General features: G+C 47.4%; 1 protein-coding gene and 1 long non-coding RNA gene across 2 annotated transcripts; both read right to left on the bottom strand.

The window, feature by feature from the left end:
- Positions 1-25,425: 25,425 nt before the first annotated feature.
- Positions 25,426-31,217, bottom strand: LOC123651497. Its single transcript, XR_006740261.1, has 3 exons — positions 31,208-31,217; positions 28,755-28,759; positions 25,426-25,561 (listed from the first exon to the last, which is right to left on the bottom strand). It is a non-coding gene; the product is annotated as an uncharacterized LOC123651497 (long non-coding RNA).
- Positions 26,176-28,118, bottom strand: MC3R (melanocortin 3 receptor). Its single transcript, XM_036418998.2, has one exon. The coding sequence runs from the start codon at positions 27,706-27,708 to the stop codon at positions 26,695-26,697; it is 1,014 nt and encodes a 337-aa protein (XP_036274891.1). The 5' UTR covers positions 27,709-28,118; the 3' UTR covers positions 26,176-26,694.
- Positions 31,218-71,382: the final 40,165 nt, after the last annotated feature.

The following is a 71,382-nucleotide window of genomic DNA, read 5'->3' as shown; positions in this document are numbered from 1 at the left end:
TTCCTGAATTTCCTGGTGAATTTCTTGTGATTCCATTTCTTTCAGAATCAGTGGACCAAATCTCTCATGTTTAGCCTAGGGCGGGGCCTTATTTTTTGGGGGATGCTTTATATTTCACTCAGAAGGCAATCTGTAAGTAGGTCTTATTTTAGAAGGATGTCTTATTTTCGGGGAAACACAATAGGAATGATGGTCGCTATGATGTGCACTGACCACCAGGGGGCAGATGCTCAATGCAGAAGCTGCCCCCTAGTGGTCAGTAAGCTCCCACAGGGGGTGTTCTGCTCAGCCAGCAGCAGGGCTCAAGGCTGGCGAGCACAGCGGGGTGGCGGAAGCCTCTCTTGCCCCCACTACAGGTGGGCAGAAAGGAGCAAGGGGTCCTGGACTGTGAGAGGGAACAGGCTGGGCTGAGGGGCCCTCCTCCTGCCCTCTCTACATAATTTTCATGCATTGGGTCTCTAGTATTTACATAAACATACATGTTTGTTATACGTGTCACTGCTGTTTTTCTTTATACAATACATTTATGAATTTGTGGGTTGGATCCCCTCTCCACCCTTTCACCTTGCTTCTAACCCCTGTGCTCACCTTCATCAGCAGCTCCCTCCCCTCTGGCTTCTGGCTGGATTTCCACACAGAGAGACTGGAGGGAGGGATGAGAGTGAGGACTGGGTTCAGGGTGTCTGTTCTCATCTGGGCTCATTTTTACAGGTTCAGTCGGGAAGGTTGCATCTTTTGACTAAAGAACATGGCTCTGGCCAGGTACTGACGGCCCTCTCCACCTGAAGATCTCCCTCCAAGTTTTGATAACTATTTTTTCTTCGTGTCCCTTTGAATTTAATGATGGTATCTTTGTACCCTCTCTAGCAATGGGGTACTTCCCTACCCTTGGGACTTCCCTCACTTTTGCATGTGGGTCTTTTAGTTAAATCATTCCATTTGGGTAGGTGTGGATCCTGATGGATGTGACATCCTTATTGTCCCTTTTGATAGAAATTCCCCCCGCCCCCAAAGCCTTGTAAATTTGTAAATGGAATGGCTTTCTTGTCTGACATTTCGGTGTTTTAATCCTTTTTCTGGGCAGCTGTATTTTATTGAAGATTAGCACTGACTAAGCAGGCAGTAGGTTTCAGAGGCAATATCTCTCTCACAGCCACTTAATTAGAAAATAATCTCATTTCTTCCCATAGCCAGCCAGGTCTAGTGGCTTTTCTCATTTTTACACATTTTCCTCTTTTGTTCATTTGTCTGAGAGAATTAGCAGAACCCTTGGAGAAGATATAGTTGCCTCTTTTCATGGCTGAAGGAGGTTGTAGCTGGCTGGGACTAGGCAGTCATATTCACCCAATGAAAAAAGTGGCTATCATAAAAAAAATTTTGTTGTGGAGAGAATTACAGATGTCTCCCTCCTTGCACTCCCCCACCCCCCATTACCTCTCTCTACCTGGATTCCACCATTCTCCATACCTTCATCTATGCCTGTGTCCATAGATAATGCATATCATATCTAATAAAAGAGTAATATGCAAATTGACCATCACTCCAACATACAAGATGGCTGCCCCCATGTGGTCAAAGATGGCTATCAAATGAGGGAAGTTTGGGGGACCAGACCTTCAGGGGAGAGCAGTTGAGGGATCAGGCCAACAGGAGAGGGCAGTTAGGGGCAATTGGATGGGCAGAGGAGCAGTTAGGGCCAGGGGTCTTCAAACTACGGCCCACGGGCCACATGCGGCCCGCAGAGGAGTCTGATCCGGCCCGCCAGGTTTTTTGGGCAGTGAGCGCAGCCGAGGTGTTACAGTAGGAATTAGTAGTTCATATAGTCCGGCCCTCCAGCTCTCTGAGGGATCGTGATCTGGCCCCCACTTTAAAAAGTTTGAGGACCCCTGAGTTAGGCATTGATCAGGCTGGCAGGGGAGTGGTTAGGGGTGATCAGGCTGGCAGGCAGGCAGACAGGCGAGCGGTTAGGATCCAGCACTCCTGGATTGTGAGAGAGATGTCCCAGGTTGGAGAGGGTGCAGGCTGGGCTGAGAAACATACCCTCTCTCCACCCTGTGCACAAATTTCATGTACCGGGCCTCTAGTATACATATAAGTTCTTTGGTTAATCACTTCCTGCCTCCAATTCCAAGTCCCTCTGAGATTTATCAGTCTGTTCCATATTTCCATGCCTCTGGTTCTATTTTATTCATCAGTTTAGTTTGATTTTTAGATTCAATTATTGATAGATAAGTATCTATTGCCATTTTATTGTTCATAATTTTGTTCTTTCTCCTGCTCCTCCTCCTCATCCTCCTCCTCCTCCTGCACCTCCTCCTCCTGCCCCTCCTCTTCCTTCTCTTCCTCCTCTTCTTGCTGCTGCTGCTTCTTCTTCTTCTTCTTCTTCTTCTTCTTCTTCTTCTTCTTCTTCCTCCTCCTCCTCCTCCTCCTCCTCTTCCTTTGCCTAAAGAATACCCTCCAACATTTCATGTAGTATTGGTTTGGTGGTGATAAACTCCTTTACTTTTTTCTTGTTTGGGAGCTCTTTATTTGACCTTTAATTCTAAATGATAATTTTGCTGGGTAGAGAAATCTTGGTTGTAAGTTCTTGCTATTCATCACTTTGAATATTTCTTGCCACTGTCTTCTGATCTGCAAAATTTCTATTGAGAAATCAGCTGACAGTTGTGTGGGTGCTCCCTTGTAAGTAACTAACTGCTTTTCTCTTTCTGCTTTTAAGATTCTATCTATGTCTTTAACCCTTGGCATTTTAATTATGATGTGTCTTAGTGTGGTCCTTTTTGGGTTCCTCTTGTCTGGGGCTCTCTGAACTTTCTGGATTTCTTTCATCAGGTAGGGGACGTTTTCTGTTATTATTTATTCAAACAGGTTTTTAATATCTTGCTCTTTCTCTTCTCCTTCTGGCACCCACCATGATGTGAATGTATACTTGAAGTTGTCCCAGAGGCTCCTTACACTAGCTTCATATTTTTGGATTATTTTTTCTTTTTGCTCTTCTGGTTAGGTGTTTTTTTGTTTGTTTTGTTTTTGTTTTGTTTTTTTTTTCTTCCTCATATTTCAAATTGTTGATTTGATTCTCTGCATTCTCAACTTTACTGTTGAATCTCTGTAAATGATTCTTTATTTCAGTTAGTGAATGCTTAATTTCTGATTGTCTTTTTTTATGTCTTTGATATCCTCACTAATTTCCTTGAAATGCTTACTAAGTCCCTTGAAGCTCTCACTAAGATTCTTGAGCATCCTTATACCATTGCTTTGAACTCTGTATCTAGTAGTTTATTTGCTTCCATTTTATTTAGTTTTTTCCCCCTAGAGATTTCTTCTGTTCTTTCATTTGTGACACGTTTCTTTGTTTCTGCATTTTAGCTGCTTCTCTGTGTTTGTTTCTATGTATTAGGTAGAGCTGCTATGTCTCCTGAAATTGGTAGAGTGGCCTTGTGTAGTTGGTGTCCTTTAGGGCCCAGTGGCTCAGCCTCCCCAGTCACTTGAGCGGGGCACTTTAGGTGCACCTCTGTGTGGGCTGTGTGCACTCTTATTGTAGTTGAGCCTTGATTGCTGTTGGCATAACTGGGAAGAATTGACCTTCAAATCAATTGGCTGTGAGGATTAGCAGTGACTACAGTGAAAGAGCTGCTATGCAGGAGACACTCCAGTCTTAATGTGCTTTCTTCTTTGCTTCTCTAGTTGTAGGGCTCTCATTCAGCCAGATTTCAAGTGATTCTGAATGATGGCTGTTCTGTATTTTAGTTATAATTTTGATGTGGTTGTGGGAGGCAGCAAGTATAGGCATTTACCTATGCAACCATCAGGGTTCTCTGAAAGTAGTTACCATTTATTGATGTCTTGGTTGCTAGGCACTGTGCCAGTCACAACATTTATCTCAGTGGAGCCTCACAACAACTTTGTGAAGATAATGACGTTATTACCCCATTTTACAGCTCTGAATGTTATTAAAATAATTTGGATGTTCTTCTGTATGAGTTCCCCTTTCAAAGAAGATCCCCTCCCTGCCTCCCACAGGGAAGAGATCCTGAGCCTGAATTTGTCTTCAGGCTATAATGACGATCCCACATGACCTGACACAGAGATTGGAGTCTCCTCACAGTAGAAAGTTGTTCAAAATGTCACCTTTGGAGAAAGTGTTTTTTTCTTGCCTAGTTTGATTTTTTTTTTTGGCTTAAGTTTTTTTTTGCTTTCTGCCACTTTCCCCTTATTAGGGACATAAATAGGCCCTATAGTGGCTGTGAAGATTAATAAGAGGGTAGCTGGCCTTGTGCTTTAAGTATCTATTGTTGACTCAGAGGATATGACTATGCATCAGGTCCAGGAGATACCATAGTGGACAAGAGGTAGCACCAATCATACCTTCCTTCCATGTCACCCTAAGATTGGTGTGTGTGACCAACAGAATATAGCAGAAGTATGGTATGTCATTTCCAAGAGTAAGGTTAGAGATGCCACACTGGCTTCCACTATGGATCCCCTCCTCTCTCTGGGGGAAGAAGTTGTGCTGTGAGCAGCCTTATGGGGTGGCAAGGAATTGAAGTCCCCTCCCACAGGCATGGGAGTGAGCCTGGTGCTCCCTGGAGATGAGGCTATGATCAGCCAGGGATATCTATGGTGAACATAGTTTGCTTTATTCTCCACATCATCGGGGAATGCAGGGCATTTTCCATATGAGTGTAGCTGTCTCCACCTCTGGGCAAGGAGGGTAAAGCAGGAGGAGTAGGTTAGGCTTCTAGGCTCACCTCCTGCTGTGGTCCGTGCCTGAGGGGCTCTGCTCCTACAACCTCACTTTGGGACAGAAAGCTCAGCTTTGGATCTTGCAGAATTCCAGGCTGTCTGATATAGATTCCAAATGACAGGCAGGGAGGGCCTGTACTGATCAGGGTCAGGAGACAGAAGCCACAGTAGTTATTGAACACAGATAGTTAACCATAAACAAAGAGCTAACTCAGTATAAAATTACTGCTGAGGTGCCTAGAAGAGTACAGAGGGAAGGCTAAGATATCTTGGCCATAAGAACTACATGAGGCACTTACCCCCTGGGCTAGTTCATGAAATACTCTCACATCGGTTCAATCATGGCCTATTTTTATTTGTTTATTGTTTGTTTTTAACAATATGACAAGCACTCACACCTGTCACTGGGCCTCCTTTAACCACATGGTCCCCATAACCATTTCCTTGATTGTGAGTTACTTGTTATTACTTTTTTTTGTTTTATAAATGCTATTTTATTGCATCTACACGTACTCTTAAGGAGTATATTTTTAATTTTGGCAGTTTTTAACTTTATAAAAAGGTTTCTTGTATAACTCTTTTAGACTTCTTCCACTTAGCTATGGCATGCCTTGTCCATATTATTTCATGAGACTGTAATGAGTAGATTTTACTTTTGTCTAATATTTAATTGTACAGATACACCAGAGCTTACTCATCTACTCTCTAGTTGATGGCCAGTTGTTGGGGTTGTTTCCAGGTCTGGGTCATTGAGAATAGGGCTGGTTTTTATATATTAATCTTTTATTCAGTCCCCTTGCTAATCAGGCATGTCCTATTTCAAATCTCTGAAAGCATGAGTCTTGTTTGTCACAGCAAGGTATGTCTTTTAGTGAGGCAAATGCTCACCAGTGGAGTGATGACTGTACCAAACTCTTGCAAAACAATGAGTACATGCACTATAGGGCCTGGCCAGGGAAGGGGAGGGAGGAAGATTTCCCTTAATTGATGATGCAGTGTTAACTTTTGCGACCAAGATAAGCAGGAAGGGTCTTACTTTGGGGCCTACACATTCACTGTTCTTTCCATCCAAATATTCTTTTTCAGGAAACTGCCTATGCCCTCCCTGGTTTCCTTCCAGTGTGAACTCACCAGTCAGCTCAGTGAGTCTTCCCTGACCTCACAGTCTCAGATTGCACCACATCACTCCCTACCATGCCTTCTCTACTGTCTTTGTCCTCTTGTCTCCTTTACTATGGGACAGAGAATATGTTTTATTTATGTTGTTTGCTACCCATGTCCCCCACTAGGATTTATCTGTGGTTCACTGCTCTATCCCTGACACCAGGATCACTGCCAGGCACAGAAGTGCCAACATCCTTCTTTGTGGGAACCCTCTAGGTCCTCCCACACCTTCCAGGCTGGGGTCTGAAGTGTAGCCAGCTCTGTTGCTCCAACTGAACAAAGGATTGCCAGCTTCCCAGCTGGTCCTGCAGGGGTCTTTACCGCCCTCCATCCCCTGGCTTCTGTATCAATTAGAACTAAGGCTCAAGTTACAGTACAGCCCAGTGTGGGCGAGTTTGCAAATAGCAAGACTACTTAGGGAAGGAACAGTGCATCCTGTTCTTTTCCATCGGGACTGAGATGGCAATACCTGAGACAGCAGGTGTGGCATGTGAGCCCACGCCTGCCTGACTCTTCCCTGTGGGTGGCAGTTGTGGGCTTGAGGATCCGTTCCAGAGTGGGGAGACTGTCTCCTTGGGGTGCTCAGGTTGGTGTGTCTTTTTCGCTTGGGTGAACTGGGACAATTGCTGAGGATCTTCTCCCAGGCTTGCCTACTGAGTCACTGTGCTCCAGTCAGCTGTATTCCCAGCCTTCCCAGGAGGAGAGCGTATTTTCATGAATAAAATAGCCTCTTGCACAACAGGAGCAGCAAGCAGAGCAGAGCATTGGAGTCAGTCCTAGTTGAGTCCCTGCAGTAGCCAAAGGAAAGCAGCTGTGAGATGGTGTTGGCTGGCTCTGTGGGGATGTCACAAGCTGAGCTGGGATGCTGCAGAGAGTGCCTTCAGTCATGTGGGGCCTTTAGGATGGGAAGGGTGGTGCATGGACCTGAGTTTCCTTTTTCCTGGTCCCTGCAGGCCCCCCACTGTGCAGGCCCTTGTTGGGAGACTGTGGGCTTTTAGAGTGGAGGCTCTATTCTGGGACCACTGAATTCCCTAGAGCAGTGTTTGGCAAACTCATTAGTCAACAGAGCCAAATATCAACGGTACAATGATTGAAATTTCTTTTGAGAGCCAAATTTTTTAAACTTCTAAAGCCACTTCTTCAAAATAGACTCGCCGAGGCCATGGTATTTTGTGGAAGAGCCACACTCAAGAGGCCAAAGAGCCACATGTGGCTCTCGAGTTTGCTGACCACGGCCCTAGAGGGAGTGCCATCAAAAGCTCAATATTCAATACACCAATGCTCACTATCCAATCGTCAACCACAGAGGGAAGTGGTGGGAGACCAGTTGGTGCTTAGATCGCTGTGGATTTTGTGAAGGATTTTTAGGCCATGTTTGGCTCACTGGACTCTTTTTTTAAAAATTTAATAAGTCTTTATTGTTCAGATTATTACAGTTGTTCCTCTCCCCATAGTTCCCTTCCACCTGGTTCCCATCCCACCCTCTTCCTTTATCTTTTCCCCATTGTCCTCATCCATAGGTACGCTTTTTGTTCAGTTTCTTCCAGCACCTCCCACACCCTTTTCCCCCTGAGAGTTGTCAGTCCACTCCCTTTCTATGCCCCTGATTCTATTATAGTCACCAATTTATCCTATACATTAAATAATTTTTAATTCACTTGATTTTTAGATTCACTTGTTGATAGGTATGTATTTGTTATTTATAATTTATATCTTTACCTTTTTCTTCTTCTTTCTCTTATTAGAGAATACCTTTCAGCATTTCATATAATTCTGGTTTGGTGTTGATGAACTCCTTTAGCTTTTTCTTATCTGTGAAGCTCTCTAGCTGATCTTCCATTCTGAATGTTAGCTTGGCTGGGTAGAGTACTCTTGGTTGCAGGTTCTTGCTATTCATCACTTTGAATATTTCTTGCCACTCCTGTCTGGCCTGCATAGTTTCTGTTGAGAAATTAGCTGACAATTGTATGGGTGCTCCCTTGTAGGTAATTAAATGTTTTTTCTCTTGTTCCTTTTAATATTCTCTCTTTGTCTTTTACTCTTGACATTTTAATTATGATGTGTCTTGGTGTGGTCCTCTTTGGATTCCTCTTGTTTGGGGTTCTTTGCACTTCCTGGACTTTTAAGTCTATTTCTTTCACCATGTGGGGGAAGTTTTCTGTCATTATTTCTTCAAATGGGTTTTCAGTATCTTGCTCTCTCTCTTCTTCTGGCACCCCCATAATTCTGGTGTTGGTATGCTTGAAGTTGTCTCAGAAGCTCCTTACACTATTTTCAAATTTTTAGATTCTTGTTTTTAGCTTTTCCAGTTGAGTGTTTTTTTGCTTCTTTGTATTTCAAATCTTTGATTTGATTCTTGCATTCCTCTAGTTTGCTGTTGGGTATCTGGATAATATTTTTTATTTCAGTCAGTGTATGTTTAATTTCTAGTTGGTCCTTTTCCATATCCTTGAGGTCTCTCTCATATCCTCAAGGGTCTTGCTAAATTTATAGGCCTTTTCTAGGAAATTCTTGAAAAACCTTATAACCATGGTTTTGAACTCTATCTCCAGTTGTTTGGTTTCCTCCATTTCTTTTGTTTGTGATCTTTTTTTTTTTTTTCTTTGCATTTTCGCTGCTTCTCTGAGTTGGTAGGGTAGCTTTGTTTGTTAGGTGTCCTATATGGGCCAGTGGCTTGGTTTCCCCTGTTACCTGAGGTGGACACTCTTGGTGCACCCCTTTGTGGACTGTGTGTTGTAGTTAAGTCTTGATTGTTGTTGGTATCAGTGGGAGGAGTGGACCTCCAGGCCAATTGGCTGTGAGGATCAGTGGTGTCTATGCTGGGAAACATCCTTATTTGACTAGACTTGCAAAATTGCAAAAGCCTCTGTGCTCAGCTTGTATGGGGTGGAGTTTCAGGGTAGAGCCTACAGCCTTGGCTTCCCATCAGCCCCGCCCAATGAGGTTCCTGAGTCTCAGTGTTCCTCAGTGTCCCTGGGTACTTGCCGCAAGCACTTCTGAAAGAAAGGCACCCTCGAGTTTAGCCCACTTCCAGACAGTCTAGTCTCTCCCCCAATGAATCTGGATTCCCAGATTCTTGACCGGAACTGGGGTTCAGCACAGTCTGGAGCTTTTGTCTCCTTCCCAGGAGGGCAATCAGTGGCACAGTCAACAGTCTGTCCTCTGCACACCTTCATGTGTGGGCCTCCAGGGCTCTGCCTTTCACAGCTCCCCTGAGTTTCCGCCTTACAGCCCAGATTCCCTCAGTATGAGCTTGGGTCGCCAGGGTCTTGCCCAAAACTGGGGTTCAGTGCAGTAGGAACTAGGGTTCAGCACAGTCTGGAGCTTTTATCTCCTTCCTGCTAGAGAACATTGGCCAGGCACTCAGCCAGCCCTTCCTCTCTGACTCCGTCCTCTCCACATGCATGTGTGCCCATGTCTCCGTACCTCAGGCTTTTACAGCAACTCTGATTTTCCTGTGGTTTTCTCTTTCCGTCTAGTTGGAGAATTTCCAGTCAGTCAGCTTTCCTGTGGTTCTGGATGATGTCCATTTTGTCTTTTAGTTGTATTTTTGAAATTGTTGTGCGAGGCTGCAGTTTAGGTGTTTACCTATGAAGCCATCTTGGTTTCTCTTGGCTAAGAAAGATGGAAGAGGTTTACATTTTTTGGGGTGGTGATGGTAAGGAACATTTCATTTGGGGGGAGTTATTTTTAAATATTTTTTTTATTGATTAAGGTATTACATATGTGTCCTTATCACCCTATTATTCCCCCACCCCCACCTTATGCTCTCATCCCCCTGGTGTCTGAGTCCATTGGTTAGGCTCATATGCATGCATACAAGTCCTTTGGTTGATCTCTCCCCCTTATTTCCATCTTCCCCTGCCTTCCCTCTGAGGTTTGACGAGCTTCTTTGTCTCTGGATCTGTTTTTGTTCATCAGTTTATGTTGTTCATTATATTCCATATATGAGTGAGATCATGTGGTATTTATCTTTCTCTGACTGGCTTATTTCGCTTAGCATAATGCTCTTTAGTTCCATCAATGCTATTGCAAATGGTAAGAATTCCTTCTTTTTACCACATTGTAGTATTCCATTGTGTAGATGTAACACAGTTTTTTAATCCACTCATCTGCTGATGGGTACTTAAACTGTTTCCAAATTTTAGCTATAGTGAATTGTGCTGTTATGAACATAGGGGTGCATATATCCTTTCTGATTGGTGTTTCTAGTTTCTTGGGATATATTCCTAGAAGTAGGATCACTGGGTCAAATGGGAGTTCCATTTTTAGTGTTTTTTTTTTGAAACTCCATACTGTTCTCCACAGTGGCTGCACCAGTCTGCATCCCCATCAGCAGTGTATTAGGGTTTTCTTTTCTCCACATCCTCGCCAGCACTTGTCGTTTGTTGATTTGTTGATGATAGCCATTCTGACAGGTGTGAGGTGGTACCGCATTGTCTTTTTGATTTGCATCTCTTGAATGATTAGTGACTTTGAGCATGTTTCCATTTCTCTTGGCCTTCCTTCTGTCTTCTTTTGAAAAGTATCTATTTAGGTCAATTGCCCATTTTTTGATTGGGTTGTTTATCTTCCTTTTGTTAAGTTGTGTGCATTCCCTGTAAATGTTGGAGATTAAACCTTTATCAGTGATAACAATGGCAAATATGTTCTCCCATGCAGTGGCATTTCTTCTTATTTTGTTGATGCTTTCCTTTGCTGCACAGAATCTTTTTATTTTTATGTAGTTTGGGGGGAGTTTTTACTATTTTGTGTGTGTGTGTGTGTGTGTGTGTATGAAAAAACAAGTATAGGCTGCAATGTAATACTTGAAAAATTGGAGTAAAAACTAGGAGGAATGTTGGTCCTATCTGAGCCTCATAAAAGTCCTATTACATAGATGCTACAGGTGTGTGGCCTTGACCCTGCTTTATAGGTGAGAAAATTAAGACCCACAAGGGGCTTCAGAAGTGACCATGGAGGACGTGCCATGGTCGGCAGGCGTGAGATTTAGGTTCGGGTCTTTCTGCGTGAGTTACAAGGGCTGGACCGAGAGTTGTTGGTGTCTGGGCTCAGCTTTACTTAATGCTTCGCCAGCATGGGGGATAGGAACACAGGGCCGCACGACTCATTGCTCTGCATGGAGGTGGAGGACAGGGCTGCTGTGAGGACTTTCAAGCCATAGAGCAGCGAGGCTGCTGGGGAGGCCCAGCACGTCCACAGGTGTTTGGGATGGGGACCAACGAATGACACAGGCCAGGAGCTTCGATCGCCCCTTTGCTTGCACACCACCTTGAAGGGTCTTTTGAAGAACTATAAGCTCCCCTCATACATTGTGAGGCTGACATTCAAAATTTTCTTTACATTTTCATAGTTGCAAGGAATATTATAAGTACTGGTGTTTAAAATAGAAAAATGTTACATGTTTAAATAATTATATCCAATGGAATCTAAACACCAGAATGATTTGATGCCTACCATTATTCATTTAAACACGGATGAAAAAATCCTTTGAAATTATACCTGGTTCCTTCCAGTTCTCATTGAATTTACTTCTTCTTCTTCTTCTTCTTCTTCTTCTTCTTCTTCTTCTTCTTCTTCTTCTTCTTAATTTCCACTCAGGGTTTTATTCCAATAAAACATATCTTTACGCTGCAGAGGGTTTTATTGATCTTTTTATCATGGTTCTCTGCAAGCATACATATACATTGAAACATTGAAGCAAAAACGTGGCTTTCTGGAGTCCTAAGGCTTTTAGGGCTTAACATTTTTCTTCTGGGTAAATTATTATTAATATAATTGGAAGACATAGCAGAAATTCATTCTAAAAAAGAGGAAATAATCATTGAGCATAAAAAGTGGCATTTTATTGGACCTTATCTCTTAATAAAGTGGCTTTTAAACAGGGCTGTTCAAAAGGAGGAAATTACTTATTACCGTTATGATACAGGGTTCAGCATTAATTCTGTTCTGATGTTTATTTTTTTCTCTGGATCCAAGTTCTGAGAAACCTTGACAACACAGGAATAACTAGAAATAGAAGAGGTTTGTCACAGTGATGTCGCTTGTTGATTTAAAAGTCCTTCTGAGTTATATGCTAAAAAGCACATGGAGATCTGTCAGAAAAGGTATGCCTAACGATCCAGGGGCTGACAGTTCAATGAGGTCCTGCAAAGAAAGTGAGGAACTGGGAGCTGCTGGATGTGTGGTCAGACGCATGCCCAGACCTCAGGGCCATTCGTTTTCCAAGCATGCACTCCGCTGTTGAAAAAGGCCCTCTGCTGTCCTTCCAGAATGTCTGGACTTGGGCACACTGCACTGGGGGGAAGTGCAGGTGGGAGGGTGAGCTTTTCTCTGTTGGAGGGGAAGGGAGAGAGATGAGGGGGGGAGGGGAAGAGAGGGAAGGAAAGGAGGAGAGGAGAGACAGCAGGATGCTCAGCACTCTTCTGGGTGGGCACCGGGAATGCGCTCAGATCCAATTAAAAAATATATTTTATTGATTTTTTACAGAGAGGAAGGGAGAGGGATAGAGAGTTAGAAACATTGATGAGAGAGAATCATCAATCAGCTGCCTCTTGCATACCCCCTACTGGGGATGTGCCCGCAACCAAGGTACATGCCCTTGACCGGAATCAAACCTGGAACCTTTCAGTCCGCAGACAGACGCTCTACCACTGAGCCAAACCGGTTTCTGCTCAGATCCGATTTAGAAAGAACTCATTGATACTTGAGAACCTGGAAATCCATTCCCCTAAGGGCTGGTACCTGAGTTTTCGAGGTGCTCACACCCCACTTTGTTCACTGTTACAGGCCACGGGGCTGAGCAGATCACGGTCAGCGGGGGCCTCGGGCGGGTTTGCCGAGGTAGCTGGGCTTTTCAGGACCCATGTAAACGGAGTGCAGTTTGGACAGCGGGGAGAAGGAGAAAATGTAGTGAATTGATTAAAAACATGGGCTTCTGAGTTAGAGGGCCTGTCAAACCCTTGCCCCATCGGGTCGCAGAATCCTAGGAGCTCTTCACCTTCTTCATCAGCCTGTTTAGGAGTTCTGTTCGGGGAGCTGCTGAGCCCACTTTCTCGTGTGCAGAGTGGGGGTCATGACAGTATTTACAGCCTTAGGCTCCGGGCAAGCCCTGAGAGAGAACGAAAGACCTGGCTTGGGGTTAGCATTGTCCTCAGTGCCCCTGGTTGACCCTGGTTCCAGCAGCACCCATCCAGTTTAGTGGGCAATCTGTTTCAAACCCCTACTGCTGAGGCTGCTGCCCTGGGTGGCATTTGCTCTCTAGCACTCCTCTCTCTGCGGTACACCTCCCTGCGTCAGGCATGGTTTGGACGGAGCTAGAATTTAATGCTGCTGCTCACCTTGGTTGTGTTTGGACTGCCTGCACGATGCACATGGGCAGGCATTGGCATGACTCTCTGATGTCTGTTCTCTCTTTTAAAAAAAATATATTTTATTGACTTTTTATAGACAGGAAGAGAGAGGGATAGAGAGTTAGAAACACTGATGAGAGAGAAACATTGATCAGTTGCCTCTTGCACCCCCCACCCCTCCTACTGGGGATGTGCCCGCAACCAAGGTACATGCCCTAGACTGGAATCAAACCTGGGACCTTTCAGTCCGCAGGCCGATGCTCTAGCCACTGAGCCAAACCGGTTTTGGCACGATGTCTGTCCTCCACTCTGGCCTCACAGGGCCATGGATGCTCCGGCCTGGGAAAGTGGTGCATGGTCGTGTGACTTGCTCTGGCCAATGAGATGTGAGAAGTGACTGCAGTCACTTGCCAGCGCTCAGCTCTCTGATTAGTCATTGTAGGGTAACATGTCGTCAGGCGGGCACCAGGTGGGTGCAGCCTCGGGTTCTGGGCTTGCAGAGGGCTGCCCCTGCCTCGAGGTGGGGACTTCGGTCAGTCACGAGCTGCATTTCTGAGGGGTGTTGCTGCTGAGACTTTGGGATTGTTTGTTCCTGCCACGTAACCCAGCACATCTCAACTCATACAGCCAGGTAGTGTCCCGGAATCCGTATTCAGTTTTAGGAATCGATGTTCACTTGTCATCTAAAATGTTTATTTAAGTTTCAAAACGCATCCCCCTAAAGTGGTGAGTGGGCTCTAGGACGAGTTGTAAAAGCAGTCTGGTCATCCCGTGGCTGTGAAACCAAACCACGGGCACTGGGAAGGGCGGTCTAATGTGCATGGCGGAGAGCGGAAGCCAGGGGAGACCTGGCTCAGGGCGGACAGGCCAGGCCGTGCCTATGCCACCGGGCGGAGGCAGGGAGACGGCTGGCTGACTGGGTTAGAGGCCTGAGGAGGGGCTGGGGAGCTGAGGTGGAGTCTGATGTGATGGGGTTTTATTGAAAATGCTGCTAAGAGGGGTAAGATGGATGGACATCGGTATAAATCTAACTCTCTCGGCAATGGCTTCCATCGGGCTCTTCTGTTTCCCTAACATTGGGCTTATGTCCTTTTCCACAGGCGCTTGGGGGCCGGGGAACCGGTCTTCACCCTCCGGCTCGCTGTCAGCCGCAGGAGCCGAGGCCACGTGGTGGCCGATGTCACCTCCTTTGACCAGAAAGCGGAGACGGACCCACACATCCAGGTGGGAAAGTATTTGAAAAACAACCTTCGAGGGTTTCTGCTTTGCGTCCCTCACCCCCACCCCCCCACCCCAGCCCCCCAGGCCCCGTAATTGTTTCGGGTGAATCATTCCCATTTGCACAAGTGTCAGCCAAGTCACCTTAGGTGATTTTTGACATAATATTTATAAAACCTTCCTGGAATGGTGACTCATGGTCATGCTTCGACTCAAAATGTTGTTAGAGCCGAGCGTTCCGGCGAGGAGAGCGCCTGAGTGATGGGGAGCCCGGCCGAGAATTGAGTTATAGGAGGCAGCGGGACCCAGGCCCTCATTTGCTGCAAATGCCCCTAGTCACCCGGCCCCGCCACAGGTGCTGATTGCATTTCTCTCCAAGCTCCCTTCATCTTTTCGGAATTAAAAAAGAAATAACACATATACGCTTGTCAGAATATTCCAACATTACTCACATGCACAAGAAGCAAAAAGGGCCAGTTTTCTTCCTGCCTCCCTCCCCACCAATCCCATCCTGTAGACGTGACCCCTCGGAACCCTTTATTGTCTGTTCTTCTAGGTCTTTCTATAGGAATGCACACTTGTTTCACTTACTTAGCTGGCTACAATTATGTTTTTCCTAAAGTCATACATGGGCAGTGTGGAAAATGCACAGAAGCATTTGAAGAATCCATATATTTTTGTTGATTTCAGAGAAGGAAGAGGGGGAGAGATAGAAATATCAACGATGAGAGAGAATGATTGATAGGCTGCTTTCTGCACCCTTTCAACCCCCACTGGGGACTGAGACTACAACCTGGGCATGTGCCCTTGACTGGAATCGAACCTGGGACTCTTCAGTCTGCAGGCCGTTGCTCTGTCCACTGAGCCAAACCAGCTAGGGCCAGAAGCACTTTTTTAAGCAGACGTATATATATATTTGTACTTATAAAAAAGTGATATCATGAAATGGCCCTATGAACTGTGACTTTTCATGGCCATTTTCCAGATAAGGACATTTGGGCCTAACTCACCTGAGGTCACAGCCTACCGATGACTTAGCTGAGATTTGGATCCAATTTCAGAGCCCATGTCCTTGACAACTACACATACTGTTTGAAATGTATTGTTTATTAGATGCAAGAACTATTGTAAATTATTCCATCCTAATTTTTAAAATTTTGGTTGAATGTTTTGCTTTTGAAATGTTTAAAAACCGGGAGTTAAAAAAAAAAAAAGAATAAAGAGTTGCCTGTTATAAATGCCAAAGGCAGCCAGGAACCATCGGTCATCCATGCCTGGCACAGTCAGCACAGGCTTCCGGCAGAAGGGGACCCTTTAACCTAAAAGTCAGGTTTTACTTTAAAAAAAATGATTTTAGAGAGAGGTAGAGGGAGAGAGAAAGAGTAGGAGAGAGATAAATGAGAGAAACATTTATTGAGAGAGGGAAATGAGAGAGAAACATATATATATATATATATATATATATATATATATATATATATAGAGAGAGAGAGAGAGAGAGAGAGAGAGAGAGAGAGAAGAGTAAGAAGAAGAAGAAGAAGAAGAGAGAATTAGAAACATATTGAGAGAGAGAGAGAGAGAGAGAGAGAGAAGACGACGACGAAGAAGAAGAAGAAGAAGAAGAAGAGAAGCAGAAGAAAAAGAAGAAGAAGAAGAAGAAGAAGAAAGAAGAAGAAGAAGAAGAAGAAAAGAAGAAGAAGAAGAAGAAGAAGAAGAAGACTAAGAAGAAGAGGAGGAGGAGGAGGAGGAGGAGGAGGATGGAGGAGGCGGTTGGAGGCTAGGCGTACCAGCAAGAAGGGGGCGAGCCATGCTAGAGCCACATATATTATCTGCCTCCCTCAAGAGGTCTGACGGATTGAACCTACTGCCTGGGTGTGTGTCCTGATTGGGAATCAAACCACCATCACTCAGTGCACAGGATGACATTGCAATCACCTGAGCCACATGGGACAGGGCCTAATTCAGTTTTTAATTAAGAAAGAGAAGAGAGTTAGTTGTTCACAGTCTGAAATCATCTCCCAGATTTCCTGGAAACTTAAGTTCTCCTGGGAAATTCAGATTGATTGAGAATGTAATTTGGTTTTCAAGGTAGATCTGATGTTTTACTCCTCTTTCCAGAAGTACTCATGGGTTAAGCAGTAGGGTTTTCATCTTCCATTAAAGCACAAATACCAGTTATTAGAAATAGAGTGCAATTTGTACGCATCTGTTCCCTGTTTTCTTTCACAGTACACAGGAGTACTTTGTCCATTTCATTTAAAAAATTCTCACCTCAGAGAGAGAGAGACACTGATTTATTGTTCTACTTACTTATGCATTAATTGGTTGACTCTTGTATGTACCCTGACCAGAGATCGAACCTGCAACCTTGGCATATCAGGATAACCCTCTAACCAACGGAGCCACCAGACCAGGGCTCTCCTCCGATTTTAACCATTCGCTCCTCATTGTCTCTCGCGGTCCAGGCCCTTGAGCTAATATACTACCCCTCGTGGTTTCCCACCCACCTGTGCTTTTGAATACACTGCACCTCTGCAAATAAATCCTTATTGAATTGTCTTACTTTGAAGGGTGTATCTGTTTCTGCACATAATAAATATCTACTCTCACCCCAATGCGCACCCTCAGTGTAAACTCCCCACATTAAGAACCTTCTTCTGGTTCCTTTTCCCTGCGGAACCCACAGTGGTTTCTGCCAAGGGGTGGATTCCAGCTGAAGGTGACTCCACCTTGATCACATCCAAGAGAATTTATCCATATGAAACCTGTGATGCACCATGAGGTATGCCTTTCAGGGTTCCCAAAGTGATTGCGTTCCTCAGGCTTCTCCTGGGGATGACTCTTATGACACCCCCCTCCCCCCCAGCTTCCCTGCCTGACACTGTCCCATTGGATCGCCCTCACGGGTTTCTCACCAGGGATCAGCCAGCGCTTCCTGGTGGTTCCTGTTCAGGTTGCTTCCAACAATGCACTCCCAGGAGGTTTTTCATGTGGTCTCTTTGCACCACGTGTCCTTTCTCCTGGAGGGTGGAAGCAGGCGTGGGCACACTGAAACTCTGCTCCCAGAATGCTCTGTGGGTGACACTCCCCTGAAAGATGGTCCCGTGACACTGTGCTGGGCAGCATGGGATGCGATTCACTTTTTTCAAGTTTGGCCAATCTGATGGGAAGAAAATGGCATTTTGTTGTGCTTAGTATAGTGGTTACATTTTTTTTTTTTTTTAATAAAAAGCTGGTACAAACTTTTCTTCACCGGAAGCCTGGCGTTTTGGGAGAGGCCGAGGAGCTGGGTTAGAGCCTGGACTTAGAGAGGGCAGCAGTCCTCATCCTGGGGCTCCACTCCCTCACTGGCTATGGCCTCTCTGGCACTCAGCCTCGGAGACAGGGAGTAACTTATCTCCCTGAACCGGCGCGAGGGCGACAGGAGTCACTATACAAAGCCCCCAGGACAGTGCCAGCGTGCAGTGGGTGCTGGGTAGGTATTTGCAGGTTTTTAGCTAGAGCTGTGCTCCATACTTTTCAGCCCAGCAGGCCAAACACAGAAGTGGTGCAGGGATGGGGATTCCAATAGCCTCACCTTGGTGTCCCCAGAATTCAGCTTGGAAGCTGGCGATGAAGTCAGCCTTTCCATGACAGAGAGGGAAACTGAGACCACGGGGAGGTCACTCAGCTGCCCGAGGTCACATGGCCTGGTACTGCCTCGTCCAGAATGGAGCCCAGTCTCTCCCCTCATTCCCGTATCCTCAGCTCGGCCCGTTTCGTCTGAGAATAAATTCCAGGAAAGGAACCCTCGCCCCTAACACATTTAAATAAGGGCTCTCAGATGAAAGCACAAAGATTTGGTCAACAAAAGCCCGGAGGTCCCTCAGGGTCCACACACGACTACAGGTGGGTCCTGAGGGTGGCATTAACATGTTCCATTGGTAAGTTTATAAACATTTTTAAAATTGATATTTTACAGAGAGAGTAAGGGAGAGGGAGAGAGAGAGTGACATCAATGTGAGAGAGAAACATCCAACGACTGCCTCTAGCACACCCCCTGCCTGGGATTCAGCCTGCAACCTAGGCATGTGCCCTTACCCAGATCGAACCAACAACCTTTTGGTGCACAGGACAATATCCAACCAACTGAACCATACCGGCCAGTGCTTAGTCAGTAAGTTTTGCTCCGAGCAGCTGTCTGTGGGCCCTTGAGGAGAGGGAAAGGCTGCAGGTTCCAAGGAACAAAGGGACAATGAGTCTCTGATTTAGCACCTTTGCTATGAAAGGACTCACTGGTCCAGTGGCCTGTACCTGTCTGTACCACGTATAGGAGGTGAAGAGGAAAGCACCGGCACTCAGAACTGCTTTGGAAACCGATGAAAACACTGGACACAAATTAAAAAAATATATATATATTTTATTGATTTTACACAGAGAGGAATTGAGAGGGACAGAGAGTTAGAAACGTCGATGAGAGCGAAACATCGACCAGCTGCCTCTTGCACACCCCCCACTGGGGATGTGCCCACAACCAAGGTACATGCCCTTGACTGGAATCAAACCCGGGACCTTTCAGTCCGCTGGCCGACGCTCTATCCACTGAGCCAACCGGTCCCAGCTGGACACAAATTTTGCTGGCTTAATGGGTAATGGTTTATCTGACAGTTTCGCTGGGTAGGACAGCCTGACCTTGCGGTTTTGCAGAAGAATGTATAATTATTAAAGTATTTTTTTTCCAAAGCAGCAATCACTGCTTGCGCGCCCCCCCCCCCCCTTTTTTTGTGTGTATGAACTGAATAGCTAGCCAACCATTACCCAGTCATAGAAACATAAAGCCAGGCAGATTGTGGTCTTTTTCTTTTCAGAAGTTTAGATTTTTGCATTCAAAGAGGCAAACATTTTAGTCTCTGAGGCTTGGTAATTTCCTTTTTTAAACGAATGCTGTTTTTTTCTTTTTTCTTTTATTTGACAGTGGTTTAAGCTTTGAGATCCTTTAACAATTTATTTTTTATCATGGAGCGAATGAGACGCCTTTCCCAGGCCTATCTCAGTGGCATTCTCCTGCCACCCAGAGACAGCTCAGCCGGCTCTGGCCCCGGCCCCTGCTCACCCTGGTGCTGCTCCCTGTGTGACTTGCCACCCTGAGCTTCCGTATGAGCATGGAGGAGAGGAGAGCGATTTCCAGGGAACTTTGGAGATGAAGGAAAGTGGAAGGAGAGCATGACAGCGTGCACTCAGGTCTGTGTAGGGCATTTCACACAGGGACAGATGGAGCCAGTGCCAGATGGAGCCAGTGCCAGGAAGCGGTGGTGCCTGGGATAATGTCCGGGGTCCACTTAGCTAGGAGGCCAAGGTCTGACGCCCCCATTCTGATTCTGCAACACAAGCCTTTACAAGGACGACCTGTGCTGCCTGGGGCGGTAGTTGTCCCTCGGTGGCCGGTTCTCAGAACTTGGGTCAGTGAGAGTGTGGCCACTTCCCAAGGTGCCTGTCTTTGCCTTGGCTGCTCACCCACTTGGCGCCTCTGTTTTTTCATCTGTTAAAGGGAGAAGCGCACAGTCTCCGCTTCCCAGGGTGTGAAGGGGATGCGGTGAGCATTAAGCCAGGCACACTGGTGCGTTAGAGCACATGCGATGGTGCTCGTACGCGGCAATTCTCTTTCCTGCCGTGACTGTCACTGGGCGCCAAGGTCCCCGGCGTGGCAGCTGGCACGATGCTGTGCTTTGTTAGCGCCAACGGGCACTTCCCAAGCAAAGTGCTGGACGTGGGCAAAGATAGATTCCTCTTTTCAGCGAGAGAGGCTGCCAGCGGGTCTCCGCATAGAGAAAAAGTTACTGACACTTGTTGTCTTTGCAGTTTGCTCCGAGTTATACAGAGTGAGGTGAGGACGTGCCCGCGCTCAGAGGGAGCGGAATTTCTGTTGGACTCAGCAAAGCTGCCTGGGCCTTGCAATGCGGAATTCTGGGGGGCGGGCCCTGGAGTCTTCTGGAAGGAAAAGGTTAACAGCTCTGCCTCTCCCTGGGATTTAACCGGGGTGCCCTGCCTTGTGCATGGGTTGGGGCTCCCGAGGAGATCCAGGAACAGACAAAAGAAAGAGTCCCAGGAAGGGAAGTAGCTATGGGGATTTATGGGGGTCCCACTGCATAGACATAGTTGAGTAACTCAGTGGCCAATGGTGATTAATTCAGCCTCCAGCCCCTGTTCCCACCTTAAAAGGCAGGGATTCAGCTGAAACTCCCAACCCTCTCACCTGGCCATGGTCTCCCGGCCTCCGGATTCATCCTGAAGACACCTCCCTCTCCCCACTTCAGTTCATGTCATTAACATACAAAGGCATTCTTATCACCGGAAATACCAGGAGCCGGAGCCAGGGATGCAGACCTCATATTGATTTTTTTAAAAATATATTTTATTGATTTTGTACAGAGAGGAAGGGAGAGAGATAGAGAGCTAGAAACATCGATGAGAGAGAGTCATCGACCAGCTGCCTCTTGCACACCCCCTGCTGGGGATATGCCCGCAACCAAGGCACATGCCCCTGACCGGAATCGAACCCGGGACCTCTCAGTCCCCAAGCGGACGCTCTATCCATTAAGCCAAACCGGTCTTGGCATATTGATTTTTTATTATATCACAGGTACACTCACACCACAATCCAGTTTTAGGGCTTTTCTGTCACCCCAGTAAGATTTCTTGTGCCTGTTTACAGTTAACCCCCATTTCCACCCCAACCTCTAGGCAACCCCTAATCTGCTTTCTGTCTCTAGGATGTTGCCTTTCCTAGATGTCTCCTATAGATGGATTCATACAAAAGCTAGTCTTTTGTGTCTGGCACCTTTCACTTAGCACAATATTTTTGAGATTATTCTGTGTTTGAGTGCAGTTCATTTCTTTTAGGGCTTAGTCATATTTCATTGCATTTTGTTTATTCCTTCATCAGTTGATTGCTATTTGGGTATTTCCACTTTTTGGTTTTTATGAATAATGTTACTAGGATATCTGTAATGTCAAAAAAAACATAATTATTTTTTAAATAATCATCTGTATAGCTCTAGCTGATTTGGCTCAGTGGATAGAATATTGGCCTGTGGATTGAAGGGTCCCGGGTTTGATTCTGGTCAAGGGCACATGTCTGGGTTGCAGTCTCAATCCCAAGTAGGGGGCATGTAGGAGGCAGCCAATCAATCATTTCTCCCTCTCCCTTCCTCTCTGAAATCAATAAAAATATATTTAAAAAAATCTGTGTGCATGAGTCAGTATGAAGGAGGAGAGGTCCAGTATAAAAGTGGTATTTGAGGAAATGATTCACTCATTTTCACTTTAAGATTTTAAAAGTTAGACCATGTTTACTTACATTTCTGTATGACACATCACACATACACCCACCTGGTTAGATCTGAGGTGTCCTGCTCAGAGAAACCAAGGCTTCCCTCCAGCGGTATTGTGAAACCAAGGACAAGCAAGGCTAGGAATGAGAAATAATCCATTTAGCAAACTAGCTTATGTAAGCCTCCAAAGCTAGAAACAAAGAAACTGGATAACTGAACTCACAGGACCTTTGAGTTCAAAACAGAAACCTTTAGTCCAGCTCTTTTCTATTGCATATATGTGTGTTTTTACATAGAATCTTTTCATCTTATTTCAGGAGTTTGAAATGAACGTACTGAAGATTTACCTAAAAATCACCAGGTATATTTAATGGGGAAAACCCCCCCAAAAGTAAGCCTACAAAAGGGTTGTATTGGCCCAGCTGGTATGGCTCATTGGTTGAGCATCAACCCATGAACCAGGAGGTCACAGTTCGATTTCTGGTCAGGGCACATGCCTGGGTTTTGGGCTCAGTCCTATTGAGGGGTTGTGCAAGAGGCAGCCAATCAATGATTCTCTCTCATCATTTTTGTTTTTACTTCTCTCCTCTCCCTTTCTCTCTCTGAAGTCAATACACACATTTTTTAAAGGGCTATGTTGGAAGTAGTATTTGGGGCGGGGCTTTGGAGAGAGAGACAGAGAGAGGGTGGATAGTGACAGATTCTGCCTGCCTTATTTTGGAAGTAGCAACCAATCTCCTTGCATGGGACCTCCTCTCCATCTTTCATGGTCCATGTGGCCTGGATGTGGCTAATGCTCCCCTCTAGCTCCAAGGTGGGCATCTTATCCAGGTGGATCAGATGTGCTGGCCATGGCAATTGGCTCAGAGATTGGCATGTGATTTCAGTTAGCTGGCCTGAAGTTTGCTTTCTTCTTTTCGGGTGATGGGCATGGGCAGGGAACTGTTGGAAATGAGCAGCTGTTTCCTGCTGGAGCTGGTGAGCTGGTGGGAGTCTCATGCGATTGGTCCACCATGTGAAAAAAACCTGTCCAGGAAAGAATCCAAAGGAACCCGGCAGTGTGGCCAATGCTGAGCATCAGACCATGTGCCAAGACATTGCCAGGTTGATTCCACGTCAGGGCACATGACTGGGTTGCAGCTCTATCCTCAGCAGGAAACATGCAGGAGAAAAGGCAGAGGGAGCAGCACCCTTTCTTGTGTGTCCAGACGAACAGCATGGCCAAAAGCAGAATTTGTGAGCACTTTTCTGTATGATTATTCCACTCCCATTGAAAAGCACACGCATAACAAAGCTCAGTGGATTCTGACAAGCGGGCTGAAAAATGGAATGCTTTCAACTCCCCGGAGAGCCCCGCTCATGCCACAAAGAATTTGATTAGGAAAGGAAATCCCAGTGTAGCGGCTGCTAAGTTTCTACTTGGTTTGTGAGAATATACATTCATCAGGCAGCGGCAGACACTTGGGATTCAGACCAGGTCTGTCTGACCTCAGAGACCGGCAAGCAACATCAGACAGGAACTCTAAAAATTAGGGTTTTTCTTATGCTTCTGTATACTTACTCCTGTGTCAGAGGCCCCTGTTTGCCTTTGTTGAATACAATTTCAACTCCTTATCAGGCCCTATAAGGCCCTATGATCTGATCTCCTCTGGTAAGTCCTCAACACACTGCCCCTTCCCTGTACTCCTTCCCCAACCTGGACTCAAACCCACCACACTCATTCCTGCCCCAGGGCCTTTGCACCTGCTGTTTCCTCTGCCTGAAGGCTCTTCCCCATATCTTCCTGTGATTGGCATCTTGCTATCATTCAAGCTCCAGCCCAATCCTCACTGACTACTCTTTCTAAAGAAAATGCCAGTCACTCACATGAAGAAAGCCCTCTACCACCGCTCTGTAGAAAAACAGCATAATTAAGCTCAAAAGTTCAATTTCAGTAAGGACAACAGGCAGAGATTTCTAGGGACCCAGGACATCAACCACTACAGCGCATGTGCCTGGGGATAAGACGTGAGGCGTGAATGTGACCTAACAAATGAATTAAAGTCCCGATGTGCTTTTATTTATAACAGTGAAGCGTTTCAAATCTGACTGTCCTGTTTAAAACATCCGGTGGACAGTGGTGGCGGAGGAGGCAGTGAAGCCCCACAGGCAGGGCTGTCCACCTCAGGCAGATGCCTTCCCAGGGCTGCCCACAGCCTTCGCAAGAGTATGTTCCCAAGTCAGGTGACTAATTGTGCTTTGTGGGTTTTTAAAAAAATATATATTTTATTGATTTTTTACAGAGAGGAAGAGAGAGGTATACAGAGTTAGAAACATTGATGAGAGAGAATCATCCATCAGCTGCCTCTTGCACCCCCCACACTGGGAATATGCCCACAATCAAGGCACATGCCCTTGACTGGAATCAAACCTGGGACCCTTCAGTCCACAGGCCGATGCTCTATCTATTGAGCCAAACCAGTTTTGGCTTCGTGGTTTTTATGAGGTCTCTATGGAAACTCTTAGAAACATCTGGACTGGTGAGCTGTGGAATTGTGCACCGAGTCTCCCTCCCTGGTAGCCCTTGCCTCTGCTGGCCCTGGGTCTTTGCTGAACTATGCAGACTGCTCCCAGGGGCGGTGCCTGGGCAATGGGGTTGGAGTGGGGTCTGAGTCTGCTTCTTCGCTGGGAGATGAGTTTTCCTAGACAAGTTCTTAGCCCCTCTGAGTTGCAGAGGTCTCATCTGTGACATAAAGGGGTACTGGTGCCCGCCTCAGGGGTTCCTGCAAGGCTCAGAAACATGTGCCCCCCAGGTAGCCAGCACAGTTCCCAGCCTGGGGCCAGTACTCCACACTGTCAAGCTGTTTTGAAAGCCCTCTATGCCCTGTCTATTTAAAAGGCGGGCCCAGAGGCAGTCACGCCCCTGGGGGGGATCCTCATCTTCGGAAATGCAGAACCGGAGGTTCTACTCCAGACCGGCTGAGTCAGTTTTTGCCCTCGAGCAAGAACCTGGGTGAGTTTGTGGGAAGTTTCCCATGGGCTGCTCTCCAAGCTAGCATGTGTGGAGGAAGGAGCGTGGGGCCTGTTTTCATTATGGAAACCTGTCAGCAGCACCACTTGGTGCAGACTCCAGCCACAGGACACCAATGACCCAAACTAGCTGGATGTTCATGGCCCACCATGCACCTCCCCTCCGTCCCCCCATCCCACCCCAGGACTCAGTTTCTTTACTTGTCTTAGAGGTTTGCTGAGAGAATAAATGAAATCATGTGAAAGCTGATATCCAGGAGTGAAAAGTTCCTTTCCTCCTGTTTGCCTGGAAAAGGACGCCGTGGTTCCTGTGGCTGTTCACACAGGCTTCAGAGAGCCTGACTCCATTGCCCACAGTGGCTCACCGAGTGGCAGCGGACACGACCTGCTATTTGGTGTCTCGATTAAAATAATGGAGAGGGACAGTGTCCCAGGAACTACAGCCTGGTGTTCTCGGAACCTAAATGGGAGAGTTTTGTAGTTTGGCTAAAAGGCACTGCCCTAGAAAAGACGTGTGCTGTGGCAATGGATGCTTCTGTCACTTACAAAACAGCCAGGATTACCGTGTAACGGACTGTGTGCAGAAGCCACTAGGTTGCTTCCCTTTAATGTCACACGTTTAGCAGCCACAAAAGCCTTTTATTTATTTCCAAACATCACAAAGCAAGAAACACAAGACATTGTTTATATTAGCAGCATGTCAAGTACACTGAAACCCTCATACATTACAGCACAGGAAAAACACACAGTTGTACTCCGGAGACACTGGGCATGGGGATGGAGTTCTCTGGGCAGGAAAGGGTCTGACCGAGGTGCAGAGCACAGCTCATGCAGCAGCATATGCAGTGCTAGTCAGCAAATCTCACCCCTTGCTCTCAGGAATGAATTGAATGCATTGCCTAACTTGATAAGGTAAACAGATGTTGATAACAGGATCACCCCAACTTTAACACCACCAGACTGAGCACAAGTTTTCTTCCCTAGATAACATTTCAGAAAATCGTGTGATTGAGACACAGTCACAATGACCACAAGCAAAGCTTCCAAAAACGTCACATGCAACTTCTCAAACCTGACATCACCATAGAGCCATCACTGGAGACACACCCCCTCCCATCCACGATGCCCTCTTGTTTAAAGGCAGAAAAGAAATAATAGGGAAAAGGCTTATAAAATAGGGACACATATACCTTAGAAGAGCAAGCATCAAAATACTTTACACACAGGCATGTTCTGGTTTTCCAAAGTACTTGATCTCTTTCTCATTAGAATTTTGAAAGCTGCCTTAGGTTGAATGCATAAAACCCAACAACAAAAGCAACAACTCTAGTAACAAAAATAGGGGCATCCTGGGTAACGTTTCAATGCTGGTTTTCAGGAGAGGCTGGTGAGGGTAGGAGGGTAAAGAGGGCGCTGGGCTGCATCACTTCTTTCACAAAGAGTCCATTGTTGTGGGGCAACTGTTGCACTGTAAGCAGAATAACAGGATGGAAACTCAAGTGTCTTATGAAATCAGGGCAAAGCCATGGGAGCAGCTGGCAGCCGAGGTCGGGCGTGGTAAGAGGTTTGCTCCGGAGAGCTTCGACCCACCCTCCTGTCACTGAGAATCCTTCAGTCTGGATGACCCGAGGGGCAAGGACATGCCGGGAGGCGGGTGGGCAGGCAGCCGGAGCCGCCTCACGGACTCCTTCCTCCCGTGGCTGTTGGGGAATCAGAGTCTGAGACTTACCCACGTTGGGATCCTTTCAGAGAGCCGGTGACATCCCATTTCCCTGTCCAAGGCCCTGCCAGCTTCCAAACAAGATGCACACAGCCATGGCTGTTCACACACTCTGGATTCCCGCCTCTTCTTTCCAAACACCTCAGCTGGCCGGAGGGACCGGCCTCGGGCCCGCGTCCTAGCCGGGGCTCACGCTGCCGGGGCAGCCGCACAGGATTTCGCGGAAGGTGCTCCTGAGCTCGGGGCTGCGGAAGGCGTAGATGAGCGGGTCGATGACGGAGTTGCACATGATGAGCACCAGGTAGGTGTTGAAGTGCGCGGCGTAGCAGACGCAGGAGGGGTTGGTGGGGCAGGTGATGATGAGCACGAGATGCAGGAAGAAGGGCGCCCAGCAGACCACGAAGACGCCCAGCAGGATGCTGATGGTGATGGCGCCCTTGAGGCACGAGTGCTGCTGCTGCTGTTGCTGCTGCTGCGGGGCTGCCCCGTCGGCGGCGGCGGGCAACGCGGCGATACGCCGCAGGTGCAGCCGCGCGAACAGGAACATGTGCACGTACAGGGTGCCCATGAGCAGCAGCATGGCGAAGAACAGCGTGACCAGGCACACGATGACTGTCTTGCTCTCGGAGTAGACGATGAAGACCACGCCGCACACGCCGCAGCACAGCCACACTACCGCGATGAGGCCGCGCGCCCGGCGCGCCGTCACGATGCTGTGGTAGCGCAGTGCGTAGAAGATGGTGACGTAGCGGTCCACGGCGATGGCCAGCAGGTTGCAGATGGAGGCCACCAGCGAGATGCAGATCATCGAGTCGAAGACGTTGTCCATGTGCTGCACGAAGCGGTCCCCCAGGGCCAGCGCGCCGCTGTCGACCACGGCGATCATGATGGTCTCCAGGGCGTTGGACACGCTCACCAGCATGTCGGCGGCGGCCAGGCTGCAGAGGAAGAAGTACATGGGCGAGTGCAGGTTGCTGTTCCTGGCCACGGCCAGGATGACCAGGATGTTCTCCAGCAGGCTGACGGTGCCCAGCGCCAGGAACACGCCCGGCTGGATGAAGACCTGCTCGCAGTACCCGTGGCTGCTCTGGTTGCCCGCGGAGGAGGAGGAAGAGGAGGAGGTGGCGGCCAGGCGCTCCAGGCCGTCGGGCAGCCCCGGCTGAGCGGAGGGCGGGCAGCACGAGGCGTTCATCACGGACACGGGCTGCCACAGAGCTGGGCTGCGGCTGGTGCACAGGCTGCTGCTGCTGCTGCTGCTGCTGCTGCTGCTGCTGCTGCTGCTCACGGGAGGCAAGAGTTTCCTCCGGTGGCTGAGGGATGCTGGCCCTGAGCAGACTCAGGGAAGAATGGAGAACGAGTGAGCTGGGAGACGCAGGGAACTTTCCTGCTGCTCCAGGGCGAGCAGTGTTATGCAGACTCTTCTGCCACCTCCCTCCTTTCCCCTCCTCACTCCATCGCCGTCCCCACTTGGGAAGAGAGAACCTGCCACCGGTTGCTACAGTTACGGCTCCTCTCCTGGCAAGACAGGGGAATGTAGTACCTGCTGTTGGGAGTGAGGAGGGAACACTCACTTTCCGCACATTGGCTGGTGGCAAACAACTCCTACTCAGTCCTCAGCGCAGCGAAATGACCACTGAGCACCCGGAGCTCTGTGACTGACAGCAGGTAGGCTCCCAGGGCTTGGGCAGGGGCTCGGAAAGCTGGCTGGTGCCCCCTGCTGGCCAGAATGCGCATCTGTTTGCTGGCTTTTCTGAGCCTTTTATTTGTCCTGGGACTGCCATAGGACAAGTACAATTCATCCATGTACTTGTCCATTCATTCATTTTTTAAGTAAACATTTACTGTACACCTACTATGGGTCAGGTCTCTGCTGCTGGGCGCCCAAGTTTATGGTGAGCAAGAGAGACATGCTCTTCCCGTTTCCCCCCAAACTTGGAGTCTGGGTTGGGAGACCAGAAATTAGGGAATTAAGTCCTTGGGATAAACGTTTGAGTGGGGAGGATCAGGGGGATGCTGGCGGATAGAGCCGGGGCCCTAACCTGGATGGCGGAGGAAAGTTCCCAGGAAAGAATGTCTAAGCCTGGACTCGAAGGAAGAAGAGGCGATGTGGGGCGGGGAGGTGGGATTGGGGTTGGAGGAGGGTCCAGCTGGAAGAATGCCCAGCATTCGGAGGGAAGGGCAGTGGATCCTCACGCTGGCGTGGGAACCATCCAGAGGATGTGGGTGCAGAGGTCTCACCCTGCCTCTGAGTGAGAGTCACCCAGGGCTAAGGCCTGGGCATAGGTGGGTGATTTTGAGAGGTAGCCAGGGTTTCCGTCAGCTGAAAAGGAAACTTAGTGTTTTTGAAGAACTGACAGTTGTTTGCTCTGCCTGGAGCAAGGAGCTGGAGGGGGGGAAGAAGCGGGGAGACATAATCTGAGAAATGAGGCTGTAAAAGTTATTTATTTATTATTTAAAAATATATTTTATTGATTTTTTACAGAGAGGGAGAGAGAGAAAGAGAGAGTTAGAAACATCGATGAGAGAGAAACATCGATCAGCTGCCTCCTTCACACCCCCTGCTGGGGATGTGCCCACAACCAAGGTACATGCCCTTGACTGGAATTGAACCTTAAACCTTTCAGTCCGCAGGCTGAGGCTCTATCCAATGAGCCAAACCAGTTTCAGCAAGTTTTTTATTTTATTTTATTTTATTTTAAAGGTGAGACGTGCCCTTTTAAAAAGGATGATTTCAGCCTTGTTTGGGAGTTTGAAAGTGGTGGGGGCTGTGGAAGGAAGGATTCTAGGTAGAGCAGGGATGGGGTGGGTCTGCATTTAGGATGATTTCTGGCTGCAGAGTGGAGGCTGGCTAGGAACGGGAGGAGTGAGGAGCTAGGCAGGACAGGGCTGCAAAGATCCAGATGGTGGCTGGAAGCAAGGAGGAGGCCCTGGCGTCCTGGGAGGAGTGGGCAGAGAATGTGGGAGGGAGGACCTTGGCGGATCCAGAGTGCTTGGGTATAGGACTGTGGGAAAGGAAGTGGGTGGGAGCACCCACCTCCTTCTTAAGTAACAGGGAGGATGGAGATGCCCTGGGTGCTGAAAACTGTAAAAGGCAGATTTTAGCAGTTGACTTTAATACATGGTTCATGTCAGGCTTGATGATGCACAGAAGGATTGTGCAAAGTCTGGAAACACTGAGTCCACGTGTGTGTGTGTGTGTGTGTGTGTGTGTGTGTGTGTGTTTGTGTGTGTGTATGAGACAGGAGAAATATGCATATGGAAATATAAAATTTGGAATATTTATAAAACTTTGGAGTGGAGAGATCTTAGTAAGATGGGCAATCCCAAATTTAGTATGAACAAGAGGACCATAAGCCAAGTCAGAGACAAACAGGAAGAAAACTTTTGCCATAGGCAAAAGTTACTGTCTCAAATAGAAACAATACTTGCACATTAATAAGAAAAAGAAGAATTAGCTCTTAGAAAACTGGGCAAAAGATACGAAAGGAAATTCACTGAACAAGAAATGCAAATGCCTAATAAACATATGAAAAGATGTTCAGCCATCTGGGGAGTCTAGGAAATGAAAATCAAACCGAGACTTCATTACCGTTTTCCCAGTTGGAGTGACAAGAATTAAAAAGATGTCAAACTCAGGAGAGAACATTGGGGAAAGAGCTCTCAGGCATACCTGTTGTTTGTGAATAGCTTCACCATTTGCCAGTGTCTACCAATGTAAAAATCAGGCTAGGTGTGGATCTCAGTCTATAAACTGAAGGGTGTGAGAAATACCACTTCTATTTATTTTTAGCAGAGCAGCGTCTGATGTTAAACCAACTCATCTTTCAGGCTGGGGAAAAACAATATCTCAATCCTTTTGAGGCTTCCCCTCCCCCCTCACCTTCAGGGTCACTTCCCCTCCCCCCTCACCTTCAGGGTCACCTCCAGGTGTCTTTATAGTGTCTTGGTTCGAGGTTTCAGGGGCACTGGTCTCACCTGAACCACAAGGACTGCTTGGTGCTTTCCCTGCCCTGGGCCTTGGACACCTTTTTCTGCCTCCACTCTGATTCTCTGCCTCCTGCACAGAGAGCAGTGGGACCTGGCACTTCAACTCCTCATCCTAAGAGTACTCTCCTTGCTAATGAGTGTCAATTTGATCTTCTCTAAACTCTCCTTCTACTTACCTGGGGGAGACATGCAGATGCAGAATGACTTCCTGATGGAATCTTCTATAAACCAATTGGCTTTACTAGTATTGATTTATTTTTAAAAAAATATTCTTATTGATTTTAGAGAGGAAAAGAGGGAGAGAGAGAAAGAAACATCAATGATGAGAAGGAATCACTGATCAGCTGCCTTTTGCACACCCCACACTGGGTATTGAGCCCGCAACTCGGGAATGTGCCCTGACCAGGAACCAAACCATGACCCTTCTAGTTCATAGGTTGATGCTCAATCACTAAGCCACACCCCCTGGGCCAAAATGTCTTTATTGATTGCAATCATAAGGCATGACAGTCTCTCCAGTGTTTATTGTATGTTGTTGGCACATGTGGGGGTGTCTGGTCAGAATCTGTTATAATAAACTGTAATAAGGAGATGTTTTTTACTATGGATTTTATTTTATTTATTTATATTTTAAAAATATTTATAGTTGAGAGTATTACAGATGTCCCCCCTCTTCATCCCTGGTGAGGACCAGCTACAACTACAGTGGGAGAGTTGTGCAGGAAACCCACCTATAGAGTAGGCTTTGGTGCTCACTGAGTCTGCCTCTTTTGTGTGTTGCTTGGGATGCAGAGTTGTCCACCAGGTTCACTGGTTCTAGGGCCTCCAGGGAAGTGCAAAGTCATACACTACCTGGGGCCACCTGGCAGGAGCTATAGAGAGATCTGCAGATGGCTGCTATTTGTATTGGGCTTGGAAGTGCCCAGGTGAGACCCAGCTGTGAAGCAAGGCAGGCTTGTGCTAGTGCCAGGTCTTGGACCCTTTCTGATAGGTTTGGGGTATGCTAAGATCAGCTGCAGTTTGTTTGAGAGATTTTAGCAAAGACTAAAGCCTGATCCAGAACAGGCCATTCATATAGAAAACTTGTTACAAGCTTGGGTGGGGCAGGATCTCAGGGAATTATCAGGGTGGTGCAAATAGTGTGAGCCAGGCTGGTGGAGACTTGGATATGGCCCCTTCCAGTCAGCTCTGTGACAGGGGAGGTCCCATCTTGGGAACAATGACCCCTGAGAGCACCCCCATCTGGGAGAAAGCTGTGCTCTTATTCCTGCCCCCATACCAGATAATCCAGCTCCTCCCTGTATGTGTCTAGGTCCCCCAAACCCACCCAGCACTGGAGCTCAGAGGGATTGAGTCTGACTAAGTCTGTATGCTGGCCCTTTAAGAGGATCTTCTGGGATTCCAGTAGCCTCCGTGTCCCGCAGCCACAATTCCTGCTTGTTTTTACAGCCTGAAGTTACAGAGAGTTCTCTTCCCAGCTCTGGGGCTCTGGGCTGGGGGACTGGTGTGGGGCTTGAACCCCTTGCTCCTCATGGTGGCCTCTGCAGAGAGGACTTGCCTCCTGATTAAAAACAAAACAAAACAAAACAAAACAACAACAACAAAAAACACAAAAAAAGCACATGTGGGTGTTGGAGCAGCCTGTCCCATGCCTCTGCCCCTCCTACCAGTCTCAATGTGCTTTCTTCTTTATTTCTCTATTTGTAGGACTTTCATTCAGCCAGCTTTCAGGCAGTTCTGAGTGATGGTTTCTATGTGTTTTAGCTGTAATTTTGATGTGGTTGTGGCAGGCAGCACATACCAGCATTTACCTATGCCTTCTCTTTTTAACAAGGATATTCTTATCTGAAGAGATCATACACCTGGATGTTCTTTCTGCTTCAATAGATCTTTCCTTATTTTTTGTGCCTGGCATACTTCTCTTATCTTTCAATATCCAGCTCAAATGGGAACCTTTTTTTCCTCCATTGATTTTTAGAGAGAGTGGAAAGGAGGGAGGGGGTGAGAGAGAATCACTGATGGGAGAGAGACACATTGATTGGTTGCCTCCCACACACACCTTGACCCGGGCTGGGGATCAAACCTGCAATCCAGGTATGTGCCCTTGACTAGGAATGGTGCTCAAGCCAAAATTCTAAGCACTGAGAACATTGGCCAGGGTAGATGTAAACAATTTTTCACAGTTTTCCTCAAATCTTCTGCAGCAGTTTATTTCTCCTTCAATCATCCCTCCCCAATCTGGCAGAGTTCAGCAGTCCTCCCTCCCTCTTGTGTCAAGTAATTAGAGGTCACACCCCATGCCACTTAAAGGGGGCAGATTGTCCAGAGATCATAGTAGGAACAATATAGATTGCATCATTGGTCCTAATTGTTTCTGAGGAGCTGCTGCTTCTGCTGCCTGTGTCCTCAATCCCCAGCCCACCTCTGCTTTCAGCAGCCTCTTGCTGGACAGCTCCCTGTGCTCAGTCACTAGATGTGGGGCTGGTGGGAAAAGGTGCTCATCTCAGGCATGATGGGGTGCTGCAGCTGAGGCCAGTCTGGGAGGAATTATAGCTGCAGGCTTCTTGCTCTTAACTGGGGCAAGTCCTTCACTGAAGAGAGGCTTAGCTGGTACAGCTTGGCATTTGTCCCCAAAGACCAGGGGAGTATGTGCAGACATAGAGATGTGACTGGCCAAAGTCCACAGGGGGCTTCCACTGTGTGCGTTTTACAGTGTGGCTGATTGCGGGAGAGCATTGAGGAGATATCTGTGGTCCTGGCAACCCACGTAAAAGGCCTCCTCCAGGAGGGGCCAGCTGCAGAGCTGCGGTGACTAAGGTCCCTCTGGTAGGTCTGTGGGCGTCTGGAAGTCTGTGTGATCAGAGAGGATGGTTAGTTAGAGGCACAGTTACTTCTTCCTGCACAAGAATGAGCTGCCAGCGGGGGCCAGGGTTGGGTGGGACAAAAAGACAGCTCCTCTGAGCCGGTGTGGGAAGGTTGGGTATATTTTATGATGATCTAAACCCAATTCAAGACTTCCTGACATCTCTTCGCTGCACTCCCGCCGTGGCCAGCCACTGTGCTGAGATTGAGTTCTTCTAAAACCATATTTATGTATTTTATTTTGGAATCATTTTCAATTTACAGCAAAATTGAAAAGATGGAACAGCGAGTTCCCACGTACCCCTCATCCTGCTTCCTCAGTGCTAACGTGCTGCATCATCGTGGTGGCTTTGTTACAGCTAAGGAACCCATGCCAGCACAGCGCTACTCACAAACTCCACATTTCACATTGATTTCACCAGCGTCCCCTTCCCTCCCTGTCCCAGGAGCCCCTCTGAGACCCACACTGTGTTACGTTGTCATGTCCTCGGCAGTGCTTCCAGGGCGAGGGAGTTTCTGTTTTTTCTTGGTTTTTATGAGTTTGAGAGTTTTGAGCAGCACTGGCCAGATACTGTGACGCGGCCTCTCTGTCAGTTTGTCTGATGTTTCTGGGGAGCTTGGGGTCATGGGTTTCTGGAAAGAATACCACAGAGGTGATTCGCCTTGTCATCACCTCATATCAGGGCACAAGACATTCACATGATATCACTGGGGTGCTGCCAGGGCCACCTGCTAAGAGGGGTGTCTGTCATTGAGTTTTGACTATTTGTCTGGATCGAGAGATCTTAACATTTTTATGTAAATTTATTCTGGAGTTTAAATCCCTACTTTTGCTCATGGAAGGGACAAGGTATGCAGAAAATATTAATTCTGTTTTTCCAACTCAGTGTCCAAATATTTTTTAACACCATGCATTGGTAAATGTTTATTTCCCAATTAATTTTAAGATTTATTTTTACTCATACTCTAGATTTCTAATATTTTTATGCTTGCAAATCCCCATTTCTTTACATTTTTTATTGAGCTATACATACTAAAACATTAATGATTTTAAGGCATACAATTCAGTGGTCTTTAGCACATTCACAAAGTTGAGCAACCATCACCACAATCTAATTCCAGACCATTTTCATCACCCCAAAGAGAAACCCAAGCCCATTCACTGCCAAAGAGAAACCCCTCATTCACTACCTCCCTTAGCCTCTGGGGACCCTGACCCACTTTCTGTCTCTTCATGACGGTAAAAAATACTCTCATCGAGCCATGTTTAGCTTTTGAATCTCCCCAAAGCCTCCATTTTCTTACGTTCTCATTTTTCAAATTCAAAAACAAACAAAATACCCCCAACAACTGGAAATATTCCCCTTTAAAATTCAGCATAAAAATTGTAAGAACATTTAAAATAACACACCAGCAAATCTTTTCCTCTTCATCCTTTAAATGCCCAGGAGAGCTTCTGAATAGAGAATGAGTCATTTTGTTTTTGAACACTCCAGTGCCAGGAATAGGTCAAGGTTGTGTGTGTGTGTGTGTAAAAATGCGTGCGTATAGAACATTATTTCTTTGATTCTACTGGATCATCTTTTCGTGAGTGGGGCTGTGCTGATATGGGTTCTTTAGCTCTAACAAAAGCACCAGGGTGATATAACATATTAATACACCAGTTTGCTCCTCCAAGTCCATTTTCCTGTGGTTGATTCACAAATTGCAGCAACTGAGTCAAATTAACAATACAAGGCAGGAGTCTCCTGAGCGCAGAAGACAAAGGGGTCTGCATTGCTCCACGTTCTTCCAGGTGCCACCACGCCTGGTTGAAGGACCAGATGTAATGAGTAAAAACACCCTCCATGGTGTCCACACTTAATCTCTGTATGATTATTTATTCATTATGGTTGGCACTATTACAGATGTCCCTCAATTTCTCCCCTTTGCTTCCCTCCACCCAGCCCCCCGCCACCCCTCCCCTGGCCTTCACCACTCCTGTCTGTGTCCGTGGGCTGTGTGTACATGTTCTTTGGCTCATCCCTTCCAGTCCCTCACGCCCCCTCCTCTCTGCCATCTGTCAGTCTGTTCCATGCAGCCATGCCTCTTGTCCTATTTGTCCATCAGTTCATTTTGTTCATCAGATTCCACACGTAAGGGAGATCACATGATATTTGTCTTTCTCTGGCTGCCTTATTTCACTTAGCATAATGCTCTCCAAGTCCAACCAACAAACAAGTGCTGGCGAGGATGCGGAGAGAAGGGAAGCCTCATGCACTGCTGGTGGGAATGCAGACGGTGCAGCCACTCTGGAGAACAGTGTGGAGTTTCCTCAAAAAACTAAGAATGGAGCTGAAACCAGTTTGGCTCAGTGCATAGAGCGTTGGCCTGCAGACTGAAGGGTCCCGGGTTGGATTCTGGTCAAGGGCATGTACCTTGGTTGCGGGCACATCCCCAATAGGGGGTGTGCAAGAGGCAGCTGATCGATGACTCTCATCGATATTTCTAACTCTCTATCCCTCTCTCTTCCTCTCTGTTAAAAAAAAAATCAATAAAATATATATTTAAAAAAATTAAGAATGAAATTGCCTTTTGATCCAGCAATCCCACTTCTAGAAATATATCCTAAGAAACTAGAAACACCAATCAGAAATAATGTAATGCAAACCCTATGTTCATAGCAGCACAATTTACACAATCTCAATATTTATTTTAAAAATACAAATATGTTTTCCTGGTTAAAACAATCACCCTTAGCACGTTACAGTTGCATTTCTTTCATTAATCTCAAAATCGCGTGCCCATAATGTCCCTAGCTCTTCCGGCTTCCTTTGCCAGTTGACCTTTGAGTCCCGTGTTCCCAGCGCTGCGTTGTGGGGGCATTGCCTCGGAGAGGTGGTGGCCTGCAGACCTGTGCTGGCGATGTCTCACCCTGGGGTGTGGGACTTCTCAGCCCTCACTGTGCATCTGAACCACCAGGGACCAGGTCAAAATTCAGGTTCTGCTCCCCAAGATCTGGCAGTGTATGCTGTTGGCCCACAGGCTGGCGTTTGAATGGCATGGAAAGAGACCTCACCTTGCTCTGAGGAGCAAGCCCCAGGGGAATTCGCTCCGATGATGATGATGATGATGATGATGATGATGATGATGATGGGAGGGGTGCCCTGCACTCAGAGGCCGCAGCAAAGGTCCCAGCTGTGTGTGAAGGAGCAGAGCCAACGGCTCCACACGGGGGTGCGGGAAGGATGGTCTGGACCTGGTTCCTGCGGTGTGGCCTCCAAGCTCAGTGCTCAGGCTCCCCGGAGAGGCTGGAGCTGCCGGCAGCTCTCAGTAAATTCCTCTTCTGCCTCGACTAGCCAGAGCGCATTAATTCTTTAGAGTCAAGAATCTGCCACTCTTCCCTCCCATTTGGCTCAGTCGTGTTGGCCTCCTGGAGGGCGAGTGGTGACGGAGCCAGGGCTTCCTCACCTGGGAAGAGCATATGGATCCAGGACGGGTGGGGACGGGCACGCTCTGCCTCTGGGTCCCTGAGTCACAATCAGTATCAGTTTCCGTGGCTGCGGTGACAGGTCTCCACACCATTAGGAACTTAAAACAACAGGAAGCTGTTCTCTCTCAGCTCTGGAGGAGGCAGGAGAGCCTGGGCTCCCTGCACTATTCAGCCCCTGGAGGCCACCTGTGGGGCCAGAGCCAGGCTTCTGGGCCCTAATTTCTGAAGGGTCACCCCCCCCCCCACCCTGCCCCAAGGTTGAGCTTACTCCTCAGGCCAGAATTTCTTTGCAAACTGGATACCCCCTCCCGCCCACACACATACAACGAGGGAGGCCAGGGCTAGGCTGAGAGTCTCAGTTTTAGGGAGCAGGGTGGAGAAGGGGGAGGCTGGAAAAGGCTCTGGAGGTGGGAGATAATGCACATCATCAGGCTGTGAGGTCCTGGGAAGATGGTCCCAGACTGGGAAAATCCTTGCTGGAAAGGGTGTCCTGCCTTAAAAGCCTTCCACTTGAGGGCATGGTATAACTCCCCTTCCTCAGCTTGCACCCCTCCGCAGACCTGGGAGAGCACAGCTGTCTGCGGTCTCCCCCTTTCTCCTCTTCTGTGTCTTGGGGAGCCCTGTTGCAGGTTGGGTTCTCCAGGCTGGAGAAGGCCCGCAGGCAGTGCCTTTGTGGGAAGTGAATGAGGCAGCAGGACAGGGCTAAACTACATGCCAGGCACAGTGATGTCCTCTGCGGTCCCACAGCCGCTCTGCAGGGGTCTGGCTCACACCCCAGTGTCCCGAGGGGTCCTTCTCGCCTTCTGTGTGGATCCCCCACCCCCTTCCTTCCGTAGCATGAGGCTTGCATCTCTCTTCAGCTGAAGGTGAGACAGCCTCTGCAGAGGACCTGCCCTGTGGGGGACCTGGGCAGCACCCTGAGCATCCCTATAGCCCCTGCTGTCACATCTGAGGCAAGTGCGTGAGCCATACACCCCAGTCTGCTTTCTCCAGTTAAGTCTGCTTGTGGCTAAGTTCTCTTGGACTGTTCAAACTCTAAAGCCAGGTCTGAGAGGAAAGGATGCAGTCTTGCTCTGACTGACATATTGCAGCCTTGTAGGTTGGCCATGAACGTTTTCTCATTTTGTGCTGAATTCATCAATTGAAGGAACATTGGCTGACAAAGATAGATGCTGACACTATGCAGAATAGAGAGAAGAGCGGGCACTCCAAGGACTCAGGGCTGGTCCCTGGGACCTTTCTTCCGAGGAGGACGAGAATACTGCTCTCTGCTGTGATTTCAACCATGGCAACCCAAGCGTTTTCTTTGCTAGGGATGGCTTTATTTTGGTTATTTTTAACCAAATATGTATTGTTGGAAGTATTATAGATGTCTCCTTTTTTCTCGCATTGACCCCTTCTATCCCACTCCTGGCCCCCACCCCAGGCTTCCACCACCATTGTCTGTGTCCAAGGATTACGCATATATGCATTCAAGTTCTTTGGTTGATCTCTTCCCATCCACCCACCCTCCTCTGCCTTGCTTCTGAGATTTTACAGTCTGTTCCATGCTTCCATGTCTCTGGGTCTATTTTGTTCATCAGTTTATTTTGTTCATTAGATTCCACATATGAGTGAGATCATGTGATACTTGTCTTGCTCTGACTGACATATTGCACTAAGTATGATACTCTTCAGGTCTCTCCATATTGTCTCAAAGGGTAAGAGATCCTTCTTTGTTACTGTTGCATAGTATTCCATGCTAAATGTACCACAGCTTTTTTATCTACTCATCTACTGATGGGCATTTGGGCTGTTTCCAGATCTTAGCTATTGTAAATTGTGCTGCTATGAACATAGGGGTGCATACATTCTTTCTGATTGGCGCTTCAGGTTTCTTAGGATATATTTCTAGAAGTAGGGTCATTGGGTCAAATGGCAGATCCATATTTAATTTTTTGAGGAAACTCCACACTGTTTTCCATAATGGTCACACCAGTCTGCATTCCCACCAGTAGTGTACTGGGTTCCCTTTTCTCTCACCAGCACTTGTCATTTGTTGATTTATTGATGGTTGCTATTTTGACAGGTGTGAAGTGATACCTCATTCTCATTTTAATTTGCATCTCTCTGATGATCAGTGACTTTGAGCATTTTTCCATATGTCTCTTGGCCATCTATATGTCCACTTTGGAGAAGTGTCTATTTAGGTCTTTTGCCCATTTTTAAATTGGATTGTTTGCCTTCCTTTTGTTAAGTTGTGTGAGTTCCTTATGTATTTTGGATATTAACCCTTTATCAGATGTTTCATTGCAAACTATGTTCTCTCATACAGTGGCTCCCTTTTCATTTTGTTGATAGTTTCTTTTGCTGTGAGAAGCCTTTTATTTTGATGCAGTCCCATTTATTTCCTCCTTAGTTTCCTTTGCCCTAGGAGATGTATCCATAAACATATTGCTGTGAGAGATGTCTGAGATTTTGCAGCCTATGGTTTTGTTTTGTTTTTAAATTTATTGATTTTTTTAGAGAGGAAGGAAGAAGGATAGAGAGCTAAAAACATCGCTCAGCTGCCTCCTACACACCCCCCACTGGGAATGTGCCTGCTCCAAGGTATGGGTGCCCTTGTCTGGAATAGAACCTGGGACCCTTCAGTTCGTAGGCCGGCAAAGGCATTTATGGAAAACATTCCTTTCAAAGAAAAACAAACAGTGGCAATTAATAGTGTGTGCTTGCTCTTATGTCCCCACACTTTCCTGAGAGCAGAGATTTGCCTGGGGGTGAATCCTGAACTTTCAGCTGTAATGAAAGTGGCCCAGGCTGGCACATCAGCATGAGGGCGGAGGGTGGCTCCTCTAGGTCCTGTCCTCCAGGCCAGATGTCTGTTCTGAGCCTTCGCCTTCTGGGCTCTCCTGCTCATCCTTCCCCTGAGCTGTTCCCCTCTGGGGAACCGTGGCACATTTTGCTCAAATCCTAAAGATCCCAATTCCTGCAACCGGACATTTTCTAGCTGTGTGTCTGGCTGGGTGACGACCGCCTGGGCCTCAGTTGGTGTTATTGTGAAATGAAGGTGATAGTAGGGGGGAACGGTGGGGAAGTTGTGGGAATGAGCTGCCATGTCCCTTAGTCAGGGCTCACAGAGGCCAGTGTGTGCTGTGTGCCAGGGACTTGGGAGTGACCAAGACCTTCCCCTGTGTGTCACCCCTGAATCCCAAGATCACTGAGTGAGTGAGTGAGGGAGGGAATAAGTGAACAAGGCAGTGGAAATATTAAACCAGAACAATACAGTGGTCTCTGAACGAAACTCAAGCCCATAATAATCACCTTGGAGTCCCTGTTTCAAAACTTGAGGAGGGGAGCAGGACCCGTGGCTCTTGCCTGGAGTCTGTTTTGCCCCCAGGGGACCATCTTCTGTGGGACTTCTGTGGTTGTCATAACTGGGGGATCTACTGGCACCTAGTGGGAAGAGGCCAGGGATGCTGCTAACCATCCTATAGTGCAGAATGATCTCACTGCAGATGTCAGCTGTGCGGAGGTCGAGAAACCCTGGCAGGGCACGAAATTATTCCTGGTCCCTTAGTGTTTATCAGATAGAGCATTTGGTGTTGGGTGAGGCAATCTAACCCAGAAGTCCCGGTGACAGGTAACAATTTCTTAAATGGCCCAGCTGGTGTCTGGTGCTTGTAGAGTCCCCTGAACCATGCCTCCTCCTCGACTCGCAGTTCCAGATGCCCTGGTGGTAATTTACTGGCTCAACTCCTTGCACCAAATATTCCTTAGGCAAAGGCTTCACTGTAATTAAAACCCAGGGAGACTGTGCCTTTTCTCTTTGAGGACAAGCTCATGAGATGAATGATTCACACTTTTCCAGTGGATCATAGACTGTGAATTTTTCTTTCCCTTTGCTTTCTCCAGCTTTGCCATTCCCTCTGATTCATCGCATCCTGGCCCCTCTACTTCCCAGTCTCCATGGACACTAACTTGTCAAAGAGCAGCAGGTGAGGTCTCTCGGAAGCCCAGGGGGTCGCTCTGGCTGCGGAACGTCGGAGGTGTGATCTTGAAGCAGCTAATGAATGACACCGCTGGTAACAACTCCTTATACCCGGGGAGTTGAGGAGAAAACAGAATGTGAGAAGTCGCTTAAATAGTTTGAATGATACCCAGAATGCAGGGAACAGTAACGGGCATGTTTAGGTTCATCCAATGCTGTCTCCACTCTAGTCTAGGATCCCACATGATGGCCGAGACTGCTGGTTTGCCTTCCCCGGTAGCCACTCCCACCATTCCCCATAATAGCGGTAACACATGGCCACCCAGAACAGGCACTCTGCTTCTCGGCCCTCCTTACAGCTAAATTGGCTAAATTCTGGCCAATAGGATGAGAATGGAAGTTTGAGTGGCAGTTCCAGCGACATCCCCTGGAAGAGGTCTGATGACTGCCCTGCCCTCTGCCCTGCCCTTACTTCCATCCTGCTGCCTGAAGATGCCTGGGATGGCTGCAGCACTGGCCAACATCCAGACCCTGAGGACCAGTGCTATAGTCCAAGGGGAAGTCTGGACAGAACCGGGGTCCCCAAGGACTTACTGGCACAGGCCACCTTGCCGGCCCTGGCCCGGCTACCTCTGGGCTTCTCCCTGAGAGAACAGTTTTGTTTCTGTAGAGCCACCACTCAATGGCATTTCTTCCTAGTGGATGCCAAGACCAGGGGAAGGCAGCTGCAGCACTCCCCCCTGTCTCTGTGCTTGAGCCTGTTTTTTCCGTGGAAACATTTCTGACTCAAGATGTGCATTCCAAGGAGGCTCAGGAGTGTCCTTCAGGGAAAGTGCCTGTGAGGTGACAGAATGGGGAGTTCTTTGTTTTTATTTTTATTTTTTTAATTAATTTTAAAAAATATATACTTTATTGATTTTTTACAGAGAGGAAAGGAGAGTGATAGAGAGCTAGAAACGTCGATGAGAGAGAAATGTTGATCAGCTGCCTCTTGCACACCTCCCACCAGGGATGTGCCCACAACCAATGTACATGCCCTTGACAGGAATTGAACCCGGGACCTTTCAGTCCGCAGACCAACGCTCTACAGCTGAGCCAAACCAGTTTCGGCCAGAATGGGGAAGTTTTAAACTCTACATCCAGTAGGTGCTGAGCAAGTGTGTTAATTCAGTGAACGAGGTAGGGGAATGAAACTAAACACTGGAGCATCTGCCACAAATTTGAAACTGCACTGGGCACAGACAGGGCGGGAGGGAGCAGAAATGGAGACCTTATTTCGCGGAGGGCCCACAGTTACTGGGAGAGGACTTGTACCAAAGAACCACTATTTGGGATGATAAGGTGGCTGGACATTCCAAATCTTTTCCTGCCTCCAGTTTTATTAAGATGTAATTGACATATAGCAGTGTATATGTTTAAGGTACACGACACAGTGATTTGCTATATGTACACACACACACACACACACACACACACACACATGTGAAATGGTCACCCTGCTGTACACGAGGTCCCCAGATGTATGTGGAGAGACTCTGGTGCCTCCATTGTGCTTACGGCCAAGGGGAGCATTTAGGGGCACGGACACACATCTCCAGGAGCTGGAAGGATGTGGGGTCTGGTGTCTAAATCCTGCCATGAGAGTCTGACAGCCCCAGGGGTGGCCGGCTGGGTGGTGGGGGAAGGGCTGGGCATAGACCTGGGCTTGGAGGTGAGAAGGACTGCCAGTTTCCTGCCGATCATCTGGACCAAGTTCATTGGCATCTGTCTCAATTTTCTGAAACGGTGATACCATCTCTCTGGCTCCCTGTTTAGTCAATACAATCTTTGACACACATACGTTTTGGATTTGTCTGAAAGTCATGATTTATTACCTGGTGATGCTTTAGGTGATGTGAGCTCTGAGATTCCTGACCCCACATTCGTCACCTGGGGCTGGAACCCGAGACGCCACAGTAACTGGTGTTCTCAAGGGAAGGTGGCTGACTGGGGGTCTTCTAGGCCCCTCGCCACATGATCACTCACCAATGGCTCGCACAAGGGAGGCTCCGTGGCCAAGATGCCCCCTTCACTTGCGTTTGTCCCCCAACTTTCCCCGGACATACACATCGGTGCACATTTGCTTACCAGCTTATTCCTTTAACTGGATCTCCTCTCCCCAACTCCTCCTGAGGGTGAGGGTGGGTTCTGACATGAGGCGAGGAGGGGGACCTCAGAAAACGGAGGCAGAGCCTCTCGGAAATTGCCCCAGGAAACAGGAAACATCTACCCAACAGCCTGTGTGCACCTTTGGCTGATCACAATGAAACACCAGCAATTAGCCTGTTTTGTTGAAGTCCAACAACACAGCCTTGTGACGGGTAATGGGGTGTTTTTGTTCTAAGTAGCCAGTTATCTCAGTAATTCATGCTAAGAGCTCATTGGAAACACGCTCAATTTTGTTGGAATGGCCTATAATTTGTGCATTAGTTTTCAAAGGAGAGACAGTCATGGGTTGGGGATTGTCTCCCTCTTTCATTCACCAGGCGAACCTCTTCTTTTCTATGAAGGCCAGCACCCCAGGGAAGCAGGGTTATGTGAACATCCCAGCGCCTGGAGAACACACCACAGCGCTCTGCAGCCTGGTCCGCTGCTCAGGTGCTGTCAGCGCCGCCAGTACAGGCAGCTCTTCAGTTCTGCTCGGTGGCCCAGTTCTCAATTCTTTTTAAAAAGATCTTTATTGATTAAGTTACTACATACATGTTCTCATCCCTCCATGAACCCCACTCCCCAATCCTTCCTACTCATGTCTCCCCCCCCCCCTCGTTGTCTGTGTCCATTGGTTAGGCCCATATGCATACATACAAGTCCTTTGGTTGATCCCACCTTTGTTTGGGTTAATTCTGCATCTGTTTGTCCTCTGGGATATACTCTATGAACCAATGTTTAATTTTGTTGTTTGCTCATTTAATTCTATTCATTGTAGGAAAACAGTAACACAGAAAAGTCCACAAAGAAACTAAAAATAACTTTGAGCACTGCTACCTAGAGTCTAATTATGACATTTTCTTTTAGTCTCCATTTTATGAAAAATGAACATTCACGATTAGGTTGTATGCTCCCTCTTTGCCTTTCCTCCGAGGTCCCCTCATTAAAGCAGGCTGTGGCTTCCTGGCTGGTAGCGGGAGGCAGGGGTGGGGCAGCAAGCTGAAGGATCTAGGAGGCCCTCCCTTTGCATCTTAGTTTCCAGTCACTGCTCTTCGGAGGGACTAAGGAAAGGCTTCTTCAGGCTGGTGGGCGGTGGCCCTGATTGGGGCTCACCTGGCCATGCAGCAGGTGCACTGGCAAGCTTCTAGGGTGGTGGGTGCTTCAGACTGTAACTGCTACAGGTCACCCAGGGGCCTGGCTGAACACCCGAGGGCTGTGTGTGGTCCAAGGCTGCTGGCATCCTGGCCTCAGGCGCCCCCAGGCCTGACACAGAAGGCGGAATGGGCTTGCACACCATGGGGCCTGGGTAACAGGCATTTTGGGAAAATCACTTGCTCACGACAAAGACACTGGGTACTGGGTGAGACCCAGAACCTTGTGGAAACCCTGGGGATGTAGAAGGAAGGTTGGTTCTCACCAAGGCTGGATTTCTTAACAACCTTGCTGGACTGGGGTTTAGAGGCAATTCAGGTGATTTGTGACAAAGAAGTATTTTCTTAAATACACTAATCCCTCTTTACCCTCACTTCAGTCACCTGTGGCCAACCACCGTCTACAATATGAAATGGAAAATTCCAGAAATTAAGCAAGTCGTGAGTTTTAAGTTGCGGCTGCTCTGAGTATCTGTGATGAAGTCTCTCGATGTCCATGTGACTGGTCCTGTGTCCGTGTCCACACTGTAGTCACTCCCGCGTCAGCCACGCAGCCACCCCCTGGGTGTCAGGCCCCCATGGGGCTTGGAGGTGCTCATGTTTGTCACCCCCAAGAGCTGCTCAGCGAGAAGGTGGGAGTTCCCGATGTGTTGAGGAAGAGACAGCACAGGCTGAGGTGCTGAGGGCCAGGCCAGGATGGGCCTCCCAGCTCTGAATTTGTGAAGGACAGAGACAGCAGCGCTGGTTTGGCTGTCACACCTCAAACCACAAATGCCTCACCATGTCGGCACGTTATCATCTCACCAAGAAGCGGGGAGAGTGCAGGGCATGTAGGTACTAAGAGACAGAGAGCGAGGGAGAGAGAGAGAGAGAGAGAGAGAGAGAGAGAGAGAGAGAGAGAGAGAGAGAGAGAGAGAGAGAGAGAGAGGACAGAGCGAGGGAGGGAGAGAGAGAGAGAGAGAGAGAGAGAGAGAGAGAGAGAGAGAGAGAGAGGACACATCACAGTGCATTGTGGTAACTGCTCTATTTCCTTAGTTATTGTTAGTCTCTGAGCCCAGGTTGTGCATTAAACTTATCACAGGTAAGTAGGTAGGTATGTATAAGAAAAAGCACAGTATACAGACATAAGGTTCCATATCACCCACAGTTTCAGGCATCCACTGAGGGTCTTGGAACATGTCCCCATAATAAGGGGGGCTACTGTACATGAATTTGTGGTCTGACATTTTCCTCACTGTTTTCATGTATATGTCAATGCATTTGCAGTTCTGTATGTACATTTTATCCTGTTTTCCTTCCACTTGTGATCTCATGAACATTTTTCCAGCCCATGAACTGTTTTCTGAAAATAACAGCTTTGATCATTCCATTCTGGGACAGCAGAGGTGTGACTCATGCCTGGCTCATGGCTGTTGATTCACTCAGTGTGGACGGAGCTGACATGGTTTCTCCGCCCTGCCCACTGAGCTGCTTCCAGCTTTATCAGCAATGTGGGGCCATCCTCTGTGGAAACCTTTGTCCGCACCTGGGACTGTTTCCTTAAGCACCTGAAGAAGTAGATTCTCTGAGTCAGTGCGAATACGTTGGATAGCTACTGAGAACTCCCCTTTAGAGATATCTCACTAGTTGGCCCTGTGATCAGCAGTGCCTGAGTGTGTCCAGTAATCATGCTCTTGCCAATGACGGGATCATCATTTAGAAAACAAATTCTTGCTAGGACTCAGTTATATCTTACTTTTGTTTGGATGAACATTTCTTTGATTACTAGTGATGTTGAGCAGTTTGTTTTATTTTATTTTAGTGTGCCCACTGACCTTTGTATCTCTTCTTTAGTGAATAGGGCTGAGGGGGTCTTATATCTGTTTGCTCTTGGCTATACTTGCACATTTCAATTTGAGAGATGGATTTGGTTCACCTTTCAGTTTCTCATATGATACACTTGCTCATTGCTATGGTACAAAAACACACAGAGAATATAGAGGTAAACTTAATTTAGTGTAAAGCATGTAATTATTGAAATCTAATAATAGGATTAATCACTGAAATACTTGAATGACAGTCCTCGAAGTATAATACTATAAACTCACTTCACTAAAATAACATATTGGGGAAGGTGAATAAGTTTTTTCTGTAAGGTGGCGCCATCCAGTGGATTTTTAAGATACTTCAGAAACAAAGCCCTCTGGTTGGGATGGAAACGGAGCTCACTTAACTTGGCCATCTCTAGTCCAGCTACCTTCAGTTTCTACCTGGTTACTGATACGGCCCCCACCTGTATTCTACATCTTTCACATTCACCTTTTATATTACGGTCAGAGTTATTGTTCGGAAGTTGTAGATCTGTGTCAGTTCGCTGTTTAAATCCATTCAATAGCTTGTCATTGCTCTTAGGACAGAGCTTAGTCATGCTTACAAAGCCTTCCATGACCGAGGTGAGGATTTGGCAAACCTTTTCTGTAAAGAGCCAGACAGTAAATATTCTGAGTTTTGGAGCATACAGTCCTTGCTGTGGCTTCTCAGGTCTGCCTCGGGCTCCTGGCTGCCTCTGCACCGCCGGCTGGCTGTCCTCAGCCTTCCTAATCTGCACTGTCTGGCTGCTCTGAAGTTCATGGTGCTTCTGAATCAGGTGTTAATAGACCTTGTCCTCATTCAGTTACAAGCAGAGAGCTGATTTCAGGCTTTAAAAAAAAATGCAGTCTTTGGAGGCTTATCTGGGTTACTGATAAACTGGAGCTCCTCAAGTGGCAAGCTTTGCCCACTGTCTCTCTGCGTGTCCTGTGCAGAGCACTGACACTGTGCCACGGATACACACGGAGGCCGCCTACTGGGCGTCTCAATATTGAAAGTACAGAAAGCAATGTAATCACCATTGAGAGAGGCCCATTCTGCCACCTTGGCATCCAGGATGTCCCCCCAAAATGTACACACCAACAGCGGGTAGCTCAGTTTTGAAAATGAAGTATATTTTTAATAAACACTGCCTCTTTAATATTCAAAGTGTGTATATACATTTTTTTTTGGATACCCTATATATACCTTCTTAGCAAGGCTCAATAGTGAAAACTCAAATTCAGGTTTTCTATAGCCGGGATGACAAAGGATCAAAGCTGACGAGTTTTATTGTTATTGCACTTGATTGGATGTTGTCTCTGTGGGCTGGCAGTGCCTGAGAGCTGAGTGAGAAAGTAGAGGGTTGTAGTTCATAAGTGATGTTTATTCTACAAAATTTATTTTTTCCCCTTTTCTCAGCCAAATTACTTTGTGGAAATTAGTAAGATATTCACATAACTTGTGTTTTACCAATGGTGAGGAGCCGCTGTGCTATTCCAAGTGTGACTCCAGGCCCCGGGGGGAGAGGCATAGCTCTAAGTTGTCTCCAGGGGCTGCTAATACAAGACAAACATAGTAAATGCTCCCTCTCCATTCCTGTGCCAGGGCCGCACTTACCGGGAACATACGGTACAGACTGGCCACAGTCACACTGAGAACCACAGAAAGTTTTAAAATGTACTTGTAAACTTAAGTGTAGCAGGGTGTAATGTGATAATATTAGGGGCAGAAACAGAATATTGGGAACCAGCTACAGTTATAAGGAATATTAATCCTGCTCTGTTAACCATGGTTGCTCTGTTCTGATTAGAAAGCTCGTGCTAACCTGGCTGGGACATGGACGTGCACATCAGAATGCAGCCCATCCTCCTGTCCTGAGAACAGCCCCTCATCCTGGGAAGATTTACAGCCTCTCCGCTGAGACAGTCCAGTCCTGGATGCACCTGCTCTTCACTGCCCCAGCCCCATTACCTGTAATCTGGTCCCAGGGTGCCTGGAGGTGCTCCCCCTCTGTATGGGTCCCCCCACACCCCGCCTTCCTTAGCCCACATGACTTGTAACCTGTAATGATTATACTGTGCCTACTTTCCCATACCTGCAAGTCCTACTCTCCCAAGTAGTAATCTTTGTCCTTCTATCCAATATACCTGGTAAGCAGCTGGCTTATGGTGGGGGCATAGCAGATATTTGTGGATGACCTGCTGGTCTCCCATGCTGCTGGCATTATTGGAATAAACTCTCATATTATGATTCAATCCTGTCTCTGCTTAATTGGCTTAAGTAGTGACAGGCAGCCTGACCCTTTGATTGTCCTGTTACATTTTCATAAAACTATAAGTGAAAATAATCAAAACTTAGAAATTTCACATATATTCTAAGTGCTCTTCCAAAATATTAAAAACTAGGGGCCCAGTGCACTAATTCATGCACATTGAAAGGAACTGTGGGCTGCAAGGCTGTGGTGGGCACAGGGGTGGGTCTCAGCCCATCCTCCATGAGCTCAACCCCCCCCCCCCACTTCTCCTGCCGTGGCCCCCAGTCCCCGTCTGCTGGTGGCCCTGATCCTGCTGCTGCTCCCAGGCGTTGGTGGTGCTGGCTCTGATTGCACCTGCTGACTGTGAGGAGCAATTGGGGCCGGTGCCAGGAGCAGGTGCAAGCGGGGCCAGCAGAATCAGTGGGTGCAAGCATCATTTGCTGCCCCGATCACCTCTCAGGAGCAGGGGGAGGTGGAGAAGCCATCAGGGGATATCAGGGCTGGCAACTGCTGCTCCCATCCCCTGACAGTGCTGAGTGATTGGGGCTGGTGCTGGGGCTGGCAGCAGGTGTGAATGGTGGTTCCAGCGCTGTAGTAGGTAGGATTGGGTCTGGTGCAGGCAGCAGGTGCAAATGCCCAGTGGAACTGCGGTATGTGGGAGCAAAGAATTTAAAGAAGCAAAAAGTTAGATTGGTTCAATATTTGAAACATGTCACACCCATTGCCACATGCTTACAGCTCTTGTTTTGTAATCAACTCTTCTTAATAAAGAACATGTCATGTCCCCAATGCCAGCAAGTTACAAGTGACATCACATGACACATGATGTGGCCAGGCATTTCTCATGATCACGTCTCCTTCTTGTTTTCTACAAAATGCTCCACTCTTCATGCGGATGCAGCTCTGCTTCTTCATTAAGAAGGACTTGGCCAGAGGGAAGCCCCAACCACATACCTGTGGTGCACTGCCTGCCTCAAGGGGCAGCTGGTGTCTTGGAGACCAAGGGTGTTGGCCTGCTTTTGTTGATCTTTTAGTGAAGGGAACGTGCCACCTTGGGGAAGTTGCATAACCTCTAAGCCTGACTTTCCTTCTTTGTGAAATGGGAAATCACTAGGCTAGTAGATTCTGTGAAGTACACAAGATAATGTATGTGAAGGTTAATGTTAGCGTGTTCCATCGCAGTCAACAGTCTAGGTCTCCCCAACAAGTGGGCCTAATGGGGTCATGATGGCAATACAAACTTTGTCCTGTCCTGGATACAGGGTCCCCAGACACTTGTAAAACATCTGTCACCATAGGTCCATTTCCAATGAGTTTAGCTCCTTCATAAAGACCATCACCAGCATCTCTGTACAGCCTGCTGCGTGCCTGACCTCCCAGTGTCCTCACAACAACCCCAGCAGCTTGCAGAAGAGGGCACTGCATACATGGCTGGCTGTGTCAGAGGCGGGATTTGAACCCAGGACACAGAGATCCCAGAAGAGCACTTTCAGGCACTAGTCCCTACGGCTGGCACTCCCCCCCCCCCCCCCACTTCTCCCTTGCCAGGTATCTCCACTGCTCCAACCAAACTTCTTCAAGTATGCAGGAGTGCAGACCAGAGGTTCTGGGACTTCTTGTGGGAGAGCCAGTCCTTGAACCCAGTCCTCTGACTCCTCCTCCAGTGCTCGCTCAATCTCCAGCATCATCTCGACCCACAACATTGGAATTTGTCATCCAAACAGGCCAGTGGGTGGCCTGACTCTGACAGCTGTTAGCCCTCTGCCAATCACTCTGTTCCTTTCTCCTTTGTGCTGTGCGGACCAGATTGGAAACTTACTTCTGCTTATGGAAAGTTCTGTTGAGGCATCGATTTGTTTTACTGAGTTTTCTGTTGAGCTTGGGATTCCTTTTAAATGTAGAAATATTCACAGTGCATTTTCTTCTAAATGAAGTTTTTACCAGATTTCTTTGGAGAGTAATTTTATGACCAGACAAAAGACAAACCTTCCACCTTCAGGGTTTCTTCCAGTCTACAAAAATCACTATTTTCTCCTTAGGAGCTGAGCTGCCATCAAAATGAGATAGAATTTGGTGCCCCCTTCTGGTCCGGTCAGTTCTTTGCATCACCAGGAACTGAGGAATCTGGGGAGTACACTGCTTTTTCATTACGAATGAGCCTGGGGTGCCCCAGCACCTGGGCAGGTAGTGGACACAGCTGGCTGAACACTAGGCCAGACCCTGGCTCCAGGTGTTTAAATTATGCAGCTCTGCTTCGTCATGAGGAAGGGTGTTGCCAGAAGGAAGACACCAACCACATCGCTGCCGAGCACTTCCTGACTCAAGAGGCGGCTGTAGTCTTGTAGACCAAGGAGGTTGGCTTCTAAAGGCTTCCTGAAACAAACAAACAAACAAACAAACAAACAAACAAACAAACAAACGCCCCTGCTTCTGTTGATCTTTGTATCAGGAGAAGGGAAATGAGTCTGTTGTGTCACAGAAGGATGATGGGAGATGACATAACATTTTTTCACATTCTAATGGCGTCTTGGCCATACTCCTCATTAAAGTGTGAAAGCTGAGAGCCGTGGCTGGGGACTTGATTATGGATCTGAGATAGTTTCAGAAAACATTATCAAGAACTTGTCTCGCCACAGATGGTAAGATTAACTGATAGGTGGGAGAAGGCAATTTTGTACCATGGAAATTGCACTGTAAACAGTAACCTCCAAGTCTTTGCAGACTGTGAGAGGGTTTAGAAGACAGGCGTCAATTCTGTTGCAGGCATGTGTGCCCCAGAGTGCCACAGTTCTGAGAGGTGACAAGAAAGGGACAGAGATTCAAGTCCAGACCCTCTCCCATCTCCTTTAATCTCAATGATCTGTCTTGCCCTATCTGGAGGATTCAATCCATATTATAGGTATAAATATGGCAAGTATAGTAGAAACATAATTAGAAAGCAAAAAAAAAAATGTTAAATGGTGGGTGGGATGTTAGGGGCTTATCTTGAAAAGAGGATGAAATAGGGTTGGTTGCCATGTGCAAGTATACAGGCATGCAGGAGTGCAGGCGTGCAGGAGTGCAGGCATGTAGGTGTGCAGGAGAGCAGGTGTGCAGGAGAACAGGTGTGCAGGTGTGCAGGCATATAGGCATGCAGGAGAGCAGGTGTGCAGGCATGTCGGTGTGCAGGAGAGCAGATGTGAAGGTGTGCAGGAGAGTAGGTATGCAGGTGTGCAGGTGTGCAGGCATGTAGGTGTGCAGGAGAGCAGGTGTGCAGGGATACAGGAGTGCAGTCTGTGACCTCCCAGCTCTAGGGGATGCCCCTACCTCAGGAGCATCTCACATTTGCATATTTCTGAGAACAGTTGTTCTGGCAAGTGGCAATAAAATATGGATGGGGAAGAGCACATTTTTCTCATTTGCATTAAAGTTCAATGTGGGCTGATGCCACCTCCCTCAGAACTGTAACCACGGAGGCAGTGTCCCAAAGCCAGGCCGTGGCAGGTCACGTGTGCTTGTCTTTTAAATTGCAGTGTAGGGGCCTGCACCGTGGTAAGACACGAAGCTTTGAGCAGACACAGAGCATAAGACACGAAGCTTTGAATTATTTGTCAAAATTGAAAATCAGTTACATTTGCATAAAAAATCTGCATGTCAATGGCCGGCTCTCGCTGGTGTTAGAGGGTTTCTAGGTCGGATCTACTTGCCCGTTGGCTGTGACCCCACCACCCTCCACAGTACTCTTGACCATGAGGGCCAGTGCCAGTCCTTTATTTTTCTCGTGGAAGTAAGAGGAAAGTGTTATTGCTTTGCTAACTACATCTCTGGAAAATGCTTGAAAAGCAACAATAGAGGGAGTGGATAGTTTTTCAATGAAAACAGTTGGTAGGGAGCATCTTTTTTTGTTGGAGGGGAGAACATTCCTGTGTGTCTAATACTATACAGAATGCGTCCATGTTGAATGGGTAAAGCACCTGAGTGTGACCTCAGCAGTGAAAAGGCTCATGGAAATGGAGTTCCAGGGCCTCTGGGTGGAAACTCGAGGAAAAGGGACAGAGCAGCCTCGAGGGAAAGTGTCCCAGCAGTGCTTTGGAAGCCACACACTATCCCCGGGAGTCTGGAGATGGCACCCTCACTGCCAGGCGCCAGGAGGGGAGATGGCACCCTCACTTCCAGGTGCCAGGAGGGGAGATGGCACCCTCACTGCCAGAGCCAGGAGGGGAGCAGGGTCTGCTCCACGTGTCCCCAGCACCTCTCCCAGGGCCATTCGGACAGGTCCCTGCCTGCACGGTGACCTCAGACATCTCTGCAGTGCTGCTCTCCCTGAGCCTGGTGCAGGGCTGGGCCCCTCAGAGGTGTTTCTTAAAAACCATTGAATGTGACCCTTGCCTTGGGACTAGAAGCAAGAAGGGGCTGCTAATGGTGGCTGGGTCAGAGGGAAAAGAGAACTGCAATCCTTAGATTGAGAACCGTGGAAGTCATTCATAAAGGGACTTATTGGAAGATTATGGGGCATTCCTGGATTAGAAGGGAATCCTGTAGGGCCTTTTCTTTGGAAAGGATGGGGCACCGGGCAGCTCTAGGCATCCAGAAAGCAGGTACCAGTCTCCAGGACACCAACCTGTCAGGGTCCACTGGCTCTGTTTTGTGTCCTTCAGTCACTTGACTTGAGTGGGAGAAACAGAGGCTGATTGGTTTAGTTTGCCTCACTCAGCAGAGGTGGGTGTGGCAGGTTGATTGACAGTCTCAGTCAGACTGGCAGATCCTGAGTGAGGCGGACCTTCCCAAACGTTTGGCAGGCCAGTCTCTGCTCCACCCTGCCCATTCTTTCTAGGTTAGGTCGCCATCCTCCTCAATGGGGAAGCATCACAAGCATTTGGGATTTAGCTTCAGGGTTAACAATACCCGCAACTACTTTTCATTGCGTAGCCTCCGAGCTAGGTACGGTGCCGAGCCGTTTACTGAATTATTTGCTTTGACCCCCAGTCTCTGACATGACATGCTTGTTTTACTCACTTTGAGCAGCTACTGAAAGCCAGAGTCCTGCTGTCAGTCAGTAACTGGTAGAGCTCAAGTCAAACCAGGCCCTACTCACCCCACAGCTGTCTCCTGCAAAGGAGCTGACCGCTGGAATAAACATCAGGCATTTCTTGGGCTATGGGTTATAGGGCTTTGGGGTACAGCTTGCCAAGTACATTCCAGTTCCCAGGAGCCTGAAATTATGGGGCTCCTAGTAATCCTAGTACAAATTATGGCTTGGCATGACTGCTGGATGAAGTTCTTTTCTCAAATGCCAAGATCTCCTGGTCATTCAGATGACCTAGAGAATCTTCATAAATTTACTCCGTGTAAGGGAGTGTACCCACCCAGCTATATTTTTTGGTGATAAAATGTCCTTTCTTGTGTGAAAAGTAAGTAATGTTTTATTTTTTATGTAGTTAAACAAGAAATCTGTGCCATTTCCAACTGTCCTTGTGCCATTTTTTGGGGGAGGGGTGGGGGGGTGAGATTTGGAAATGCATGAAATACGTTTTTAAAAAAAATATATTTTATTGATTTTTTTACAGAGAGGAAGAGAGAGGGAATAGAGAGTTAGAAACATCGATGAGAGAGAATCATCCATCAGCTGCCTCTTGCACATCCCCTACTGGGGATGTGCCGGCAACCAAGGTACATGCCCTTGACCGGAATCGAACCTGGAACCTTTCAATCCACAGGCCGATGCTCTATCCACTGATCCAAACAGGTTTCTGCTAAATAGGATTTTGAGTCGCTACTCTGGACAGCCTGCTACCTGGGTAAAGGCTGAATTAACATGTGCCTCTGTAAGATGGCAAAACCTAAGGATCTTATGAGGAGTAAAAGAAAATATAAAGAGATTTAGAGATAAGAGCACAAAAGGGTAGACAGTATTTATATTTTACCGCTTCCTAGTACTTCCTAGTTCCAAATATCCTGTCTTTTTCATCATAACTGGCTGAGCTGGCGGGGGTGTAGTGTAGAATCTATTGCTAAGATCAGTTATTTATCCACTCTGTTGAAAGACATTTGTTCGATTCCAATTGTTTGCTATGATAAGCAATGTCACAAGGAACATTCTCATACAAGTCATCTTGTTTTTTTCTGTTTACTCTTAGTTTTTATTTTAATAGATTTCAGGCCCAGAAAATAGAAAGAATAGTACCATAATGAATACCTTTAATCACGTCTTTTATGTTTATTAATAATTATTAATATTTTGCCATACTTGTTTAATCTATTTTTTTTGGTGGCAAATTTAAAGAGAATTAGACATCATGGCCTTTTACCCCTCAATATCTTGTATGCATCTCTGAAAAGTGAAGATGTTATCCTATGTGACTGAAATTCCCTGTCACATCTAATGACCTTAATAACAGCTCCTGACTTTCATCTCATATCTGTTTACATTCAATTTTTTCTAATGGTCTTCCCAGTGGTTTTCTAATCAGAATCCAATCAAAGACTCCACACTGTACGTTACCTTCGGTTGTTTTATTATGTCCTTAAAGCCCCTTTTAATCTGGGATAGTAACATGCTGTACCCACTTTATTCCACCCATCCCCACCCCAATGACATTGTCTTAATGATATAAGACCAGCAGTGTCCTAGAGAATGTCTTATCTTTTGGATTGCTTCTTAATGACGACGCTGAATTTCTTCCTGGGTCACCTACGTTTTCTGTAAACTGGAAGTCATGTCTAAAGGCTTGAACAGATTCAGGAGAAACTTTTGGGCAAGAATATTTGGTAGGTATACCAAATGTGTGCACAACAGAAAGCGTCACACTGGCTGGCCCACGATAGAGAGTTGGATATTGATTACTGGGTTAAGAGTGGGCCAGTCACGTCTCTGCATCATTGACTTACACATTTCTCTAGAAACAAACCTGTGGGCTTATATGTTGACATCACCCAAATGTCCAGTTCCCCATCATTTGCCCTAATTGCTGGCCCTTGTCTACACCAATTATTTTACTTGAGGTTGCCAAGGTTGATTGATAAATCCTACCCTATTTTCTACATTGATTAGCTGACACTGACATCCTTCTGAAAAGAAAATATCTCTTTTATTTCCTGAGGTTTTGGGGTTACCCCAAATTACAGCTTCTGCTAAAATGTAGGATAAACACTTAATTCTTTACCATTAATTACCAATTTTCAGAGTATGGAGATGCTATTATAGTTATCTCCAATGATGTCAGGTGAGTTCAAGTTTTGTTTTGTTGACATCCTTTTTGTGTATTAGTAAGGATATTTGTAAATCCAATGCATCTCAACTTTGGACACTGGACAGCCATTCAAGTTGGCTCATACATCTTTTGGACACAAACCTATTACTCATCATCTCTTTCCTTACTTTCTGGCCCAGCAGTGTGTCCTAGCCTGCACTTATCTTATGTGCAAATATGGAAATGATTGGATCACTTATGTAAGTCAGAATTATTGCATAATGTGTAGTTAATATTGTTAAAAATAACATCAAATTGCTCTAAAAAGCCCTCACAGAACCAATTACTTGTTCCACCTGCATCACGAGAGTAGCATGTCTTTCTTCACTTTTGTCAGCTCTTGAGTTAACCAAACTTTATTAATTTTTCCAACCATGGGTGGAAATGATATTTAATTGGTGTCTTGATTTCCTTTTCTCCAATTACCAGTAATGTTGAGCATATTTTAACTTTTATTTACCATTTGAAATTTTTATTACTTCATTTGTTTCCTCATATCTTTTTACCATTTTTAAATGGGGGAAGTTTGTGTGTGTGTGTGTGTGTGTGGTGTGTATGTGTGTGTGTGTTTAAAACTTACCAAGTCATTTGAAGTAAACCCACACACAGGATTTTTATTCGTAGCTGTTACCTAAGATAGCTTGTTCCCATGGCTCCCACTGGGTGGCACTGTTCATCTGTTTAAAGACTAGATAATCACCCTGGGTAAAGGAAGGAAGTCTGTGGTTCCAATTTATAGGTAGCCACCTGGCCTTCCTTCTATGTGCGTGGGCCTACGGTGCTCAAGAGACAACCCTGTTCTACAGGCAATTCAGTCACCTGTGCACGAATTTTAAAAAAATAAAAGTTATATCAAAATAAGATCAAATGGCAGTGTCTCTTCTCCTGGCCCTTTTAAGTCTCCTAGAAAATAAAGGTGTCTTTCCTTTAAAAGAAGGCAGGCTGAAGAATGAAAGCCAGCCATGTTTAAAGATCTCTGAATAGACTTGAGTGGAGATTAAGACTCTTGGCTTCGGGAGGATGAAATATTTCCTCTTGATAATAATCTGGCTGATGGCCAAATAGGCATTTGGTTTTTGGTAAGAGTGGGGGCATGGTGTCTAATCTGATTTTTCTCTCCTCATCTATACGCTGTCTGTTTTCCACCTGTAGAGGCTTTTAATTGAAGAAAAGGTCACTAAGTGAATTGTATGGATTAAAACCTAATCCTTTATAGGAGTTGGTATCTATTTCAGCATATAGCTTAGCTTTTCACACTCAGCAAGGATCATCAGTCAGGAAACAGAATGTGGTCAGCCTCCTGGACATCCTCACATGCCTGTCTCACTCCAAGTAACCACTATCCTGACGTCTCTTCCCAAAGTTTAGTTCAGCCTGTCTTTGTTCCTTGTATTAATGGCTTCACACAGTATGATCTCTTTTGAGACTGGCTTCTTTCTCTCAATATTATGTTTGTGAAATCTATATCTCTACTCTGTCTCTGTCTCTGTCTCTGTCTCTGTCTCTATCTCTATTTCTATCTGTATTTATATCTCATCTATATCTGTTTATATATGTTGCAGCAAAGCAAGCAATATTTATTGGCTGCAGCAAAACACACAAGGACAGTGAAACACTGAGGGGCATAGAAGAAGCAACAGGAGAGTCCAGGCCTGGCTGCTTTGGCTCAGTGGGAAGTCAGAGGAAAGGGGGCTTTGGAGACAGGTTCAGGGGTTAGTCTGGTTTGAGCTGCCACTGCCCATTGCTTGCCTGGTTGCAAGTTTATTGGGGTCCCTTGGAGTTTAAGACATACGTTTCTGTTGGGGAAGGAGAGGAGGAGGGGAATGGCACAGGTGTGCTCCCCTGGGGGAGAGCATGCCTGACCCATATTTTTGAGTATAGTTATAATACCTTTCAATTACAGTATAGTATTCCATCGTGTAATATGCAATGATGTACTTGATTACCTCTGAAAGTCTGGGAAGTTCTTAGTGTTTGGCTATCATGAACAGTACTGTAATGAACATCCCAGATCACATCCTTCGGGGAACATATGTGGAATTCCTGGGACTAGTATAACTGGAGTACAGTGTGGGGTCTATTCATTTAGGTCTGTTACTTAGTATGGGATGTTGAGGGTTAAATTCTCTGCCTTCCTGAGAAATCAAAGAAATGTAGTATTTGTAAAAAAAAAGGGGGTGGTGGTGTTGGTGGAAGAAATCACTAGGGCTTCAAGCATTTCTTAGCTCATGGATTTCTATTCAGGAAAACGAAATTTTACGCTAAAGGAAGACATTTTTTAAAGAGCCCTCTCTTGACATAGGAAAAGCTGTATTAATCTTGGCTGTAGCTACTCCATCTTTATGAACTATAGGGCTGGAATTCCTTCAAAACACTGAGTTGTGTGATGTCTAATAATAATGTGGTGACATTCTATGCAAAAAGTAAAAACAAACAAAAAAACAAACAAAAACAAACAAAAGAGCCCTCTCCCCTTCATAGAGCCACATTAGTGTAAAACTAGAAAATAACTGTACTTTTCTTCTTTCTTCATTTTCAAAACGATGGTTGCCATTTGTCCCGATTAAGAAAAAGATCCACGACTATTTTAAAGTTGAAGTAATACAGTGCAACAGGACCGTGAGAAGATGTATCCAGAACTATCCATGGGGATGTTACCCAACCGATGACTGCCTTGCTTTTCTTCTACTCAGATCTCAAGTGCGGATCTCAACTGAGGTTGAGCCTGAGTTTAACCTTTTTTGGGAGGAAGGAAATGTGGAGGAGTGGGTTAGGGTTAGGATTAGGGTTAGGTGACTGCCTCAAACTGGGAACAGTCTGGTGTCACGGGAAGTGCTTGGCTCTGCTTTCCTGGATCAGGCTGGTGAAGTGTACGCCAGGCTTCCAATAGCGAGATTCCTAACTCCAAGCAGAGCAAGTGGGATCCAAAGCTCAGAATCCTCTCCCAGTTATTTGAATCAGAGCAGGCACCGCCCACCAGGTGGCGCCCCATGTCAGAGCTCAGATGGCTTTGGCTCTTGGACCTGGCTGTGGAACCCTGGGGGAGAGGAAAGGTTGGGGGGGGGGGGGGGGGGGGGGGGGGGGAGGGCGGCGCGCGGGGGGGGGGGGGGGGGCGACGGAGGAACGTGGTGTGTGTGTGTGGGAAAGCTGGCATTGAAGTGCTTCTTCTTCTCCTCAGGTACCTGTGGGCAGCCAGATGGAAACCCCAGGGCTGCCAACAGTGCTTGCCTGTGGGGTCCAGGAGTTAAAATGTGACCCGAATAAATGCAGAATGTTGTAAGAGAAAATGAAGATGTTAGTTTATAGCTCACAAGAAAGGCCTCTACCAAGTTCTTTCCTTCGTTCCCTGTTCTCATTCCTCACGTTCCCACGGAGCCTCTCGAAGGCCACACGCTCTCCAGGCCCGGCCAGGTGTGGTTTCTCTCTCTCTCTCTCATTCTGCTTGGCTCTTCCTCCCAGATGTTTTCAGATAAATTCCCAATAACATACATTTTCTATCTCCTTCCTTCAGGGTGGAGAGGAAAATAAAGGAGGCTTAAGTTGCATTTGGGTCCTTTTCTGTATAATTGGAGAGATATCAGTAAAGAATGGCATTTGTATTAATTGCATTTCGATGCTAAACCATGCTGCCTCAATTTGGCACTGTTCTGAGACTGAACCGTAAGTACCCAAAGATTTATAAGGTTTCCATGAAGAGCTCCTCTTACAGATCCTTCTGAGGTTCTCTGGGATGAATTAGCTTTGTCCTCGACACCCCCAATGCTGCTCAGTTTCCTGAGGGAAATCCCTGGCATTGTCTCTTAAGGTAAAGAGAGGGAAAAAGAGGAGCAGTAAGCAAGGAATAAGAATCAAATGAGAAGATAATCTGATGAAGGTTCTATTTGGCTATTCCACCAAAATGTATTCATTTATGAAGGTACTAGAGGTCCAGTGCATGACAATCGTGCCCTGGGGAGTGGGGGGTCCTTCAGCCTGCCTGTGCTCTCTTGCAGTCTGGGACCCCTTGGGGGATGTCCGCCTGCTGGCATAGGCCAGACATCTCCCGAGGGGTCCTTAGTGCTGTGGTGGAGGTAGGAGAGGCTCCTTCCACCACACTTGTGCTTGCCAGCCATGATCCTGGCTTCTGGCTCAGCGGCGCTCACCCTGTGGCTGTGCACTGACTCCTGCATTGAGAGTCTCACCCTTGGTGGTCACTGTGTGTCATGATGATGGGTCCTTCTGTCATTTGGTCAATTTGCATATTGGCCTTTTATTATATAGGATGTGCAATGCTGGATCCTCCGACCCTGTGAGGCAATCCAAGCACTATGGGTCCAGAGGCCTGGGTGTCAGTGGTTCAAGCAGGCCTCATTGGGTGTCACTGTCAGCCTGTGTGCTAGCCTCTGCCTCAGAGCCTGTGGAGAAGTCTATGAGAACAGGGATGGCCTTTCCTTCTTTCCCCTAAACAGCAGTGAGCTCTCTATACTCCAGTCAAGTAAGCAATGCTACTGGAAGAGGATGACAGACCCCAGTGAGCCAGAAACTCCTGCTGCAGCCAAGTCCTTCCATTTGGGCAGCCAGAGAAGGGCTCAGATAGGAGGTGGCAACTGAGTGGAACTCACAATTATGGATGAGTGGGTCTTGGGGGGAGAGGGTGACTTTGGGTTATGTGCATGGGTATGGGTGAGCATATCACTTTGACAGAGAGGAAAGCTGCCAATGTCCAATGGAAACAGAGTGAACCTGACCTTGAATGACAAAGTAATGATTTTGGAGTTTGTCCCGAGGGCAGTGAGGACCACTGCTGCTTTCCAAATAGAGAAGAAGCAAGATGCAAGCAACTCTTTGGCAAGGTAAATGAATTCCTAAAATGCACTTCAGCAGATGAGAGGTTGGAGAACACACAGGAGTTAGGAGCACAGACTGCATTCAGATTGCATGGATTCCAGTCCCGCCTCTGCTGCTCACTGTAGGCATGGCTTGGCTCAGTTTTCTCACCTGCAGAATGGGGACACTGGTAGCACATACCTTACAGGGCCCCTGTGCTGATTAAATCAATTGATTATAGTATGGAAGCATTATATTGTACAATGCTTTTCACAGTGCCTGGCACATGCCATGTTCCTGATAACTCTTACTGCCATTTTGTTATGTTGAACGGACAGCAGGAAGAGAAAGCCTGCCTCTCTCTCCTCTCTTTTTTTTTCTTCTTACTCTATAGTTCTTCCTGCCTTGGGGGAACATTTGTCTTCTTCCTTCACTATTGGTCTGTTTTTTTTAGGACTTTGTTTCCTCATCCTTAGGCCATGGAGTTTGCTTTCCAGAATCTCAGCTAAAAGCAACAAAGGAGTAGGAATGGCTGAGATGTTTCAGTTCTGCTGCATGATGTCCTTGGACGTTAACCTTCATCTTCCCAAAACTGTTTCTTGCTCCTCAAAACGCAGGAAACTTAATAGCATGCAGTTCTCATGGTTGTTCTGAGGTTTAAAAATCCGTAGATGTGAAGAGCCTAATGTAGTGTCTGCAACCCAAGCACAATAAAGTGTTAGCTATTGTCTTTCTGTCCCTCTTCAGAATCACAGCCAAGGCCGTCTCTTGTACTAGAACACATGTGTCAAACACAAGGCCCGCGGGCCAAATCCGTCCCGCCAGGACTTGCAATGTGGCCCGCACCGCGCTGTCATCACTGCACTCTGCTGCGTTTCCATCGCAATGACAGTTTATGACTGTTCAGTAAACCATTTGGCCCGCGATTTAGGCTGGATTTTAGATTTTGGCCCCTTCTCTGATTGAGTTCGACACCCCTATACTAGAATATCATCTCTAATCCCATCTTTACCCATTGAAATCCTTCTTCTCTTTTAACCAGATAATGTCTTCTCCTTGAAATTTGGTTCCTCCTCTTTCTAACAATCTCTTCCTTCATTAGCATTTATTTTCTCTACCACCGTATTCGTTGGCTATAATTGCTGTTAACAGAATACCATGGAGTGGGTTGGGAGAATGTAGTAAGCAATTGAGATTTATTGTACTTCTCACAGTTCCGGAGGCTGGACATTCGAGATCAGATAGCAGAGGATTGCTTCTCCTTGGCTTGCAGGTGGTCACTTTCCTGCTGTGTTCTCACGGCCTTTTCTCTGTGTGCACGCATTTGGGTCTCCTCTTCCTATAGAACACAGTCTCATTAGGTTAAGGGCTATCTTTATGACTTCATTTAACCTTAATTACCTCTTTCATAGGTCCCATCTCCAAATGCAGTCACATTGGGGGTTAGAGCTTCAATATGTGAATTTTGGGGGAACATAATTCAGTCCATAATAAACACTCATCTGATACTCACCAAATCTTAACCAGCTAACTGTCCCACATCCAAAATGGAAGCCATCCCCACATGCCATAGACGCTTATGAAGTACAAAGGGTAACTTGCTTTGTAGTCATTGTGTACTCATCACATATAACTAAGGTGGTTGTGCTGGATCAGAAAGTTATTTGGCAAATATATTTCCTTCCCTCCCACCACCCTGGATGGAATACATTACCCTGCCCTTGGCTTGGGTTTTGGCCACGTGATTTGTTTTGGCCAATGGGAAGTTAGGGGGCGTGAGCTGTCCTGAAATGTCCTTCAGGGGTTAGAGCTGGCTCCTAAGCTATTGTGTATCTCCATGAGCAGCCCTTGCCTCGATAGCTCCCTGTGTGAGGAGGATGAGAGACATGTGGTGCAGACCCGGGGCCCCTGCAGCCTGAGACCACACCTCCGGAATTCCAGCTAACCTGGGATATTTGCAGGAGAAATAAACGCTTATTGTTGGATGTCTCTGAGTTTTGGAAGTGGCTTGTTCTGCAATATTGTTAGGGTAACGGCTGATGAATACAATGGTATGTTTATTGAATTCTTACTGTGTTCCAGACCAATGCTTAAACACTTTATGTGCATTATCTAACTTCACTGCTGTGAGGCGCCTATGCTAGGCCACACAGCCAGCCCGTGGCAGAGCAGGGTCTGATGCCTGTGTCGCGGGGCCTACACTGTGAACTTCAGGATGGAAAGTCATGGAATGCTCCGGCCTTTGTCTTCCATGTTAATGACCTTCTCTCTCGCATCTTCCCAGTCCACCTTGGGGTGGGGAATGTGGAGCCAGTAGTGCTTTTTAAAATTGTCTGGATCAAGTTCCATAAACTTGCTTTCTGTTTGAGTTGCTGCATTGGCCAGACACACCTGCCAGCATTACCCAGGCTGCTGCCGGCTAGGAATGCTGCTCATTAGTCATTAGTTCCTTAGACAAACTTCCCAAACCTCTCCGGGTCACGCCTCCAGTGCTCCCCACACTGTCTGCTCTGCCTTGCCTGCCGGCAGATGACACATCACAGTTTAATGTTGTCTTTCCCTCCCTCAGTGCTGCTTCTTTCTCTGTTTTGCTGATTCTTGGTTGGGCGGGGGGACTCATATGAATGAATCAATTAATAGAGGATTTGTAGAATCATGGTGTAGTTATTAAAGGATGGTGTAATTAACTTCTTTAGACTAATTGAAAATTTTCATTTAGAGGGAGCGGCCAAGTACCTCCTTGCTTAAACGCTTTCGCATATAAAGCAGCCCTTAGGCAAAGCTTCCTTAATGTAGACCCATAACCCCATGCTGCTGCAAATGTGGGGAAAAGAATGGCCATTTCCCTCTCTTCCTCCCCCTCCTCCTTTATCCTACACTGTCCTGGAGTTATACAACTTCCTGCACAATCTTGTGCTGTTCTCCTGTCACATAACAAGGTCAGTAAAAGGGACCAAAGGAGAGAGCATGGACATGAGGTGCCCTTTGACTGGGAGAGGGAGAGAAAGAGAACTAGACAGTGGTTGTCCATGGCTCTTGTTGGGCATCTCATGCAGGTCCTCTACTGCTGGCTGTCTGTCGATTTCCATTGGGGGGCCACATCTACCACTTCTTCTAGGCCCTTGGGGTGGGGCTTTCCTGTCCTCAGGCTCCAGAGATGCTTACATGACCCAGATCTGTCCAATCAAATGACCGTACTTCCTTTTCCCAGAAAGTCATTGGTGCAAAAGCATGTGACTCCCTAAATGACCAATGAAAAGCAACCTGAGATCTCTGCTGGACCACTGAGTGACACAAGCTTGTTTCATCTGGGATGGCCTAGCTGCTGGGTCCAGCCTACCTCACGGTTGTCGTTGACCATGTGAAGGAAAAGCAGGGTCATGGGTAGATGTCAGGGAACTACTTGAAAGCCTGGATCTGTCTCTGCCTCTGTCCCTGAACTTCCCAATGGTCCATGCCAACCTACTCATGGAATATTTTTCTCTCTTAACCAGGTTGGGTTGTGTTCTGCCCTTCCCAACTCAAGAGCCTGTGTACTGCAGAGATTATATAAAATAGTGTCAGCTTTGGGTAACAACAAAGTTAGGTTATGCCAATCCTCACAAGTGGCCACATGCCTGAGGCAGGTGCCTCTGGAGCTAGGGGCATGGCTGGTTTTAAGAACCTAGAGGGTGCAGACTATTACTAGGGGTATTCTGGCCTGGCCTCCAGGATACTGGGGGTGGATTCCACTTTTTATGAAGGATAAATCCTGTAGGCAGCAGACCCTCCCTCCTGCAGACAGGTTCTGACTCCCAGCAGAACAGCCGTGATCTTGGCTCTGTGACCAGCCCATGCTGGTTTGAAGCTCAGGGCTGTTCCCTTCAGGGAGTGTGGTTGGGCACTTTCTGAGTCACGGCTTCTTCACAGTGAAGTGGAAATAGTTCCCATTTCTACCTGAGGGCGACGTGCTCCTGTTTATGGAGTGCTTGGCTTGATGCTTGGCCTTGGTGAGGTGCTCACCCCACTAACGTCATTGTTTCAGGCAGGCTTTGTACAAACTACTGTATTTCCTGGAGAACTGGGACAGGCATATGTGACTTGGCCCCAGGTGATCTTGGGCCATCAGCATGAGGAATGCTGGGAAGGAGAATGTTCTGTCAGTATGCTTCTGTTACCTGCTTGCTTGTTCTAACTCCCGATAAGGAAATCAGCTTGCATTTCAAGATGGAAATCATATGAGCAGATGCTGTTTGCCTTAGCACCACACACAGAGCTTGCTCTGTGATTTTTTTTTTAAATTAAAAAATTTAAATCATTTTTATTTTCAATTACAGTTGACATACATCATTCTATTAGTTTCAGATGTATACCCTAGTGACCAGGCATTAAATCCTGCACCCAGTAAATCCCACACCCATCCACCACCATGCTGAGTCAGAATATTATTGACTGTATTCTCTATGCTGAATTTTACACGCCCATCACTGTTCTGTAACAACCAATTCTTTTATTCCTTTTTGTTTACCTCACCAGAGGATATTTTTTCCATTGTTTTTTTAAAGAGAGAGTGGAAGGGAGGGGAGAGAGAGAGAGAGAGAGAGAGAGAGAGAGAGAGAGAGAGAGAGAGAAACATCTCTCTCAACCAATTGATTGTCTCTTGCATGTGCCCCAATGAGACAGAGATGGAACCCACAACCCAGGTACATGCCCTTGACTGGGAACTGAACTCAGGGCTCTTTGGTGTCTGGGCCAATCTCAACACCAGCCAGGGCTCCTTTACTCCTTTTTAAATCTTTATTGTTGAAAGTATTACATATGTCCTCCTCTCTCCCCCATTGATCCCTTCTAGCCCACCCGTACCCTAGGCCTTCACCACCCTATTGTCTGTGTCCATGGGTTATACATATATACCTACAAGTTCTTTGGCTGATCTCTTCCCACCCACCCACCTTCCCCCTGTTCCATGCTTCTATGTCTCTGGATGTAATATTTTTACCAGTTTACTCGTTCATTAGATTCCACATGAGTGATATGTGACATGGCGTGCTTTATGGGATCTGTTCTGTCGGGGAGTCGGTGCAGACGGCTTCGGCTCTGCCAGAGGGCACAGGCTGCAGTGAGATTTTTGTGAGCGGCCGTGGGGATTCTTGAGGCCAGGAACCCTGGGTGATGACAACCTCTGACAGCAGTTAGGAGCAGCAGGGAGCAGTCTGCAGCCTAATTTCTGCAGGCAAACTCGGAACTTCAGTGGAGTGACTGAGATCTTTGTCTAATCCTTACAGACTCTAATCCTTACAGAGCCCCAGGTGCCAGATGTGATTCTTTCCTCCATTTTACATGCAGAGGAGAACATTCCTGGAGAGATTGAGTCACCTAGCCCATGAGAAGTGACACTGAGGCTTTAAACCGAGGTCTGGTGACAGCCTAACCACTGAGCACACGGTCCCCCTGTCTGACATGGTCTCAGTAACCAGGAAGGGAAAGGCTGCACTCCCCCTACATCCTCCAACTGATGTCCGTACCAGTCTTTCCTTCAGAACTCGCCCGATTTCCTCCTCCAGGAATGTCTGAGCCTGTTCTCCCAAGGAAGCAAAGAAGGTTCTGGGTGGTTTGGGGGAGCTCACCTCAGAGTGGCTAATGACCTGCGGTTAGTTAATTTTGTCAGACAGGTAACTGGTTACTGGAAGTTACCTACAGATCTGGGAAAGGCCCAGTCCCTGTGCACAGGCCAGGAGGCGGTGTACACAGCACCCAAGTCCCTGGGCTTCAAAGCCAGAATGCCTGGGTTCAAGCTGCAGCCTCCTCGTTGTACCCACTGCGACTTGGATACCCAGTTCCTAGGCCTCTCTCAGCTTCAGTTTCCCCCCTTGTGAAGTGGAGAGACTGAAGACATCTTTATCAATGGGATGCTTTGTGTCTGGCACACGATAAACGTGCAGAGTATGTTAATTCTACGGCGGTGACATCTGTCTTTCTTCAATGTCAACATGAATGGTTCCATCATGACTTCCTATTACTCATGTCCGTTCTCCAGTCCCCTTCTCTGGTCTGGTTCTCTTAGGCGAGCCGGGAGATAGCACCTTAATTTCAGAATTAGCATTTGTCTCTGCATCTGCCGAGTCCCCGTGTCAAGAGTGGCACTTTGGTGATTATCTGAAAAAGTGTTCTGGTTAATGACAGGCTGCTGTGTGGCTGTGCAGTATCAATGGCGAGGCAGCCAGGAAAACAGCTATTGGCAAAACGGACAGCCATAACCTTCCTTCTCTCTGCCTTTCCTGCTGCGTGGAGAGGGCACACAGCCTGTCCTGTTCCATAGCTGACTCATAAATGGCAGGAGCAAGTCATAGATATCATGATCTGATGGATTTCTGGGAGCCCAGGGGAGCCAGAGGGAGGCTGCCAGGAAAGCCAGAGCAGAGCGTGATGAACCCAAAGATGGCGATCTCCCCACCATCTGCAGCCTCAGGAGCGGGAGGAGCCCCCACAATGGCTGGGTTGGCTTTCCGCTCCAGGAGGCCGGACTTCACAGTGGATGGAAAATGGATTCAATCAATGAGCACGGAGGTCTGGGGCGCATTGCCCACTGCTGGCTGATGGTATTTCGGGGACTGAAATCTTCAGAAGAGCCCACCGTGCAGTGGCGTGAACGCAGCGGCCAGGACAGGGGAACCCTTGTCCTGTACTTGCCACAGACCCTCTGCGGGACGTGGAAGAAGATGGATTTCCTTTCTAGATCTCAGTTTCTCCTTCCGTAAGGCGAGTAGCGTGGGTTAGTTCTCAGCAATGACAGCTGACATTTACCAAGTGCTTCTTGGCCTGTCCCTTTATATGCACCAAATCATTTAATAAATATATATAAACTGCTTCCCTCTGCAGACAAGGGCAAGGAAGTCAAAGCACAAAATGTGAGGTTTGTCCAGTGTTAAACGTAGACCAGGGAACTGAACCCAGGCCGTCTGGCTCCAGATGCTACAATCTCTGCTCTTTTCAGCAATGCCTACTCACGGCTCCTGTGTCTGTACATGAGCATAACAGAGCGCCATTGTTCTGGGTTTGGTGTGAGCACTGGGTGCAGTGACACATAGAGTGCCCTCTTTATTGTTGAAAGTATTACTCTTTCTCCCGTTGACCTCTTCTAGCCCACCCCGCCCCCTGCCCCAGGCCTTCACCATCCTGTGGTCTGTGTCCATGGGTTATGCACATTAAGTTCTTTGGTTGATCTCTTCCCACCCACTCACCCAGTGTATGTTCTGGGTGGGCTTACTTATCTTGTCCTGGATCCAGATGTGGACACGGGACTCAAGCCCAACCTCTGAGAGTTCCTATATCCCCTGGCCAACTTGATTAGTTCAGGGAAGGCCAAGTCATCCACGTTAGACAATCAAGCCAATTCTTCGATCCTGACGTAACTGCAGCCTCAGGAAAGAGGGGCTCTCCTGCCCGCGGGGTGGTCAGTTTTGTAGGATGTAAGCTGTGTGCTCCTTAGAGAGAGGCTGCTTGCGAATAAGGCAGAATGAGAGGGAAAAAGAACAGAGCGAGGGAGGGAGCGAGGGAGGGAGAGAGGGAGGGAGAGAGGAAGGCTCTTGATGACATCACTAGAACCCCTGGAGCAGCCATGTGTGGACTAATCAATTATTTGAACAATAAATATTTTATGCTCAAGAGAGTTTGACCCTGGGAAACCTGTCTTACACACCACATCACCGATGTTGGCTAAGATGAGAGGGGTTGTGGATTGGAGATCTATCCTTTCCACACTTTTGGTCATTGTTCGAGATCAGGGTTTCTCCGCCTTGACAGCAGGACATCAGGGCCAGACAATTCTCTGTTGTGGGGCTCCCTGTGTATTGTAGGGTGTTTAGCAGAATCCCTGACCTCTATGCCTGAAGCCTCCTCCTCCTCCCAGACCCACCCAAAGTAAAGATGCTCACAGACATGGCCAGTGCCTCCTGGGGCTGGTCTCAGCCTCAGTTTCCCCCCTTAGGAAGCAGAGCTACTGAAGAATCTGCCCCAAGTGGAGGAGCACTGGGCCAGGCAGATCCAGATCTGTGTTCTGTGAACTGTGTGTTTCCTGGGTCCCCTTTCCCAGCGGGGGTTAGGGACACGTTGAGCAGGGAAAGCCGAGCTCTTTCAGAGCCTGTGTGCCAGGCAGACGAGGCCAGGAGCCAGGGGCTGTGGACGCACAGGAGCCTCCATCGGGTGGCAGCCTGGGGTGCCAACTCATGCTCTGTGTCTGGGAGGGTTTATCACAAACAATGAATTGGCCCCTAAAAGGCTGAAGTTGTCAGGGCTTCCTGGCAAAAGCCTTGCTCGCCAGTGCGATGTTTGTCACAGTGGCAGCCATCCGCCAGGCCACCTGCACAGCTGCTGACATTCGTCTTTGCAGAGAGAGTCCCAGCTGTAAGCGGGCCATGATGGGAATGGCAGCTTGCAAGGTCTCCGTGTTCACTGTGTCCCGCAAAAATATTCCATCTCCACGAGCCCTGCATGAGCTCAGAGTGAACTCCTCCTGCTCATTGCCTACCTGCTCAGGCTCAGCTAAAATGCCACTTCCTCAGGGAAGCCTTTCCCAGCAGCCCATCCTAAGTGGGGGTCCGGGTCCCCCTGTAATGGACACTGGGAGCTGCGTTGACTTCCCTTAGGCTATCTCGAACAGCTTTGAGGTCTCCTGCCTGACTTCATGGGCTTCTCTCTCCCCCCTCCCCTCCCCTCCCCCGTCCAGCCCCTCTGCACTGAAGGGTTCCCCTGGCTGCTGGGGCCCTCTTGCCCACAGCCACCGCAGCCAGGAGCGCCTGGGCATGTCTCCCCGCGTCCCCGGATCACTCCAGGCTTGGTTTTGCGGAAAATCAGGATCTTCCCGCGCCCCGGGCCCCTCCCTCCTGAGATTTCCCAAGGCGGGCTGTGCTGCTCATCCCCAAATTCCGGTGTTTACTCTCTCATTCCTTCTAGGCAGCAGGGGCAAAGGCCCCGCCAATCTCCAGATGGTCCCTGCAAAGGAGAGGACCTGCCCGCCCCCCCCCCCCCCCCACTCCAGATTGGCAGCGTCCAGATTGGAACTTATTGGAGTCCCAGGCTCTGTTGTCTTTGCTTAACGTTTGGACTTCTGCCAGGTAGTTTGCCTGTAAGCTACGCATAGAAGAAAGAAGCAGCCATCCATCTAACGTATTCAGATTTTGGCCTTAATTAAAACGCAGAATAAATATGTAAAGGCTAAAGAGCATGAGTGATAGATACCAGGGTCCTGAGTTAACATCAGTTTTCACCCACGGAGGCACGTGGTGTGGATGGCAGGGAGGGGGTGGTGTGTACCAGTCGGCGGGAGGCAGTGTGCCTGGGCTGTGTGCTGAGCAAGGTGGGACACGTCTGTTGTGGGAGAATAAAGCCTGCCTTTCTCACCCACTGCCCAGTGGACTTCTCCCGCCTCGGTCCATAAAGGGCTAATCCTTTCCTGAAGGTGCTCCACCTCCTCTAGGAACGCTGCTGCCACCTCTTAGGAACCTTCGCTCACCTGGCTGGAGGAGCGGCGACCCATCTAGTGGCTGCTCCTCTGTGGGCTGTGAGGACCGGCTGACCCGTCCTGGTTTCAAACAAGGCCAGGCTGGAGCTCACTCACCTGGAGAGCTGGGGATTCCGGCCGAAGAAGCTCAAAGGAGTTGAAATCTTTTTAAGTGTGTGAGCGTCCTATGGCAGGCCGGGGTGGATCTAGGGCAGGAATGCGGAGGTCTGGGTTACATGTATGCCATTGTCATAAGTGGGATTTTATTTTACTTTATTTTATTTTTTATTTAAAAATATATTTTATTGATCTTTTTTACAGAGAGAAAGGGAGAGGGAAAGAGAGTTAGAAACATCAATGAGAGAGAAACATCAATCAGCTGCCTCCTGTACACCTCCTACTGGGGATGTGCCAGCAACCAAGGTACATGCCCTTGATTGGAATCAAACCTGGGACCCTTCAGTCCACAGGCTGACACTCTATCCACTGAGCCAAACCGGTTAGGGCTGGGATTTTATTTTTTACATTCAAATTTTACAACTTAGTATTCATTTGAGGTTATGTTAACACATTATTTTAAAGTATAGCATTGGGAAGAAGCATGCTGAGAATTAATTCACATTACTCAAGAAGTTTGAAAAAACAAATGAATTAAATGTGAAACTAACAGTTATGTTGCAATCAGTATGGGTGGAGGGAGGGTGGCTTTTCCTAACAGATAGAAAGAGCCGCTCTTTTTAGAAAGCACCAGGAGTTTCAAGGGATTTCATTCTAGAGAAAAGTGATATTTAAAAATAATTCTAAAACCTCAAATGCAAAGTTATGTTTTTTCAGCCTGTGAAATGTAGCCCTGATTCTTCCTGGGTGGTTCTATGTGATTGTTCTCTGGGGTGCGGGGCTGTGGAACAGGTGCTGTTTTGGACCCCCCTGGCCAGTGGCAGAACCTGGGGGTATATCCTGGAGCTGGAGAGAGGGGGGAGTGGAGGAGAGGTTGCACGTGGCCTCGTGGCCTCGCTCCCACTCGCCTGCCCCACGCGGTGATGGATAGAGTCTAAAGACTTCAGGCAGCCCTGCCGGGAAATGTACCTGATAGTGCCTGCTGTGGATGTGTGTGAAGGAAGATGGAATCCACAAGGTAAAAACAAAATGTGACTAAAGCCCTGCTGCTGTTATAGTTTTTTCCTTGACTGTTGGAAGCAAAATTTCATCTGTCACATTGAGCGATCCCCCAGGCCTCAGAGTCAGTGGCGTCTCTGAGGCAGTGGAGGTGTGCAGAGCCAGCCAGCCGCTGGCCCAGAAGTCAGCACCCCCAGAGGTCAAGGCTGCTGCCCCGTGTTTGTAAGTGAAGCGTTACTGGAACAAGCCTAACATATTTACTACCTGGCCCTTTACAGAAAATGATTGCTGGCTCCTGCACTAGACTACAGGAAAAGAAAATCAAATCTGACTTACTAAAAAAAAAAAATCTGAGGCTGAAACCGGTTTGGCTCAGTGGATGGAGGTTCCAGGTTCAATTCCTGTCAAGGGCATGTACCTTGGTTGCGGGCACATCCCCAGTAGGGGGTATGCAGGAGGCAGCTTATGGATGTTTCTCTCATCAATGTTTCTAATTTTCTATCCCTCTCCCTTCCTCTCTGTAAAAA

This window comes from Pipistrellus kuhlii, unplaced genomic scaffold, assembly GCF_014108245.1.
Source record: "Pipistrellus kuhlii isolate mPipKuh1 unplaced genomic scaffold, mPipKuh1.p scaffold_m20_p_6, whole genome shotgun sequence".
NCBI classification, from domain to species: Eukaryota; Metazoa; Chordata; class Mammalia; order Chiroptera; family Vespertilionidae; genus Pipistrellus; species Pipistrellus kuhlii.
Note: the sequence above shows the minus strand (reverse complement) of the source record. Positions and strands in the feature narration are given on the sequence as shown.

Bases quoted from the DNA above. Each gene is read 5' to 3' on its own strand.
- MC3R (XM_036418998.2), bottom strand. From the start codon at position 27,708: ATGAACGCCTCGTGCTGCCCGCCCTCCGCTCAGCCGGGGCTGCCCGAC.